The sequence below is a fragment of the Pelophylax lessonae genome, assembly GCF_965119305.1.
Source record: "Pelophylax lessonae genome assembly, chromosome: 8".
Lineage (NCBI taxonomy): Eukaryota > Metazoa > Chordata > Amphibia > Anura > Ranidae > Pelophylax > Pelophylax lessonae.
Window position 1 is genome coordinate 151,512,321 of NC_138775.1, and position 72,089 is coordinate 151,584,409.

The 72,089-nt window shown below is 43.9% G+C and overlaps 1 protein-coding gene across 8 annotated transcripts; it reads left to right on the forward strand.

Annotated features, from left to right (window-relative positions):
• The first annotated feature begins 20,745 nt into the window (after positions 1-20,745).
• GLRX2 (glutaredoxin 2) lies at positions 20,746-55,160 on the forward strand. 8 transcript variants are annotated; one of them, XM_082266661.1, is made up of 6 exons: positions 20,746-20,881; positions 21,087-21,190; positions 40,516-40,590; positions 46,077-46,140; positions 46,243-46,419; positions 55,034-55,160. In XM_082266661.1, exons 2-6 carry the CDS (start codon positions 21,153-21,155, stop codon positions 55,154-55,156), a joined length of 477 nt encoding a protein of 158 aa, XP_082122787.1. In that variant the 5' UTR covers positions 20,746-20,881; positions 21,087-21,152; the 3' UTR covers positions 55,157-55,160. The 8 variants fall into 8 exon arrangements, with proteins under 8 accessions (XP_082122787.1, XP_082122791.1, XP_082122793.1 ...); XM_082266665.1 differs by having other exon boundaries at positions 40,540-40,590; XM_082266664.1 differs by having other exon boundaries at positions 20,759-20,881; positions 21,126-21,190.
• The last annotated feature ends 16,929 nt before the right edge of the window (positions 55,161-72,089 follow it).

The following is a 72,089-nucleotide window of genomic DNA, read 5'->3' on the forward strand; positions in this document are numbered from 1 at the left end:
CAGGCTGGTCCAAGACAGATGGCTGGAAGGAGCAGGCTGGTCCAAGACAGATGGCTGGAAGGAGCAGGCTGGTCCAAGATGGATAGTCTAGCAAAATTTACCTATTTAAAACCAGGAGGAACAAAACCTTAAATGAGCATATAGCACTTGACCTAATGATAAAAAAAAACACAAAACAAGGTACTTACTGTAATATGTAGCTGTGGGATTTGCAGACTGGTAGCCCTTTGCTCAGGGCAGTAACTTGGTGGTCCAAGACGGATGGCTGGAAGGAGCAGGCTGGTCCAAGACAGATGGCTGGAAGGAGCAGGCTGGTCAAAGACAGATGGCTGGAAGGAGCAGGCTTGTCCAAGATGGATAGTCTAGCAAATTTTACCTATATAAAACCAGGAGGAACAAAACCTTAAATGAGCATATAGCACCTGACCTAATGATAAAAAAAAAACTCCACAAAACAAGGTACTTACTTTAATATGTAGCTGTGGGATTTGCAGGCAGGTAGCCCTTTGCTCAGGGCAGTAACTTGGTGGTCCAAGACGGATGGCTGGAAGGAGCAGGCTGGTCCAAGACGGCTAGTCTAGCAAAATCTACCTATATAAAACCAGGAGGAACAAAACCTTAAAGCGGTTGTATCCTCCTAAACAAAAAAAAAAAAAACCTTGCAGGAGAAAGCCCCAATGAGCAAGTATGCATCGCATACTAGCTCATTATGCGATGAGGGAGCTGTCATGTTCCCTCGGCATCTCTTCCGGGTTTGGCGGCTCCGACACTGTGAGTGGCCAAAGCTGCAATGACGTCACCCCCAGACATGTGCGCGGAAGTTCTTTCCAGCAAGAAGCCGGCAAAGAGTCCACCGGACCCTCAGGACCTTCTGGTGTCAGCGGCTGCATGCAGGGCGCATATCCCCTAAACCGTGCAGGTTTAGGAGATATTCATTTTACCTACAGGTAAGCCTTATCATAGGCTTACCTGTAGGTAAAACTTTATTGGCGGAGTATACTACCGCTTTAAATGAGCATATAGCACCTGACCTATTTGATTTATAGGACCAAAAAAGCACATACAAGTTTTTTTTTTTTAACGGTGCACAAATGCAAAGTGAGAGTCTATATTATAACAGGCAAAACTGCGATCCTAAAGTAAGTATTATTTAAACGTGTAGGTAACAGAGAGAGTGGTAGTACTTACTTTAGGATTGAAGTTTTGCCTCCCTTCTATATATGAGTCTGAATCTGAGTTTGCATTTTTGTCTGTGGCTGCCTCCTGTGCACCATGAAAAAAACTTTTATGTGCCTGCGTTGGTCCTAAAAATCTAATTGTTGTCTTGGATTAGTCAGCAATTGAAAAGATATCTGTAACACCTGACCTATCTCTTCTAATAATTGCTGACTAAAAAAATCAGCACTGCACTGTCTGTCTCAGACTCCGAGTCTGAGTGACTGACTGGGTGACTCTCCAGGACTGGTGACTACTAGACTGGTGGTGGTGATGAGGAAGGTATTTACGATTAGGTAGCTGACTTTTAATAACTCTGTGCTGGCCCTCTGGCCTGGGACTGGGTAATCCAGGCTCAGGCTGGGTTAAAAAAAGTGACTGTTCATTCACCATACCGGGGGGGGCAGTCTGGCTAAGACTACAGTAACTCTGTGCTGGCCCTGGCTGGCCTGGGTAACCCAGGCTGGATTTAATAAAGTGACTGTTGTTCACCAATCACCACACCACAACGGGGGCCCTCTCTGGCTAAGGCTACAGGCTAGCCTAGTAGTAGTAGTAACTCTGTGCTGGCCCTGGGCCCCTGGCCTGGGTAACCCAGGCTTGCCTGGGTTAAAAAAAGTGACTGAACCTCACCACACCGGGCCGGCCGGGGCTGCGGGGGGCCCTCTCTGGCAGGCAGGCTACAGGCTAGGCTAAAAACTCTGTGCTGGGACTCAGCCCTGGCCTGGGTAACCAAATTGTGACACTGACTGAGACTGACTGTGTGTGTTACTGTGGCAGTCTCTCTCTCTCTCTCTTGCGCTGACACATTCTTGACTGGTCTGGAGTCCTGGCTTCTTATCACCTTGATGAAATTCAATGATGGCCTCCAGGTCCTCAGTCCCCTACCCGCCCGACTCGAGCCTCCTCCAGCCCAGCGTCTCCACTCCTCGCGACCGGCGCGTCCGTCCGTCCTTCCTTCCAGCACCAGGCCGCTCGGCTCCTGGCTATTTTATAGGCTGGGGGGCGGTGTGGCAGCACTGGCGGGAAACTTAAGGGCTGGGACGCAGGTATGATTTGCTGTCCGAGTAGTGTGGCGGCACTGGCGGGAAAATTTGTGGCGGGCGCAGTGGGATTGACCGCGAGAAAGACTGTTTGACAGACTCGGAGGCGCACCGCGCATGCGCAGTTCTATTCGTGCCGCTGCAGCCATTTTTTTACTGCCACTTTTCTCCTGCTACAGGCATTTAGGGGCAGGAGAAAAGTGACCTGTTTTTACGGGCGGTTGGCAACACTGATTGATACCACTGAATGGCCCCCATGCTCGCCTGACCTAAATCCAATAGAACTCCACTAGGACAGTGTTCCCCAACCCCCGGGCCGCAGACCGGTACCGGTCCATGGATCAAACGGTACCGACCTGCCCAAAGAACATTACATTATTTCCATTTTAGAAAAAACATTTTTTTTTTCAGAAAAGGGTGGACCCGGGGCTCAGAGCAGTGCATATTCGCTATTGTCACATGGATCTTCCTCCTGGCCAATCAGGAAGCGGGTCCGAGACGCGTTTCCTGATTGGCCAAAAGGCGAACCCATGCCATTGGCCAAGGAGGAGGAGCCGCCGCTGCAAATCAGGTAAGTGCACTGGTCACTGTGCATTAATTGGGGGCATGCTGTGGCACTCTGCATTGATTGGGGGCTTGCTGTGGTCACTGTGCATTGATTGGGGGCATGCTGTGGCACTCTGCATTGATTGGGGGCATGCTGTGGTCACTGTGCATTGATTGGGGGCATACTGTGGTCACTGTGCATTGATTGGGGGCAAGCTGTGGTCACTGTGCATTGATTGGGGGCACGCTGTGGTCACTGTGCATTGATTGGGGGCAAGCTGTGGTCACTGTGCATTGATTGGGGGCATTCTGTGGTCACTGTGCATTGATTGGGGCAAGCTGTGGTCACTGCGCATTGATTGGGGGCACGCTGTGGTCACTGTGCATTGATTGGGGGCACGCTGTGGTCACTGTGCATTGATTGGGGGCATTCTGTGGTCACTGTGCATTGATTGGGGCACGCTGTGGTCACTGTGCATTGATTGGGGGCACGCTGTGGTCACTGTGCATTGATTGGGGGCACGCTGTGGTCACTGTGCATTGATTGGGGGCACGCTGTGGTCACTGTGCATTGATTGGGGGCATGCTGTGGTCACTGTGCATTGATGGGGGCACGCTGTGGTCACTGTGCATTGATTGGGGGCACGCTGTGGTCACTGTGCATTGATTGGGGGCATGCTGTGGTCACTGTGCATTGATGGGGGCACGCTGTGGCACTCTGCATTGATTGGGGGCAAGCTGTGGTCACTGTGCATTGATTGGGGGCACGCTGTGGTCACTGTACATTGATTGGGGGCAAGCTGTGGTCACTGTGCATTGATTGGGGGCATTCTGTGGTCACTGTGCATTGATTGGGGCAAGCTGTGGTCACTGTGCATTGATTGGGGGCACGCTGTGGTCACTGTGCATTGATTGGGGGCACGCTGTGGTCACTGTGCATTGATTGGGGGCAAGCTGTGGTCACTGTGCATTGATTGGGGCAAGCTGTGGTCACTGTGCATTGATTGGGGGCACGCTGTGGTCACTGTGCATTGATTGGGGCACGCTGTGGTCACTGTGCATTGATTGGGGGCACGCTGTGGTCACTGTGCATTGATTGGGGGCATGCTGTGGTCACTGTGCATTGATGGGGGCAAGCTGTGGTCACTGTGCATTGATTGGGGGCAAGCTGGACACTCTGCATTGACTACCCCCCCCCCCCCCCCCAGCGGGCCACGGAAAAATTATCAGACGTTGACCGGTCCGCGGCGATAAAAAGGTTGGGGAGCACTGCTCTAGGACATTGTTTCGGTCCATCCGACGCCGCCAGGTTGCACCGCAGTCTGTTCAGGAGCTCAGTGATGCCCTGGTCCAGATCAGAGAGGAAATACCCCAAGACACAACCTGTCATCTCATTAGGGGCATGCCCCAACGTTGTCAGGCATACATACAAGCACGTGGGGGCAATACAAACTACCACTTAGAGTTGCTGCAATTAGATTTCAGTAAAATGGACTAGCCCGCTGCATCATTTTTTCACTTTGATTTTCGTAGGTTGATAATTTTCTTTGTCAAATTGGTTTTATTGAGATATAACATTTTATAAAAGGAGGTTCAGATGCAACAATAAGAAAGTAACATCATAACGTACTGGTATAAAGATAGTTACAGATACAAAGTAATATACAGTAATGAATATCATGTAGTTCAAAAATAGGTATAGCAAATAAGAAAATTTCATCCTAGAAAAAAAAATCAAGAAAGGATCCAAATCTAGTATATCATAACCAACTAAGATGTGGAGCTTATTAACTCCTTTACGACCGCCCTCCGCAGATGTTCTGCGGCAGGCAGCTGCTCCTGGGCGAATCGCGTACATGTACTGACACCCGCGATCATTCCCCGCTGAGAGAGAAGGACGGTCGGCTGTTGTAAACACAGCCGACCGTCCTTCACCCTGGGATGATCACAGAGCCCATGTGATCCTTCTATATAGGATCATATGTCTCTTTGGTTAGAAGCCACACCCCCCCACAGTTAGAATCACTCTCCTAGGGTCACATTTAACCCCTTGATCACCTATACTGTTAACCCTTTCCCTGCCAGTGTCATTATTTCAGTAACAGTGCATATTTTTAGCACTGATTACTGTAGTAATGTCACTGGTAGACCCAAAAGTGTCAAAAACGTCAGTCAGGGATCCAATCTGTCTGCCGCAATGTCGCAGTCCCGCAAAAAAAAAAAAAAAAAAAAATTGTGATTTTTTTTTTTACCAAAAATATGTAGTAGAAAACAAATTGGCCTAAAATGTTAAAAAATTTTGATTTTTACATTTTTTTTGGGAATGTCATATAGCAGAATGTGAAAAATAGTTTTTTTTTTTTTTTAAATTATCGCTCTTTTTTTGTTTATAGTGCAAAAAATAAAAATCGCACAGGTGATCAAATACCACCAAAAGAAAGCTCTATTTGTGGGAAAAAAGGACATAAATTTTGTTTGGGTACAGCATTGCACGACCACGCAATTGTCCATTAAAGGGTACGGGCTAGGAGTGTATCAGGTTTATTAGCTTTAAGATAGAATGTTTGCCTAGATTTACTTAAGATTTTAACAGCAGAATCAGATAGTAATAGATCAAGGTCATTGTGTGCTTTATTGAGTTGTAATCTAGTTGCAGGGGTAGGGTTTGATTGGAAAAAGCGCATGAGAAGAATTTAATTTACCCTCCATTTTTTGTTCTAACTGACATCTATCTTTTTTAGGATAAGAGGCTTGACAGATACAAGCTCCTTAAAGGACCGTTTTGTGAGCCTCCCAAAGTGTCAATGGGGAAACATCCGTGGCTGAATTATTAGTTAAGTAGTCTTTCAGAGTTATTTCTAAATCACCTAAGCGAGTTGGATGGGATAAAATAGTATCGTTAATACACCATGTATGATCATGAGCTTTAGGGATCAGGGATGTTAGCGTAGTGCATAAAGCACTATGATCAGTCAATGTAAATGGAATGATCGATGAAGAAATAAGTTCAGGAGTCATGCCTACTGGGATTAATATATGATCAATTCAGGAAAAAGATTTAGGAGGATGAGAGTAAAAGGTGTATTGGTGTTTCGTGGAGTTTGTCTCTCGCCAAAAATCTATCAAGGAGAATTGCTGGAGTAGTTGTTGAAATGAACGTCTCCCAGGACTAGAGGCAATGGGGGTGGGGGATTTATCCAAGCTTTGAATCTCCACATATTAAAAGGGTGTCTAATTTATGAGCTTCAATCACTTGAAATAGATGTGTAAGAAAAGAGGACGGAGTTTTGTTTGGGGCATAGTAAGAAACAACTTGAATTGGAGAGTTAAGTAAATATCCTGTGAGTATGAGATACCACCCTTCAGGGTCTTTGATCTCTTCTAACAATCTGCTGAAATGGCGTGCTGGGTGCATGATGATCACAAGCCCAGAGGCCAAATGACGATCTGAGGAGGCCCTCTGGATAACAAAAAAAGAAGGGATATCCCAGGATAGAAAAAAAAAAGGGGGGTAGCAGTAACAGGTTCTCCAAGCATCAAACAGCCATTAGTTATATACATAAAGAGGATAATTAACACCCGAGAATGGGTGGTAACTTGTGTCTAATAAGCACCATAAAGAGGATAATGGGGTGGAGGGAGGGGAAGGGAGAAGGGAAATGGAATAAGGTTGAGGGGAAAAAGGAAGGTGGGATCAAGAAAAATGTAAATTAGGACTCATGTTCCATAGTCATAAGCCAAACTAGCGATTTCAGTATTTAATGTGTAAAATACAAGTAGAATGGAGGTCAATAATTGACTCAGAAATTCCACGACTGCGGAGATTAGAGAGGCGTGCTTCTGTTTTCAAAGTCCTCCAGACGATTTTGTAAAATAATATTTTCTTCTTTGAGGTTCTCTAATTCAGTAGCACAAGACTGTGTGTTTATTTCTAAGTTATCCATTTTGTTTTCCAAGTCAGTAGTGCGCTGGCCCAGCTCACGAATCTCCCTGGTCAGGCTTTACATTATATGATCAGATGTCTGTTTTAAAACTTTTTGCAGCATTTTCTCGAATTGCTTAATGACATTAGGATGTAAAGAGTCTGCCTGTAAAATTATTTTTTTTTTTTTTTTTTTTTCCTTTTTTTTTTTTCCAATAAAAAGCTTTATTGCAAGAAAATCAAATACAAACAAAAGCTTTAACAACAATAGTACCTTTTGAAATATATTGACACAATAGAGTACCAGTATAAAATACAAGGTAGGAATCAGGCCAAAAAAATGTTACAAATCAAAGTATAGAATATACTAACTGCTGTGGTCTGATCCCTGAAAGCAATAAACTTAAGCAATTAAACGCTGAGGGCAGAGCCCACAGCAACGGCTAAGCCGTATAATAGAAAAAACAAAAAAGAAAAAAGAAAGAAAAAGAAGAAAGGAGAGAAAAAGGTGTGAGAAGGGGGAAAGAGAGAGGGAACAGAGAAGGGTAGGTGGGATGGGGACATGGTAATGAGTGGGAGAGTTACAATTGAGCAAATTGACTACAAAGCAAGCTTAGTATACATATCGTCCAAATCTGTGTGATTCGGATTGCTGAGGACAGACAAGCACTAATACCACTTGAATCTAATGGTCAAAGAAACTATTGAAAATGTCAGAAAGTATAAATTCACACCAGGGTCGCCAAGTTCTGTGAAAAGTTGAATCATTTTCCTTCTTAATCGCGAGAATCTCCTCCATCTCATAGAAAGTTTTAACTTTTTCGATCCATTCCTTTGTAGTAGGTCTGGATTGAGCATTCCAGTGTAGAGGGATGACTGCCTTTGCAGCATTGAGTAAGTGCCTAGCCAGAGATTGCTTATACTTCTTATAAGTTAAATTATGCAAGTGTAAAAGACAGCAAGCAGCATCTAAGGATAGCTTGGTGTTGGTGATATATTTTATGAGATGTATGATCTCACTCCAGAATGATTGGATAGCAGGACATGACCACCATAAGTGCAAGAATGTTCCTCTACCTCTCAGGCATCTCCAGCATCTATCTGAGATCTGCGTAGACCAACTTCTGAGTTGTACTGGGGTAATATACCATTGTGTCAGGATTTTAAAAGAAGTTTCTTGAACTCTCGTGCTTAAGGAGCATTTATGAGTAAAAACGCACGCCTTTTCCCACTGTTTTTCAGTAAAGGTGCGATTTAAATCTTTTTCCCACACTAGTTTGTATTTGTCAGGCAGAGCCCCAGTAGGCTGGGACAGCCACTGATAGGCCTGTGAAGTAGTTTTAGTGCAAGGAAGTTGTCTAAGGCAAGTCTCTTCAAGAGCTGTTAGGGGAGTGCCCAAATGCAGTTTGGATTTCGAATTTCGAAAAAAATTATGAAGTTGCAGATAATTCCAAAAGGAAAGACAAAATCCCTTAGGCTGCAAATTATTAAATTCGTCAAGAGATAGTAACCTGGAGCCATTCACACAATCTTTAACTCGTAACTGTGCTTGGGGGTGCGCCCTGTCTCCACTGATAGACCTGAAATCCAAACCAGGAGTGAAATCGGGGTTGTTTGAAATGGGAGTCATTATCCCAAATTTGGTTATTAAATGATTTTTAGATGCAACCCGGTTGATGATGTCTAAAGTGGTGGATATCAATGGATGCTGCCTGATTTCCAATGGGTAGTTCAGTGGATTCGTCCAGAGTAAATTATGTGCAGGGAAGCTAGAGCAATCTCTTTCCAGGGTTACCCAGTCCTTCTGTAACAAGTGACAATGCCAATCTACCACTCTTGTAATGTGAGAGGCCTGGTGGTACTTGGAAAAATTTGGTAGGCCAATACCCCCGTGGGGTTTAGATCGTTGTAAAATCTGGAGTTTGATTCTCGGTCTTTTCAATGCCCATAAAAATTGTCTCTGAATAGTGTTCAATTTACAGAAAAAGCTACTCGGAATTTTGACCGGTAGAGCGTGAAAGAGATAAAGTAGGCGGGGAAGAACTACCATCTTCAAGATAGCCGCTCTCCCAAACCAAGAAAAATTCTTGGTATTCCAACTCTTGAGGTCCTTGCCTATGTTTGCTAATAACGGGGTAAAGTTAGCCTCAAAGATCATGTCAGTCCTGGGAGTTAATTGGATTCCCAGGTATTTTAAGGATTTAGACACCCATTTGTAAGGACAATTGGCACGAGTAAGTGACCTAATATTTTCTGGGAGTGAAACGTCCAATGCCTCTGACTTCGAATGATTTACCTTAAAATTTGAAAGGAATCTAAATTTTTGGAATTGAAGGTTTAGATTAGGAATAGAGATGTGGGGCTGAGTGATGTAGAACAAGAGGTCATCGGCATAAGCCGAGACCTTAAATTCCCTGTCCCCGACCCGGAATCCGTGGATCGCCGAGTCTGCGTTGATGTGTCTAATCAGCGGCTCCAAGGCTAGGATAAACAAGATTGGGGACAGAGGGCATCCCTGTCTCGTCCCATTTTTTAAATGCAAGGGCGTAGAGAAAACATTATTAACTTTAACTTTTGCAGTTGGGTTCATGTAGAGTGAACCGATCCATCCCATCATGTTGACCCCCAGACCAAGGTGTCGACAGGTGGCGAGGAGATAATCCCACGCCACTCTGTCGAAAGCCTTCTCAGCGTCGGTAGATAACAGCAAACCTTGTAATTGATCAGTCTTTGCAGCATGGAGTAAGTTTAGGGATTTGATAATGTTGTCCCGTGCTTCTCTCCCAGGCATAAAGCCTACCTGTTCTGGACCTATAATATTATGTAAAAGGGGCCTAAGTCTGTTTGCAAGAATTTTAGCCAGAAGCTTGACATCTAAGTTAAGTAGCGAAATCGGCCTATAGCTAGCACAAAGGGTCGGATCCTTATCCTTTTTTGGAATAACCGTTATGTGGGCGGTCAGAAATTCGGGTGAAGGATGTGTCTGTTTGGAAAGATCATTCAGGGCCGAAGTCAGGGGTCCTACCAGTAATGGGTACATTAACCTATAGTATTGCGATGTCAGACCATCGGGTCCAGGACTCTTGCCACATTTCAAAGAGTGGATCGCTTGTTGAACTTCCTCCGTTGAAATGTCTTTCTCTAGTTGGGCAGTGTCTGATTGTGAGAGGTATGGAAGTCCACTATCTTTAATATATTGGGAAATTAGTTGTCCTCTGGGACCTGAAAGGTTAGCTGGGCGAGATTGTTGGGGCAGATTATATAAACTTTCATAATATGAGCGGAATGATTCTGCAATAAATCTGGGGTCATGAATCTTGTTATTTTGCTTGTTTCTCATAAATGGGATATGTGTTGCCGTCTGCAGGTCTTTAAGAGCCCTTGCAAGAAATTTGCTGCTCTTATCACCGTGTTCGTAGTATATTGCTTTGTTGAAGTAAATTGACCTTTTAGTTTTATTATTTAATATGTCTCTCAGTTTCTTTCTAGTGTCAGTCAATTCTTCTAGGATGGAACTAGCTGCAGAAATCTTGTGTTTTGCCTCCAGATTAGCAATTTTGGAGACCAAATCGTCCAGCATCCTCTCCTTCTCTTTTTTTTTCCTCGCGCCAAATTTTAAAAATTCCCCTCTGATGACGCTTTTGTGCGCTTCCCAGATTGTCAAATGTGACATCTCGGGTGAGGAGTTTTCTCTAAAATAGTTAGAAATGGATCCCTCAATTTCTTTTTTAATTTCTGGATCGAGAAGAAGTGAAGGATTCAGTCTCCAATTAAAGTCAGGCTTATATTTTGTGTCAAAGTTAAGAGTGATAGAGATGGGTGCATGATCTGACAAGACTATGTGACCTATTCTCGCCTCCACTAAGTCAGGTAAATCCCTCTGCGAGATCAGAATAATGTCTATTCTAGCATATTTATTATGTGGGGCAGAGTAGTGGGTGTAGTCCCTATCCGATGGGTGTAATGCACGCCAAGAGTCAACCAAACTCAAGGATCTCAACAGTTCCTTGATTTTCCTGAGTTTTCCGTATGCAATGCTGGTTTTGCCCGAGGAAGTATCCCTCAAAGGTTCCAAGGGTACATTAAAGTCTCCTCCGAGGATGATACAACCCGACGCAAAGCTTTTAAGTTCATTAATCATTTTTGCACAAAAGGTAACTTGGGCCCTATTAGGGAAGTAAACGTTTGCCAACGTCAGGGGTCGTCCATTCATGGAACCCGCCAGGAAGATAAATCTCCCCTCTGGGTCCGCCAAAGCCTTATCAACGATAAATGAAGAGTGTTTGCTGAGCAGGATGGCCACTCCTTTGGTTTTCGCCAACGGGTTGGAGGCCGAATAGATTTTAGTAAAATGTCTGTCTGTGAATTTGGGGATGTGATCCGCTTTGAAGTGTGTCTCTTGAATGAATGCGATATGAGCTTTGCTTTTTCTTAATTCACCCAATAGTTTCCGTCTCTTCTCCGGGATGTTGAGACCATTAGCGTTGAAGGAAACAATTAGGGGCTTTTTGCCAAGGTGAGCAAAAGCCATCTTGCAATTATACAGTAGTTGGGGGTGGTGTGGGAATTTGGAAGGGGGAAGAAAGATGAAAAAGGTAAAGAAATGAAAAAGAGAAAACAAAAGACAAAATATGACCAGTCGACTAGAGAGGTACCTCTGTCAACCAAAAATTAGGCTACACGGCTGAGTTATTAGTGGCACTAGAAAAGTAACACGTGGCCACAACCAATGTTCCCTCTAATTTTTTACTGTGCTGAGCAAATAAAAAAATTTCTGAGCGCAAACCTTTAGACTGAGCAATGGGGGGGGGGGGGGGGGGGGGCGACGTCAATGCAGAGTGACCAGCGTGCCCCCAATCAATTGCAGAGTGCCACAGCAATGCCCCCAATCAATTGCAGAGTGCCACAGCAATGCCCCCAAAAAATTGCAGAGTGCCTACAGCAATGCCCCCAATAAATTTCAGAATGCACAGCAATGCCCCCAATAAATTGTGAGTGCCCACAGCAATGCCCCCAATAAATTGCAGAGTGCACAGCATTGCCCCCAATAAATTGCAGAGTGCACAGAAATGCCCCCAATAAATTGCAGAGTGCACAGCATTGCCCCCAATAAATGGCAGAGTGCCACAGCAATGCCCCCAATAAATTGCAGAGTGCACAGCATTGCCCCCAATAAATTGCAGAGTGCACAGCATTGCCCCCAATAAATTGCAGAGTGCACAGCATTGCCCCCAATAAACTGCAGAGTGCACAGCATTGCCCCCAATAAACTGCAGAGTGCCACAGCATTGCCCCCAATAAATTGCAGAGTGCCACAGCATTGCCCCCAATAAACTGCAGAGTGCACAGCATTGCCCCCAATAAACTGCAGAGTGCACAGCATTGCCCCCAATAAATTGCAGAGTGCACAGCATTGCCCCCAATAAATTGCAGAGTGCACAGCATTGCCCCCAATAAATTGCAACCTGCATGGAGTGAATTGATATCCCTGGGTACGATCATGGCAGCGATCCTCCGCTCTCCCCAGCACTTCCAGCGATGCCTCCTGGCTGAGTGGATCTTCTGGTGTTTGACCACCATCCGTAAGTGACTTGGCCCCCGCGAGACCCCCCCCGTGCACTTACCTTAAGGACGGTCACGGACCCGCTCACTTCAGTCCCCGGCTTCCCGCGTCTCCGTGCTCAAGTCCCGGCGCCTCCTCCTCGGCCAATGGCATGAAGTTGGCCTTTCGGCCAATCAGGAAGCAGGAGGACCCGCTCCCTGATTGGCCAGGAGGAGGATCCATGTGACAATAGCGAATTTTCATTCGCTATTGTCATACAATGGGCGTGCTCTCAGGGAGCACGCTCTGCTCCCCGGCCACCTCGTCTGCGCTGTTTAACTAGGTGCGCGGTCTACATAGCTGCTTGCGCGGGACCATAAATTTCACTGCGCGTCCGCGCATGCGCGCACTTTAGGGGGAACATTGGCCACAACCCAACAGTATATGTGCCTAGTGGGTGCGTTGGAAGGAACGCAACGCAGCGGCGGGTATCTAAAGTTCCTGTGAATCAAGGTAACACCCCGACCCACAAGAAGCGGCATGTGTGATAAAAAAAAGAATATGAAAAAACATATAACAGTTCTACAACTCTCAAATATGCTAAGTAACAGGCAGGATTTAAAATCAACCTTGCAAACCATGGTATGTTTAGTCTGAAAATGAGATGACGATGTCCAGAAGGTGTCAAAAAGGTGAATAATGTCTGCTACCCAAGGGGGGTACCCCAGGCAACGGTAAAATCGATTTAGATTTCAGGTATAGCATTTATGACTTCAAAGCCAAAAAAAAAAAAAAAAAAAAAAAAAAAAAAAAAAAAAAAAAAAACCTTTCTCCTGGGCACTCTCACTACCCTGCAATGTCTTGAGACAACATGTCTGTGTGTGTGCTCTTAGACCATATTGTCACAATACCTTAGCGTATCAATCGAAGTAACTCTTTCTTTGAATGTCTGGGTCCAGTTCCGTAGATAAAGGCTTACAGGAGCAACTTTCTGGTATTGCAGGGTAAGAATAAGCGAGTTAAGCGATATCTAAAAGTAAAACATAATCAGTGAAACACAAACAATATATTGAATCAGCTTGACTGATGAGGTTAAGCGCCCATAAAGACAGTTCCTGAATAAGTACTCCAGCATAGCTTCTTTGCTTAATCCTAGCAAGCTAGAAGAGACCAACATCTGGAGTGTCAAACTATCTTCTTGAACAAAGGGGACCTCTAGTGGCGAAAAAAAGTCAATGCCACAGAGAGCGTGTCAGCTTCGTGAAGCTAAAAAAAAAAAAAAAAAAAAAAAAAAAAAAAAAAAAAAAAAAAAAAAATTGTAAAGCTAGAAGGCTGACACAACAGTTCTTATAACTTTTCATCTCAGGAGCTTAGACTCAAACAATGGAAACTGTGATGTCGGTATGGGGCTATCCTCAGAAACAACAACTGCCAAAGTCATCCAAAGGCAAATGCTGAGAAGTAATTTACCAACATAAGGGTTAGAAAAAAAAGGAAACAAAAGTAGAATACCAAACTAAAGGCGCAAGCCTAATAGTGAAGTGAGATCCAGGACAAAGAGGCCTTATGCGCTATTTCGGATCTCTCAACCTCGGTGTTTTCGGTGGTGAAGCAAAGGGCAGCTGCTGATTTTTAAACTTCGTCTTGTTGCCCCCTTTGGGGTGAGGAGATTTGTGGGCAGACGTTGAGGGCGAGCTCTCATATGCGTGATGGTTAACAGGGGAAGAGGGCAACAGAAACTCTGCGTACCATTCTGGTAAGCTGATTTGCTCTAGGTGAAGATTTGTACAAAAGGAGGGTAAATCGTCCGGAGTCCGCAAGAGGTAATTTTTCCCTCTGAATGTAGCTTGTAGTGCGAACGGGTATTTCCACTTATAAGGAATATTCCTTTCCTTTAGAGCTTCTAAAAGGGGTCTCACCGCTCTCCTGTTTTTTAAGGTAATTGGCGACAAGTCCTGAAAAAGTAAAATGGGGACCTCGTTAAAAAGGATCTGATCATTCTGCCTTGATTTGGCTAGAATCTCCTCCTTAAGCGTGTGACTGGTGAGGCAGCAAATAACATCCCTCGGGGGCATAGAATCAGGAGCCTTTTGCCTAAGTGCCCTATGTGCTCTGTCCATTTCTATGGGTGATTCAGCAGGCCTCTCCAAGAGGTTATTAAATATGGATGTAAGTGCTGATCTGATGTCCCCTCCTTCCACAGTCTCAGGCAGACCGCGGACCCTGATGTTATTTCTTCTGCCACGATTATCTAGATCCTCAAGATGACGATTCATAGATATTAGATGTCCAGCATGAGTACAGGTCACCTCTTCAAGTCTTTTGATCGCTTTATCTCTGCATCTACCAGCTTTTTCCACCCCCGCCATCTGATCTGTCAGCCTCACAACATCTGCCTTTAGATCAGTAATGGCAGCTCCAAGAGAGCCTTTAATGTCAGCTGCAATGGCCATCATGTCATTTAGTGTCAGTTGCCTGTCTCTAGGGGAAGCAACACTTACATTATCCTCGGATGCGGCTATAGATTCATTGTCAATCTCTTCTTCATCCTCCGAGGACTGTCTCCGCGCCATTTTGTGCCCAGTAGTGTGCCTCCTGGAGAGCGCCGCCTGGGCCTTGAATATATCGGCTATGATTTTGCCTTGGGTAGCCTTGATGGACTTCACAGGTTTGGCCGGAGGGTTCGCCTTACCGATCCTGCCCATAATGTAGGTGAAATCAGCTTGTCTGCCGTTGTAGAACGAGTGCAATGCCGCTTCGGGTCCGGAGCTCAGGGATCAAGCAGCCATCCGCGCTGCGTGCCAAGCCACGCCCGTAAAATTAAGTAGCACTGAAATCCGATTCAGAATCACCGCAGTCTAACTGTGGTGGGTGTGTCTGCTTGGCAGCGGGAGACACGCCTGAGGGAGAAGATGGAGGCTGCGCCACCTTGGAAACTGCCCTAACAAGAATATCCTTTCCTATTTTTGGTCTTGTCCACGGGTGGGCCCTGCCGTATACCATGTCGGTCTCCAGAAAGGAAGGACGGGCATTGCTTTTTAAGGTAATTCGGGAGCCGTCCGTGTGTATTATCTGGCCGTGTTACCTCAAGAGCCGCGGAGCTTCAGTGAGACATGTCTGTCTCCGCCGGCCTCGCGTATGCGCCCCCAGGTTCATAATTTTCATTTCCATCAAACGATGTGGCATCCTTTCGTTCCTAACACAATACCCAGTCCATAACAGTATAGATATCCAGCATGATATTTTTCCACATTGAGATCTTTTGTGTTTTCAAAGTGCTCCTTTAATTTTTTGAGCAGTGTATATCCTATGGTTTGTAGGCTCTAGTCAATACCTGTCACACAGACTAAATATGCTTTTTTTTTTTTTTTTCACCAAAGAAGTGTAGCAGAATACATTTCGGTCTAAACCTAAAAAGAAATGGGGCATGGATCCTTTACATGGGCCAGTGGCGCATCAATAGGTAAGACAGGTTTACGCTGGTTGTTACTGTAATAACTAATGTTATGTTGGAAAGGTATTTCACGTTCTGTGTAAATGTATTAAACTTGGTGCTAAAATATAACCATTTATACCTTAGGCTCAGGTGGATGACAGAGTATTGCATCATACCGAAAGTCATGCACTTTATTGCCATCCCCTTACAACCATTATAACAATAATGCACGTTTGAGCTCCTTTCGCTCTTTCCATAAGGTCTTTCAGTACAGGACAGTCTACAACCATGTTATCATGTTGCCTTTCCAGACATGCTTACTCTGTATTCCACACCCTGCTTGATAAGCACCACATAAGGAAATAACCTCATTTGTAGCATATGGCAGAAAATAAGAATAAGGGAGCCATGGCAAAAGCTCAAGCTCGTGGAAGCTTTTGCAGGGCCTTACGTGACACTCCACCTCAGTGCTGTGGCAGCCCTAACATTAGAGATAGACGGAACTAAAACAAAAAAAATGTTGTGCACTCGCTAGTCAAATAAAAAAAAAAAATAAAGTTATATAATTAATTTCTGTGGAACCCCTATTGTTCTGCGGCGATCTACGAGTCAGTGGCATGCAGCTGAAAGGTAGATTGCATCCCCTCTGTCCACACAATCAGAGATAGGCCGGGAAACGGCTGTGCTACTAATAGCTGTGGCGCGCTGTTCTCTGCCGGCCACTCCTGTTCATCCCAGGCGCTTGTTAGTGACATCATCTAGGATGGACAGGTTAACAATAGGGAAGGAAGGGCCAGTGGGTAACAGAGCAACACTAGAGGACTGATGATTGCCGTCTCTACATAAGAAGGAAGATGGTACAGCAGTGTGCCCAGCTGTGTCCCCCACAATGTGCCCTGCAGTCTGTCCCATATAATGTGCCCTGCAGTCTGTCCCTTATAGTGCACTAAGCTATGTGACCCACAATGTATGTGCCCTACAGTCTGTCCCATGTAATGTGCCCAGCTGTGTGCCCCACAATTTGCCCTGCTTCCTGCTCTTGTAATATGCCCTGCTCTCATGTAGTATACCCTCCCCCCTCCTTGTACTGTGCCCTCCTGACCCCCTGTGCAAGTTTTTCTATTAAATAGCTAAAGTAGAATTGTTGTTATATCAACAGCTCACTGTTCATACCAATGTCCTGTGAGCTGTAGTTCTGAACATTTCAGGGGTTCCCCGAGATCTCAAACTTTTTGGCAATGGTTCCTGCAAGGTAAAAAGTTTGAAAATCCCTGCTCTAGATTGTGAAGATCTAGACAAGGTTGTGAAGATCCTTCCTATTCCACTCCACTTGCTCACTTCTAGAGTGATTCAGTACCCTTCTGAATAGAGCCTTCCCTTCTGTGCAAGGCCTTCTTCTGTCCTTTCTTTACATCTGTCACTGTAGAGCTTTGTCATCACTCTGAAATAAAAAAAAAACCTTGAAACCCTTATTGCTAGTATAACAAGCAGAATTCCATGTTCCCTACTCTACCAACTTACAAAATGCACACCAAACTTGGGAGCCAGGGTCTTAAATAGGCTCTGCCTGATCCAAAATGGCTGCTAGATTCACATGTAGCAGCTGCATTTAATACGGTAGCTTCTCCAGTGACCCAGGAAATCATAGAGGAACCCTGTTCCACTTGACTTCCTCTCCAAAGCCAGTGCCGTTGTGGAAGAACACAACGTGCAATGGAGGAAGTAGGCTGCACCTGCCTACATGCAGACAGGCTGCTTTTTTCATGCAGAATCCCATGACACTGTAGGCAGCGCAGTGTGCTTGTCAGGGACACAGTCGTACTGGCATTTCTGCCAGTACTAGTCATGGAAGCTCCTGGCTCAATCGACACAGCCCTCTGCTGGCCCTTCAGGGAAATGGCCGTAGGAGAAATGGCAACATTGCCAGTAATAGCAATGGTCGTTCCTGCCTCAATTGACACTGCCCTCTGCTGGCCTATAAAAGGTGGCCATAGGAGCAGACTCATTGCTGGATTATCTCTCAGCTTCCTGTGCTTCCTGTTTGGACTTCATGTTGTGACCCGGCTTGTTTCTGAACCATCTGATCTCCTCCTGGTGTTTGACCCTCGGCTTGCCTCTCGGACTTTGCTCTTGCTACTACCTGCCTGTTTTCCCAGTGTAAGGCCCCCGGCTTGCCTAAGGACTCTGCTTCTGCCTGCTCACCTGTGTATGACCCCGGCTCGTCCCTGTTCTGCTACTTACCTTGCTCTTGGACCGATCACCGGTGTTTGACCCTCGGCCTGGCTTTTACTGCTCCTCTAGTTGCCTGCCTTACCCAGAGTTCCTGAAATCACCTGGTGCTCACCACAGGCGACCTGTGCTACTTGGGATGCTTCACCTCCTGTACCACTTCCAGGGGTGACTCGCACTGAGCTGCAAGGGAAGCCCTCTCTGCACTTTGGCCTCCATCCAGACCGTGACAGTGCTGCTGTATAGCATCATGAATGAAGTGTACATTTTATACACTTCAAATAAAGTTTGTACAAAACAAAAAAGATAGCTAAGTGATTGCGCACCTCACTACCCCCTACAGCAGCCAGGAACAGACAGCTGCTGGAATAGTAAAGCACTCCAGCAGCTGTGCATTCCAGTGTGAATACAGCCGTATGCTATGTTCATACTAATCAAAATATACCGCTTGTACCTAGTAAGGCACACAGGTAGAGGTGCCAATCCTTGATAACAGAATAGGAATGCTCATACTAGTTCAAATGGTAAAATGCAGTGTTTTACCCATGTGTACAGCTGTCACCATGAGCTCCACCAGGGAGCTGTGTGATGCATGTTTTAGCGTTATCTCACTGCACGGCTTACTTTTCTACTTCACTCTTTCTACTGCAGACATGCTGCATTTTTTTTCTGCACATCTCGCCAGTTGGGTTGCCAGCTCATCCCTTTAAACCAGGACACACATTAAAGTGGAGTTCCACCCTAATTTTATACTTACCTCCATCTTCTCGCTCCGGGTCACCTGAAAAACAAATGGCTAATCGCATTTTTTTTTTACTTACCTCGTAGCGAAGAAAATATACTTACCTTACTTCCTCCTTCCTCGGCCGCGGCCCGTCGTCACTTCCTGGCTCTGCAATGATTCCTGGGAGCTGGACGTCATAGCTCCCAGGAATCATTGCGCCTGCACCGGCCCCGACGTCAGTTCCGGGGCGCGCGCGTCATCCCCTTCTAAACAACTTCTGGGCAAGCCCAGAAGCTGTGGAGGGATGACGCGCGCGCCCGAAAGTGACGGCGGGGCCGGCGCAGGGCATCGTGGGACCGAAGAAGGCGGAAGAGGACGCCGAAGAGGATCACGCTGGCTTCAAGCTGCCCACATCTGAGATGGCAGCGCTGGACAAGACTTTTTCAAGGTAAGTATTTGTCCTGACAGGTAAGTGCAACCCGGGACAGATCAGAGGCTAGCCATTGTGGAATGCACTAGCCCTGACTGTCCCGGGGGTATTTTTTAAAAAAAAAATCAATTCCAGGGTGGAACTCCGCTTTAACCACTTCTGGACTGGAAGGATTTGTCCCCCTTAATGACCAGGCCATTTTTTTGCGATTTGGCACTGCGTTACTTTATCTGACAAATGCACGATCGTGCAACACTGTACCCAAATAAAATTGACGTGCTTTTTTTCCCCCACAAACAGGGCTTTCTTTTGGTGGAATTTGATCACCTCTGCGGTTTTATGATCATGCGCTATAAACCAAAAAGGAGCGACAATTTTGAAAAAAAAAAAAAAAGCAGTATTTTTCACTTTCTGCTATATAACATTCCCAAAAAAAAAAAATGGTAAAAATCAAACTTTTTCATCATTTTTGGCCAATTTGTGTTCTGCTACATATTTTTGGTAAAGAAAATCCCAATAAGTGTATTTTGATTGGTTTGCGTAAAAGTTATCGCGTCTACAAACTAGGGGAAAGATTTATGTCATTTTTATTTATTTATGTTTACTATAAATGGCGGCGATCTGCGATTTTTAGCGGGACTGCGACGTTGCGTTAGACAGATCGGACCCCTGACATTTGTGACACTTTTGGGGGGACCAGTGACATTACTACAGTAATCAGTGCTAAAAATATGCACTGTTACTGTACTAATGTTACTGGCAGGGAAGGGGTTAACCCAGGGGCGATCAAAGGGTTAAGTGTGAGCCTAGGGGTTGTTTTCTAACTTTGGGGGGGGATGGGCTTGTGAAATCAACACAGAGACCTGTGTTTTTAAATAGGAGGAACACAGGAGCTCTGTATTGATTCCTGAGAGAACAGTCTGCTGTGTTTACAACAGCAGACCGCTGCTCTCTATTTACAGGGAGTGATCGCGGGATTCCCAGCAGCAACCGCAGCCACCGGCCCCGTGGATCGGCTTCCTGGCTGGCGAGTGCAGGCACGTGTGTGCCCCCATGATTGCTTCCGCGAACTGCCGTACAGGTATGGCGATTTGCGAGAACCTGCCGCCGTATATATATAGGCGGTGGCTGGACGGCAAGTGGTTAAGGTGGTAATTACACTCACTTGGAGCCTTATGTGCATTGTATTAGCCTCAGAACCTGCGTAATAAATATGTGTCGTCAATTAAAGGGGTGAGGTGGCAACCCTACACGCCAGCATTGTGGTGTGAACGGGGCACATAGAAGACAATGTTCTACTATAATCTATGCATTTTTTCATGAGTTTTTATGCACGTATGTTGTGAATAAAGCCTTACAGCACACGATAAACACGCCACACGCGGTGTTAATACAAGGATATGCCCGATTAACACAATATGGAACCTTTATAGTTTATAAAATTGTATAAAACTATATCAAATTTGGAGTGCCATGAAATAAAGCACTTCAGCTGCTTTTATCAAACAAATTACATTGTGCTTCATGGTGGAAGCTGCATGTCTACACTCGAATTTCCCAGCCACAGACTGCAGCTATTGCCATCAGCGTAGACTGAAAAGCCCTCCCCCCTTATTTCACATGCATGCCTGGCTACAACATTCTGAAGGATCATGGGAAATGTAGTCTCATACAACAGGAAGCAAGTCAGCGCAGCTGACAATCATGTGGTCAGAGGGGAGAGAAAAAAAAATCCTTTTCTAAAGGACAAAGTCTTTCCTGGAGCATGTCTCTGCTGTCTGTCGGACATACAAGGTATAGTGCAGACTTTGGAGGGTGAATTAGGTCAGAGACACACTGTCTGTGGATTTACATAAGTATTCTCTATTGTATAATTGAAAGTACAGTTGTCCTTTAAGAAAGATGACAGCTTCCTGTAAGCAAGATGAGAATACGTTTCTGCAATAGGACAATATGTTTATGTAATCATGTCATTTTTATTGCATCTTATTTTTTTTAGACTGCGTGCCTTTTATTGTCACTCATTGTGTCATCACAGGAACAGCTGATTATTGGATTGCATGAGATGCGGATTCTGCCAGCTCTGTACAGTAATCTCTTCAGGTGAGTACACTGCAAAGAAAGAGCCCTACTACTGCTTGACAAAGAAAGTGCCCTACTACTGCTTGACAAAGAAAGTGCCCTACTACTGCTTGACAAAGAAAGTGCCCTACTACTGCTTGACAAAGTAAGTGCCCTACTACTGCTTGACAAAGTAAGTGCCCTACTACTGCTTGACAAAGAAAGAGCCCTACTACTGCTTGACAAAGAAAGAGCCCTACTACTGCTTGACAAAGAAAAGTACACTACTACTGCTTGACAAAGGAAAGTGCCCTACTACTGCTTGACAAAGGAAAGTGCCCTACTACTGCTTGACAAAGGAAAGTGCCCTACTACTGCTTGACAAAGGAAAGTGCCCTACTACTGCTTGACAAAGAAAATTGCCCTACTACTGCTTGACAAAGGAAAGTGCCCTACTATTGCTTGACAAAGGAAAGTGCCCTACTACTGCTTGACAAAGGAAAGTGCCCTACTACTGCTTGACTAAAGAAAGAGCCCTACTGCTGCTTGACAAAGGAAAGAGCCCTGCTACTGCTTGAAAAAGAAAAGTGCCCTACTACTGCTTGACAAAGAAAAGTGCCCTACTACTGCTTGACAAAGAAAAGTGCCCTACTACTGCTTGACAAAGGAAAGAGCCCTACTACTGCTTGACAAAGGAAAGAGCCCTACTACTGCTTGACAAAGGAAAGTGCCCTACTACTGCTTGACAAAGGAAAGTGCCCTACTACTGCTTGACAAAGGAAAGTGCCCTACTACTGCTTGACAAAGGAAAGTGCCCTACTACTGCTTGACAAAGGAAAGTGCCCTACTACTGCTTGACAAAGAAAAGTGCCCTACTACTGCTTGACAAAGAAAAGTGCCCTACTACTGCTTGACAAAGGAAAGTGCCCTACTACTGCTTGACAAAGAAAAGTGCCCTACTACTGCTTGAAAAAGGAAAGTGCCCTACTACTGCTTGACAAAGGAAAGTGCCCTACTACTGCTTGACTAAAGAAAGAGCCCTACTACTGCTTGACAAAGGAAAGAGCCCTACTACTGCTTGACAAAGAAAGAGCCCTACTACTGCTTGACAAAAAAAGTGCCCTACTACTGCTTGACAAAGTAAGTGCCCTACTACTGCTTGACAAAAAAGTGCCCTACTACTGCTTGACAAAGAAAGTGCCCTACTACTGCTTGACAAAGAAAGAGCCCTACTACTGCTTGACCAAAAAAGTGCCCTACTACTGCTTGACAAAGTAAGTGCCCTACTACTGCTTGACAAAGGAAAGTGCCCTACTACTGCTTGACAAAGGAAAGTGCCCTACTACTGCTTGACAAAGGAAAGTGCCTTACTACTGCTTGACAAAGGAAAGTGCCCTACTACTGCTTGACAAAGTAAGTGCCCTACTACTGCTTGACAAAGTAAGTGCCCTACTACTGCTTGACAAAGAAAGTGCCCTACTACTGCTTGACAAAGGAAAGTGCCCTACTACTGCTTGACAAAGTAAGAGCCCTACTACTGCTTGACAAAGGAAAGTGCCCTACTACTGCTTGACAAAGGAAAGTGCCCTACTACTGCTTGACAAAGGAAAGTGCCCTACTACTGCTTGACAAAGGAAAGTGCCCTACTACTGCTTGACAAAGAAAAGTGCCCTACTACTGCTTGACAAAGGAAAGTGCCCTACTACTGCTTGACAAAGAAAAGTGCCCTACTACTGCTTGACAAAGGAAAGTGCCCTACTACTGCTTGACAAAGGAAAGTGCCCTACTACTGCTTGACAAAGGAAAGTGCCCTACTACTGCTTGACTAAAGAAAGAGCCCTACTACTGCTTGACAAAGGAAAGTGCCCTACTACTGCTTGACAAAGAAAGTGCCCTACTACTGCTTGTCAAAGAAAGAGTCCTACTACTGCTTGACAAAGAAAGTGCCCTACTACTGCTTGACAAAGGACCGTACAGGTAAGTTGTAACTTTATCAATCCCAGGAGAGGTTAGACATCCAGGAGAGTGTACATTCTAAAGATATGGAAGGGTGGTTTGACTGGTGAATCCATATAATAATTGCATGATTTTATATACATAGTATGCTCTGGAATAGGTGCATCTCAGCATTTTTGCTCCCTGTACCCCCCTATGGGTCCTAAAATCTCTCTTTTTTATTTTAAAGATTTGATAACGGCACCGCACCCCATATCGGTTAGCTTTTGTGGTCTATACTAATGTATTATACATCATTTTGTAGTCCCGGTTCACACTTGTGCGATGCGGGAAGGCTGCAAATTCACTGCCATATGCGATACGCAGGGGGTGTCAATTAAATGTTAACGACACCCCCAGTTTGATCGCATAGCGCAGCGCAGTTCGCACAGGATCGGATCGCACAAGTGTGAACCACTGTGCGATCCGATCCTGATGCGGCTGGAAAAAAGGGTCCTGTGCGTCTTTTGTGCGGGTGCAGTGCGAATTTTAGCCATACAAAGTGTATGGCTGAATTTGCATCCGCACATCCGATCGCATGTAATGAAGGAGCAGTGCGCTCCGAATTACATGCGATCGCCGCACTCACAATAGTGTGAACCGGCCCTAGGGGACAAATAAGTTTTGAATTTCGTAGCAGATTTAGAAACTTTATATTTTCCATCACTTCTTCAGAACAAAATGGTGACAATTTTGAAAAAAAAAAATGCATTTTTTATAATTTTTTTTTTCAACACATTTACATTTTATATTTTATTTTTGCATTCCGAGATATTTAACCCACAATTTTAATGGAGTCTTTTAATGGAATAGTGCAATTTTAATTTAACGTAAAGCATTGGCATGGTAATGCTCAAAGTGAGATTTTTTATTCAAAGTTTAAATTTAGGACAGTTGTTTTTTTTCTCCCTTTCCATGCTACATACACCTAAAAAAATTTGGTTTGTTTGCAAAACATTATGTTAGGATGAAGTCAGGATTGCGTTTATAGATGACACTTTTACAAAGTTGCATTTGCTTACATGAGCATTTGACACTTGTACAGTAAAATACAAATTTAATCTGGAATATCCAACGTAATTATTTAAGGGCATTATTGTGTAGATCAGGAGTTCCCAAACTGTGGGTCGGGACCCACTGGTGGGTCGCGAGCTGCGTTTGAGTGGGTCGCGCTGAGCAGGAAATCACTGAGAGCGGGCCCGCTTAAATTGTGCTGTGTGAGCCCCTGCAAATTACAGAGAGCCAGAGCAGTCAAATTGCAATGGATTCAGGACCCTGCCCGCACAGTTTACAGATTCTGATCTGTATTTCCAGCGAGGAGGATAATTGCATCAGTGAGTAGGTATGTGGGCTGTTATGTAGGATATGTTCATGGGGTGCAGAGCCAGCTCCACGGTCCTGCTCGCGGCAGCGGTGATGGCTAGACTTTTTTCTTTTAGCTATAGTGGGCAGAGATGGCATCCTCAGTGTCATAGGAGGACCAGGTGGCCTGGCGGTGTCAGGAGTGCATGGCAGCTTCTGTGACCACAGTAGAGGATCCGAAGAAGAGCCAGGACACAAAGACCAGCATAGAGCTCCTCATCATGGAGACTCTGGGTGAGGTGTGCTGGGCCCTGGAGAGGGCAAACAGGGGCTTCACCTTCACTGTGGATCGCGGGGAGAGGAAGGAGGATGAGTGCCATATAGCCTGCTGATCACTGTCCTGGGGTGGTTGATTTCTGTTCTCTGCCTGCCTTATACTGTCTATGAGGGTGCTGATTACTTACAACTCCACTTATATGCCACAGGTTTCTGACCCCTCACTTAGAACATCTGGCAAGTGTATTCAATAATTGAAAAGTAGTAAATTTATATTTTTAATTTAACATCCCCCTCCCTTTAACCACTTGCGGACCGCCGCAAGTACATATACTACGGCGGTCAGCCCCTCACAGGCAAAGTGATGTACCGGTACGTCACTAGCCTGTGAGGCTCTGGAGGCGCGCTCCCGCGCGGTCACAGACCCCCCCCCCCCCGCGCGTGTGAGCGGCGGACCTGATGTCCGCTGCTCACTCACGATCACCAGTGACAGCGGGAGAAAGGCAGGCGGCTAGTGTACACAAGCCGCCTGTCATTCTCCCCTGTGTAGAAACAATGATCAACGGTTCCTACACTTCAGGCCACAGCCAATAACAGTAAGAATCACGCCCCTAGGGACATGCACAGCCCCTCTCTCTCAAATAAAGTTAAACACTTCACTACCAGTGTATTTTTACAGTAACAGTGCATATGTATAGCACTGATTACTGCAGTAATGTCACTGGTAACCCCAAAAATGTCAGTCAAGGGTCCGATCTGTCCGCCCCAATGTTGCAGTACCGCAAAAAAAAAAAAAAAAGAAAGATGCAGATCGCTGCCATTACACGTTAAAAAAAAAAAACAACAAAAATGACGAAAGCTTTTCCTTTGTTAGTAAACGCGATAACTTTTGCGCAAACCAATCAAAATACGCTTTTTGCGATTTTTTTTTTTTTTTTTTTTTTTTACCAAACATATGTAGTATAAAACAAATTGGCCGAAAATGTTAAAAAATTTTGATTTTTAAATTTTTTTTGGGAATTTCATATAAAAAAATGTGAAAAATATTGTTATTTTTGCAAAATTGATGCTCTTTTTTTGTTTATAGCGCGTGATCAAAAAATCGCACAGGTGATCAAATACCACCAAAAGAAAGCTCTGTTTGTGGGAAAAAAAGGACGTCAAATTAGTTTAGGTACAGCGTCGCACGCGCGCAATTGTCCGTTAAAGTCACGCAGTGCCGAATAGCAAAATACCCCCTGGTCAGGAAGGGGGGTAAAATCTTCCGGGGCTTAAGTGGTTAAAATGTGCATTATTATTATTTGCATTTATATAGCGCCAACAAATTCTGTAGCGCTTTACAATAATATTTAATTACAAGCAAGTGGGTCCCGAAAAATGACTATATTCAGAAGTGGGTCTCGGCCCAAAAAAGTTTGGGAAGCCCTGATAATAATATTCCCAAAGAGAAATTCAGATACAGATTCAGATTCAACAAAGACAACACAAAATTCAAAATAAACAGAAACAAGACACAACAAAATTACTAAGGCTGCATTCACATGTCAGCTTATAATCGCGGGCAGAACCACCGCGGTTCCGCCCGCGATTCGGAGATTTATTGCAAATCGCGGGACGCCTAGCGTTGCCCGTTGATTTGCAATAGCCCCCCAAACGCCGAGCGATGTTGCCGCGATTTACGCCCGCCGAATCGCGGCAACATCGCGCAAACAAAATCGCGGGACGCAATACGCTCCAAAGAAGCTCTTGTACTTTTTTGGAGCGTATTGCGTCCCGCGATTTTGTTTGCGTGATGTTGCCGCAAATCGGCGGGCGTAAATCGCGGCAACATCGCTCGGCGTTTGGGGGGCTATTGCAAATCAACGGGCAACGCTAGGCGTCCCGCGATTTGCAATAAATCTCCGAATCGCGGGCGGAACCGCGGCGGTTCTGCCCGCGATTATAAGCTGACATGTGAATGCAGCCTAACAACAGCAAATTAAAATACAAAATAATAACACAGACTGAAAAATAACAGAAACTCAGCCTAGGTTCACACTGGTGCGGGGTTTGCAGCGATTCCTTTGCATTTCCCGCACCGCATCACTCCGTTCATGCAAACTGCTGTGGGTGTCAATATTAACGACACCCCAAAAACAGTTTGCAAGATGCCGTGCGATTGGTTTCCCATGCGATCCGATTTCAGTGTGGTGCAGCGCAGATTTTGTGTGGGCCCACTGCGATTTGAGCCATACAAAATGAATAGTCTGAAATCGCACTGCAAAGAATTGTATGTGATTTGGACAGAAATGCGGAGCGATTCCAGTCCGAATCACATGCGTTTCCCCGCGCTGCACCAGTGTGAACCTAGGCTCAAACTACAAAAAGCAGATATTGCACCACTTTCTCTAAACCTTACCCTAAAAATGATTACACATTATTAACCAGTGCTAACATAATCTAATCTGGATCATAAACTAGATTAAAACACCATGACATTCTGAGTGCTACACTGTACTATGCTATACCACACTGCATCATTCTGCATGCCGCACTGTACGATCTCTATTCCTCACCGCATCGTTTTACATGCTACACTGTACATTCAATATTTTACAACATGTCATTCTGCATGCCGCACTGTACGATCTCTATTCCTCAATGCATCATTTTACATGCCACACTGTACATTCCATATTTTACAACATGTCATTCTGATTGCCGCTCTGTTCGATCTCTATTCCTCACCGCATCGTTTTACATGCTACACTGTACATTAAATATTTTACAACATGTCATTCTGCATGCCGCACTGTTCGATCTCTATTCCTCACCGCATCGTTTTACATGCCACACTGTACATTCAATATTTTACAACATGTCATTCTGCATGCCGCACTGTACGATCTCTATTCCTCAATGCATCTTTTTACATGCCACACTGTACATTCAATATTTTACAACATGTCATTCTGCATGCCGCACTGTATGATCTCTATTCCTCAATGCATCATTTTACATGCCACACTGTACATTCAATATTTTACAACATGTCATTCTGCATGCTGCACTGTTCGATCTCTATTCCTCACCGCATCGTTTTACATGCCACACTGTACATTCCATATTTTACAACATGTCATTCTGCATGCTGCACTGTTCGATCTCTATTCCTCACCGCATCGTTTTACATGCCACACTGTACATTCAATATTTTACAACATGTCATTCTGCATGCCGCACTGTGCAATCTCTATTCCTCACCGAATCATTTTACATGCCACACTGTACATTCAATATTTTACAACATGTCATTCTGCATGCCGCACTGTGCAATCTCTAGTCCTCACTGCATCGTTTTACATGCCATACTGTACATTCAATATTTTACAACATGTCATTCTGTAGGTCACCCTGTACGTTTCCTAATCCTCATGTCATTCTGCGTGCTGGGAACATACAGCTTAGTATGCCGAATGAAGGGGTGTGGACTAGGAAAGGTATAGTCACCAGGTCATTTTATTAGAATTTATTCATTTCATAACTACTGCTAAGAATAAGTTGACAGACAAAGGAGGGTGGAGGGTTGTCCAATAATCTGCCACAGGTGTCAACTACACTAGGTACACCTCTGGGCACAGGGGCTCTGTATGCACTATTGTTGACTAGTCCTTTGCCGTCCTCTTCTTTTAAGTGATTGAATAAGAACTGTCTGTGTTGCTCATAATGAAAAGTCACATTCCAACTGTTTGTATGTCATAGTAGCAGTGGGTAATCCTTCCTTTTTCTCCTTCACAGTTTTCGGCAAAATGTTTTTCGTGAAGACACGAGTATAGGGTTGTAAAACTTATTTAAAAAAAAAAAATAAACGTATCCTACTTACCTGCTCTGTGCATTGGTTTTGCACAGAGCAGCCCTAATCCTCCTCTTCTTCTGGGGTCTAAGGCAGGCGCTCCTGGCTCCACCTCTTTGGAGCAAGGCCCAGTAGAAACCCGCTTCCTATGGGCTCAATCCCATGCTGTGCTGCCTGCTTCTATAGACACGACCAGCGTGGCTCAGTCCCACTCCCCCCCCCTCCTCGCAACGTCTTTGCAGGAGCCAATGGCACCCACTTCTATCAATCTGCCCTGTTAGGAGGGTGAGAGCCGAGAGGCAATGCTCTTGTGTACAGTGGTGGATCGAGATTGGACTCAGGTAAGTATAATGGGGGGCTGGAGAGCATCCTTTCACACAAAAGGTGTTTTTTTTATTTTATCTTAAAGCAGAGCTCCAGTCTGGAAAAAAAAACAATTAAAAGTCAGCAGCTGCAAATCCTGTACCTGCTGACTTTTAATATGAGGACACTTACCTGCGCAGGGATCCCGCAATGTCGGCACTCCAAGCTAATTCGTCAATCGACTTTGCATGCAGGCATTGTAAATACGGGAAACTGTCAGTGAAGCCTTCAGGCTTCACAGCCAGTTTCCTACTGCGCATGCGCGAGTTGCGCTGTGCTTTCTGAATGGTCCTGTCTTTTTCTAGGACACACACAGGGCTGGAGGAGGAAGGGCCGGACATGCCTTACCTGGAAGTGGAGCGGGAATCTGTCAAATCCATGTACCCCCCCCCCCAAAAAAAAAAAAAAGTGCCAAATGTGGCAGTGTAGGGTGCAAACAAGCGAATCTTCCCTTTTTAGGTGGAGCTCCACTTTACTGCAGAGAATGCATTAAAGTGAAAATTCTTAGGCCTTTACAACCACTTTAAGTCCAAACAAAAAGTTGAAGTACACCATGCAAGGTTCTCAGGTAAATTTGAGTTAGCAATTCGATGTGGATTCATTCTGAGTAGTAGGAATACTGGTTCAGCCTGTTTCTGTCATTATTTAAACCTAATTAGTGGTGTCGAAATATTTTATTAAACCATAACAAAACAGGTTACATTACTAGGGTGCAGTTTACGAATTTATTGTAGGGTTTAAAATTCTTCACATTTCTTTAGATATAAGAACAGTTCAAATAGCTTCCGATTGCAGATTTTTTAAGCATATACAGTACAGTCTTTCCATATCTCCAGAAAAAATAAAGTATTGTTATATCTTTATAATGAGCCTCTATACAATGGGTGTCCAACTTTTTGGCTTCTCTGGGGCCACATTGAGTGTAGAGAAATTCTCGGGCCGCATATAAAATACAGTGCCTTGCGAAAGTATTCGGCCCCCTTGAATTTTGCGACCTTTTGCCACATTTCAGGCTTCAAACATAAAGATATAAAGCTGTAATTTTTTGTGAAGAATCAACAACAAGTGTGACACAATCATGAAGTGGAAAGAAATTTATTGGATATTTCAAACTTTTTTAACAAATAAAAAACGGAAAAATTGGGCGTGCAAAATTATCCAGCCCCCTTAAGTTAATACTTTGTAGCGCCACCTTTTGCTGCGATTACAGATGTAAGTCGCTTGGGGTATGTCTCTATCAGTTTTGCACATCGAGAGACTGAAATTTTTGCCCATTCCTCCTTGCAAAACAGCTCGAGCTCAGTGAGGTTGGATGGAGAGCGTTTGTGAACAGCAGTTTTCAGTTCTTTCCACAGATTCTCGATTGGATTCAGATCTGGACTTGGCCATTTTAACACCTGGATATGTTTATTTGTGAACCCTTCGATTGTAGATTTTGCTTTATGTTTTGGATCATTGTCTTGTTGGAAGACAAATCTCTGTCCCAGTCTCAGGTCTTTTGCAGATTCCATCAGGTTTTCTTCCAGAATGGTCCTGTATTTGGCTCCATCCATCTTCCCATCAATTTTAACCATCTTCCCTGTCCCTGCTGAAGAAAAGGAGGCCCAAACCATGATGCTGCCACCACCATGTTTGACAGTGGGGATGGTGTGTTCAGGGTGATGAGCTGTGTTGCTTTTGCGCCAAACATAGCGTTTTGCATTCTTGCCAAAAAGTTTGCTTTTGGTTTCATCTGACCAGAGCACCTTCTTCCACATGTTTGGTGTGTCTCCCAGGTGGCTTGTGGCAAACTTTAAACGACACTTTTTATGGATATCTTTAAGAAATGGCTTTTTTCTTGCCACTCTTCCATAAAGGCCAGATTTGTGCAGTATACGACTGATTGTTGTCCTATGGACAGAGTCTCCCACCTCAGCTGTAGATCTCTGCAGTTCATCCAGAGTGATCATGGGCCTCTTGGCTGCATCTCTGATCAGTCTTCTCCTTGTATGAGCTGAAAGTTTAGAGGGACGGCCAGGTCTTCGTAGATTTGCAGTGGTCTGATACTCCTTCCATTTCAATATTATCGCTTGCACAGTGCTCCTTGGGATGTTTAAAGCTTGGGAAATCTTTTTGTATCCAAATCCGGCTGTAAACTTCTCCACAACAGTATCTCGGACCTGCCTGGTGTGTTCCTTGTTCTTCATGATGCTCTCTGCGCTTTAAACGGACCTCTGAGACTATCACAGTGCAGGTGCATTTATATGGAGACTTGATCACACACAGGTGGATTCTATTTATCATCATTAGTCATTTAGGTCAACATTGGATCATTCAGAGATCCTCACTGATCTTCTGGAGAGAGTTTGCTGCACTGAAAGTAAAGGGGCTGAATAATTTTGCACGCCCAATTTTTCAGTTTTTTATTTGTTAACAAGGTTTGAAATATCCAATAAATTTCGTTCCACTTCATGATTGTGTCCCACTTGTTGATTCTTCACAAAAAAATTACAGTTTTATATCTTTATGTTTGAAGCCTGAAATGTGGCAAAAGGTCGCAAAGTTCAAGGGGGCCGAATACTTTTGCAAGGCACTGTATATACTATAGTTAAGGTAGATAAGCAATAAAACGCCACCGTGCCCTTCCCGCGCCACCGCGCCCTCTCCCCCCCCCAGCACTAATTTAACACAACTAGAGGACGATCAAATGAAATGAAATGGAATCAGTATACAGAGGTTTACGTCTTCTGGGAGATATTAAAGGAACACTCTAACCACCATGATCACTTCAGTGATTTGAAGTGGTGATGGTGGGAAGAGTCAGAAGCATTGCACATGCTGGGATATTTATAGTTATGTGCTGGGGGATATTTTCCCCCCTAGCACATATGACCTAGCCAGAAAATGTAATGTCCTTATTTATACATGTATGAACAAGGACATGACATATTATGACAAAACACAACTAGTTATTAAAAACATATTGCAACAATTTACACACGCTAATGCACATACTTTTTCTACTTATTTTGTAGACTGCTGGCGGGTACTGCTGGTGGGTACTGCTGGCGGCTAATGCTGGTCATGCGGCGGGTACTCCTGAAGGAAGCAGTGGCTGAAGTAGAGAGCAGAGCCGCTGCTTCCTGTATCGCTCCTGTGACCGGCGGAGCGCATTTCATATCACTCCGCCTGTGACAGTGTTGGAACTATACAGGAAGCAGTGGCTCTGTCACTGACTGCAGACATCCTAAGTCTTCCGCAGCAGCCAGGAGATCGCACGGCACTTGCAGCCCAGTGCGTGCCCATCCAATGCAGCCTAAACAGTGCTCATCCAATACAGCTTCACCAGTGCGTGCCCATCCAATGCAGCCTAAACAGTGCTCATCCAATGCAGCTTCACCAGTGCGTGCCCATCCAATGCAACCTGATCAGTGCCCATCCAATGCAGCTTCACCAGTGCGTGCCCATCCAGTGCAGCCTCACCAGTGCATGCCCATCTAATGCAGCCTGATCAGTGCCCATCCAATGTAGCCTCAACAGTGCATGCCCATCTAATGCAGCCTGATCAGTGCCCATCCAATGCAGCCTCACCAGTGCATGCCCATCTAATGCAGCCTGATCAGTGCCCATCCAATGTAGCCTCAACAGTGCATGCCAATCTAATGCAGCCTGATCAGTGCCCATCCAATGTAACCTCACCAGTGCATGCCCATCCAATGCAGTCTGCAATGAAGATAGAGGATAGCCGCTGGATTACACATAGCAGGGAACTCCCGCTTACCCGGCCACCGCTGTCATACAAAGTCCTGCCTCCTGGACCGTCACCAATGTGCTGTCTATCACAGGAGCCAGTCAAGGAGGCGGGGCTTCGTATGACAGCGGCTGCCGGGTAAGCAGGAGATCCCCCCTCTGTTTGCAATCCTGCGGCACTCGCCCCCCCCCTCCTCCCCTCCAAGGTGGCCTCTGTCTACAGTTAGTTGGAAACCGCTGTGGCCGTGCGCCGACTCGACTTCCTTCCTCCCCAGCAAAAAAAAAAAACAAAATTGTCAGAGGCAGTGGGCCGTATTGCCTGCGGTTCTGGGCCGCAGGTTGGACATGCCTGCTCTATACCAAGGACCGCCACTCTTTTGTTACAGTGTTCCCAGAGCACTCAGAGATGGTCTTTTCTAGCAGTGGTAAACTTGGCAGACTAAAAGTAGAAAAGCCCTGACTTTTTTGTGATATTACAAATATGGTTTGGGGATTATCTGTATTACCACTTGCTGAAAGCCAAACTGTAAATGTACGTCAGGTTTTTGACGTAAATACGAAAGTTATGGTACCAGTTAGCTGCCATAACCCCCGGTATTTTTTATTTTTTTTGTTAGGCGGACAGCTTTCAGATAAAAGTGATCCTGGCAACGGATTCATCATGGGATCACTTTTATAGGTGGTGGGAGCCATCCAGCCTGGCAGATAACTGGGCAGGAAGTCAAGTGAGGGCAACATGGCCCTCACTTACTATGCCGCTGGAGGACCAGATTAACCTCCAACGTCACTTCTAGTTCTCGGACATCCACTTTTTTTTTTTCTTAACCGCTTGCCGATTGCCCGCCGCAGATATACTGCAGCAGGTTGGCTTGGCTGCGCAAACCGCCATAGCTGTACGGCGGTTCGCAGGAGCGCTCCTGGGGGCTTGCGCCTGCCCCCATTAGGAAGTGGGGAAGCTGATCCACAGGACCGGAGGCAGCGATTGCTCCCCGCTGAGAGAGCACAACAGTCTGCTGTTGTAAACACAGCTGACTGTTGTTCTCTCTGGAATAAGCACAGAGAGCCTGTGATCCTCCTATTTAGGATCACAGGTCTCTGTGTTGATTTCACTAGTCCCTCCCCCCCACAGTTAGAAAACACTCCCCTAGGCTCACACTTAACCCTTTGATCACCCCTAGTGTTATTAGTACAGTAACAGTGCATATAGCACTGATTACTCTAGTAATGTCACTGGTCCCCCCAAAAATGTCAAATGTCACTTAGGGGTCCAATCTGTCTGCCGCGGTGTCCCAGTCCCCCTAAAAATCGCAGATCTCCGCCATTACTAGTAAAATAGAAAATTGAAAAAAAAAAACAAAGAGGACATAAATCGTTCCCCTAGTTTGTTGACGCAATAACTTTTGCACAAACCAATAAAAATACGCCTATTGGGATTTTTTTTTATCAGAAATATGTAGCAGAATTTAAATTGTCTTGAAAGGATTAAAAAATTGTATTTTTATTTTTTTTTGGGGAATGTTCTATAGCAGAATGTGAAAAATATTGTTTTTTTTTTTCAGAATTGCCACTCTTTTTTTGTTTATACCGCAAAAAAAAAAAAAAAAAAAAAAAAAAAAAACACAGGTGATCAAATACCACCAAAAGAAAGCTCTATTTGTGGGAAAAAAAGAACATCATCATTTTTATTAGGGTACAGCATCGCACGACTGCGGAATTGTCAGTTAAAGTTATGTAGTACCATCGGTAATATAAAAACCAATAAATTCATTGCAAAAATATATGAATTTAAAATTGCAATTAATTTATTGGTTTTTATATTGTTGTTGATTGCTATTAACACCATTGGTAAGATCGTTGGTATCACATATATGTTGTTTAGATCCACATTTGTTTAGCGCACCAGACCACTTTTATTTCAACACATTTTTTCCAAATCAGGTATTTGGATCTTTGGTAGCAGCTTCACGTTTATTTATTTATCAGCGCACCCATTTCACTTTTCAAAGTTACGCAGTGCCGAATCCCCTGGTCAAAGGGGCAAAATCTTCCAGTCCAGAAGTGGTTGAAGTAAAAATTATTATTATTATTATCTTTTATTTTTGCTTTTAAAAAGGTAAATGAGAGATCTTGGGTCTTTTTGACCCTGGATCTCTCTATAAAGGAGGACCTGTCATGCTTATTTCTATTACAAGGGATGTTTACATTCCTTGTAATAGGATAAAAAAGTGATAAAAAATAAATAAAAAAGGGACAGAGTAAAAATAAAAAAACAAAATAAAAAAAACGAAAGCACCCCATCTCTCTGTGCTCGCGCAGAGAAGCAAACGCATAAGTCGCACTCGCATATGTAAACAGTGTTTGCACCACACGTGAGGTATCACCTCAATCGTTCGAGCAAGAGCAATAATTCTAGCACTAGACCTCCTTGTACCTCCAAACAGGTAACCTGTACAAAAATTTTAAAGCGTTGCCGATTAAGATTTTTTAAGTACCGCTGTTTTTCACCATTCCACGAGTGTGCACAGTTGGAAAAGCAGACATGTATCTATTTACTTGGCTTAACATTATCTTTCACACTATACAAAAAATTTGGGCTAGCTTTACCGTTTTTTTTAAATTAAAATATATTTTTTCCAAAACAAATTGCATTTGAAAGATCGTTGCGCAAATACAGTGTGACATAAAATATTGCAACGACTGCCATTTTATTCTTTAGGGTCTCTGCTAAAAAAAAAAAAAAAAAAAATATATGTTTGGGGGTTCTTTGGGGGTTTTCTAGCAAAAAATACAGATTTTTACTTGTAAAAACAACAAATGTCAGAAAAAGGTTAACTGTTAACTGTTCAGTCGACGATTTACGTCGGAAGTCAGCCCCTCACAGGCAAAGTGACGTAGGACTACGTCGCTAGCCTGTGAGGCTCTAGGGAGCGAATGCACGCCGCCGGAGGCACGCTCCCACTCGCTCACAGACCCCCCCCCCCCCCCGCGCGTGTGAGCGGCGGACCCGATGTCCGCCGGTCACTCGCGATCGTCGGTTACACCGGGAGAAAGGCAGGCGGCTAATGTAAACAAAGCCGCCTGTCATTCTCCCCTGTGTAACAGCACAGATCATAGGGTCCTGCTATGTAGGACCGTAGATCTCTGCTGTTACATCACAAGCCACATCCAATCACAGTTAGAAGCATGCCCCTAGGGACACACTTAACCCCTCCTTCTCCAATAAAGTTAACCCCTTCCCTGCCAGTGTCATTTTTACATTTTAGCTCCTGGGGGCTTGCGCCTTCCCCCATTAGGAAGTGGGGAAGCCGATCCACACGACCGGAGGCAGCGATTGCTGCCGGGCACTCGCGATTGCTTACCGCTGAGAGAGAACAACGGTCTGCTGTTGTAAGCACAGCTGACTGTTGTTCTCTCTGGAATGAGCACAGAGAGCCTGTGATCCTTCTATTTAGAGTGTTTTCCAGTTAGAAAACACTCCCCTAGGCTCACACTTAACCCTTTGATCACCCCTAGGTTAAACCCTTCCCTGCCAGTGTCATTAGTACAGTAACAGTGCATATTTTTAGCACTGATTGCTGTAGTAATGTCACTGGTACCCCCAAAAGTGTCAAAAATGTCAGTCAAGGGTCCGATCTGTCAGCCGCAATGTCGCAGTCCCGCAAAAAAAAAAAAAAAAATGCAGATCGCCGCCATTACTCGTTAAAAAAAAACAATAAAAATGACAAAAATCTTTCCCCTAGTTAGTAAACGCAATAACTTTTGCGCAAACCAATCAAAATACGCTTTTTGCGATTTTTTTTTTTTTTTTTTTTACCAAACATATGTAGCAGAAAACAAATTGGCCTAAAATGTTAAAAAATTAGATTTTTATTTTTTTTTGGGGGGAATTTCATATTAAAAATGTGAAAAATATTGTTATTTTTGCAAAATTGTCGCTCTTTTTTTGTTTATAGCGCATGATCAAAAATTTGTACAGGTGATCAAATACCACCAAAAGAAAGCTCTGTTTGTGGGAAAAAAAATGACGTAAATTTCATTTGGGTACAGTATCGCACGACCGCGCAATTGTCCGTTAAAGTCACGCAGTGCCGAATCGCAAAATAGGCCCTGGTCAGGAAGGGGGTAAAATCTTCCGGGGCTTAAGTGGTTACAGGAAACTAGTCTGCGTGTTTAGTGAACAAAGGGTGTTTTTTTGTTAATCTGTCGGTGTGTGAGGGAGTAAAGCTAAGTCAAGTCATAGATGATACAATTTAATTTCCTTCCACCACAGGAGAAAGGAAAGAAAATTGCTTGATTTCCCCATCAACAAAGTCAGTGTTAATGGGGGAATCCCGCTCATGGAACTATTGCGTTCTGCCGGCAGAGAGACTTCCCAGCTGTCAGAACACATGGATCTGTGCTGGCAGCTATAGCCGCTGGCCGGGATTGCATGCAAATAATCCGCCAAACTGACTATACTAAAGTTAATGGATTGACTTCAGTGCAACCAGCCTGCCCATACATGGATTGAATCTCAGCTGGTCCCTGCTGAACCAACGGAGATTCGAACCATCTATGGCCGGCTTAAAGTAGAACTATAGGCAAATTTTTTTTTTTCCATTTTGGATAGAGTAAGGGAGGGTTACAACCCCCTTTTTTTTTTTTTTTTTATTACCATCTGTCCCAATGCAGATATTTCCCTTCACTTTCTGTCCCATAGCCAAACAGGAAGTGAAATCCCTGCATATTAAGGGAATTCCTTAAGAACCCCCAGGTCACCAGAACTAGTGTCCCCAATGGAAGATTTCCCCTCGCTTACTTTTCTGGGGACAGCCCAAAATTTGCGATTTTTTTTTTTTTTTTTTTTTTTTTTACTTTCACTTTCAATGATAATTGGAAAATAGGACAAAATAGAGAGAGTGAATCTCTCTGAAGACAGCAATAAAAACTGGCAAGCTTTCTAATCCCTCTCCACTCTATCCAAAACTAAAAAATGCCCTTTAGTTACACTTTAAGGCAGGAGATACACAATTCATTTTTTTTCTTAACCAGCAGGTTGAAGAAAAAAAAAAAAAAGAGAAAAATGGAGCCGATTCCCGAATCCAGTGGGGACCCTTACCTCTTCCCCCATCAGCAGAATATACAATGATCTGTGTTGCTGGCCAGCGGGGAAAGCCCAACAGTTTGGTTGTGCACAAGTCGATTGATAGGTTGACTTGCGTACAACTGCTAGCCCATACACGGATTGAAATCTGGCCGATCAATGTATGGCTGACTTAAGGGATAGGAGAAAATAAACCTGTTCACTTCTAACCTCTTTATGACTATAGGTAGTTGACACTGAGATGCCAATACCAAATATAGGAGGACTGGTATGCTTCAGGTTAACTGGCCTACCTAAGAAAATTTTACATTATTTTGTAAGGACAAATAAAGCAAGGTCCATAAGGACATGGATGAGTGAGTTTGGGGTAGAGGAACTTGAATGGCCTGCACAGAGTCCTGACCTTAACCCGACAGAACACCTTTGGGATGAATTAGAGCAGAGACTGTGAGCCAGGCCTTCTTGTCCACATCAGTGCCTGACCTCACAAATGCGCTTCGGGAAGAATGATCAAACATTCCCAAAGACACAATCCTAAACCTTGTGGACAGCCTCCCCAGAAGAGTTGAAGCTGTTATAGCTTTAAAGGGTGGGTCAAATCAATATTGAACCCTACGAACTAAGACTGGGATGCCATTAAATTTTATATGCATGGAAAGGCAGGCGTCCCAATATTTTTGGTTATATAGTGTATGATATGCTGCAAAAGCCTATTAGACTGAAGTAGATGGTCAGGCATGCTGCAGGAGATGGTCAGAGAGTGTGGACAGTGGAAGTTTTACAGGAGATCATAAAAAGGTGTGAACATACCACAGGAGATGCTCAGAGAGTGTGGATGTGTTACAGGAGATGGTCAGCGAGGCTAGACATGTTACAGGAGATGGTCAGAGAGGGTAGACATGCTACAGGAGATGGTCAGAGAGTGCGGATGTGTTAAAGGAGATGGTCAGAGAGTGTGGATATGTTACAGGAGATGGTCAGAGCGTTTAGACATGCCACAGGAGATTCTCAGAGAGTGTGGATGTGTTACAGGAGATGGTCAGAGAGGGTAGACATGCTACAGGAGATGGTCAGAGAGTGCGGATGTGTTACAGGAGATGGTCAGAGAGTGTGGATGTGTTACAGGAGATGGTCAGAGAGGTTAGACATGCTACAGGAGATTCTCAGAGAGTGTGGATGTGTTACAGGAGATGGTCAGAGAGGGTAGACATGCTACAGGAGATGCTCAGAGAGTGTGGATGTGTTACAGGATATGGTCAGAGAGGGTAGACATGCTACATGAGATGCTCAGAGAGTGCGGATGTGTTACAGGATATGGTGAGAGAGTGCGGATGTGTCACAGGATATGGTCAGAGAGTGCGGATGTGTTACAGGATATGGTCAGAGAGTGTGGATGTGTTACAGGAGATGGTCAGAGAGTGTGGATGTGTTACAGGAGATGGTCAGCGAGGTTAGACATGTTACAGGAGATGGTCAGAGAGGGTAGACATGCTACAGGAGATGATCAGAGAGTGCAGATGTGTTACAGGAGATGGTCAGAGTGTGGATATGTTACAGGAGATGGTCAGAGAGGTTAGACATGCCACAGGAGATTCTCAGAGAGTGTGGATGTGTTACAGGAGATGGTCAGAGAGGGTAGACATGCTACAGGAGATGGTCAGAGAGTGTGGATGTGTTACAGGAGATGGTCAGAGAGTGTGGATGTGTTACAGGAGATGGTCAGAGAGGTTAGACATGGTACAGGAGATTCTCAGAGAGTGTGGATGTGTTACAGGAGATGGTCAGAGAGGGTAGACATGCTACAGGAGATGCTCAGAGAGTGTGGATGTGTTACAGGATATGGTCAGAGAGGGTAGACATGCTACAGGAGATGGTCAGAGAGTGTGGATGTGTTACAGGATATGGTGAGAGAGTGTGGATGGGTTACAGGAGATGGTCAGAGAGGGTAGACATGCTACAGGAGATGGTCAGAGAGTGCGGATGTGTTACAGGATATGGTCAGAGAGTGTGGATGTGTTACAGGAGATGGTCAGAGAGTGAGGATGTGTTACAGGAGATGGTCAGAGAGTGTGGATGTGTTACAGGAGATGGTCAGAGAGTGCAGATGTGTTACAGGAGATGGTCAGAGAGTGCAGATGTGTTACAGGAGATAGTCAGAGAGTATGGATGTGTTACAGGACATGGTCAGAGAGTGCGGATGTGTTACAGGAGATGGTCAGAGAGTGCGGATGTGTTACAGGAGATGGTCAGAGTGTGCGGATGTGTTACAGGAGATGGTCAGAGAGTATGGATGTGTTACAGGAGATGGTCAGAGAGTATGGATGTGTTACAGGAGATAGTCAGAGAGGGTCGACATGCTACAGAAGATGGTCAGGTGTGGTTGGAAGCTGGGAACACACTGCAAGAGAAAACTGAAGATATGTTACACGAGACTGCTAGAAATCACTGTCTTTACAGTCTCTCACTACTGACTGTTTTAGTTCTTAGAGCTACAAGGCAAGTACCAAAGGGCCATATGGAACGCTGGGGCCACATAATGGGTTTTATGGAGTTAGAATATAATTTACAAACTGTGCTGTCTTATTCAGCTGGTTTGAGAGCAATGTGTACAATTATATTTCCAATCTCATTTGTTTTGGGCTACTTGATAGTACATACAGTATCAGCATTGCTGTTTATAAAGCTTCATGTCCATAACAATTTAATTTTAATAGAAATAACTCTGTATTTATTCCTAACACATTCACACATTTTCTAGTATCTAACTCAATCTTTATTGGTTTTCAGGAAAATCTGCTTGCTGAAATCAAGGGAGATCTCGTTTCATTATCAGCAAAAGAGATCAACAGCTTTTTTAACAAGGTGATGTAAACATTGCCCTTATGGACAGCTTACGTCTATGTACTGTATATTATGTACAGTATGTGTATCCTAAATTAAAGTGGTATTAATCAAAAATTTTATATTTTGCAGTTTACCAGTTCTTAGATGTTGTGGCTACATTCGTTTTTTTCTGTTTTGGGCTCCCCCCCCCCCTTTATTTTCAGCTCCCCCCCCCCCCCTTTATTTTCAGCTTCTGGCCTGGCTGGTAACACTTTCTGTCTAAGGTTGTCTGCACTCTGAATGGAGGAGCAACAGAGACATCTTTGGACAGCAGCATTGTCATCCTGGGGAGAGGTTGTTAGACACACTAGCAGATTTAGATTTACTTTTATAAGAGAAAGCTGAACTCCAAGAAATTGTAACTACAAAATGCTTCCAGCAGTTTCTGATATGCATAATACAAGTCAGTGGAATGAAATTATTAACATAGACTAGACAAAGAGCAAAAGAATGCTTACAGCCAATATTGTTTCCATAACATGAAAGGAAAAGGGGATCATAAATAGTCAAACAGTAAGTCGATGGGCTATAAAAGCACCCCATCTAGCAGTCCTAACATAGGGCTGTTGTGGGGAGAACACACCTGGTGTAAATCTACTGCGCATAGGACTGCCAAAGTTTTTATGTTTGCAAGGAGAGGAGAAAAGGCTAAAAAAGGAAGGGGAGCAAGATTTAAAAAAAAGGGGGGAAACAATTGTTGGCGTGTCTCAAGGGGTGGGTAAAATGAGCTCCATCAACCAGAAGAACCCACATTGAAGAGAGCCCTACCTTCCTCAGGGTAGACAAACATAGTCCATGAAGTCCAAGTTTTCAAGTACACCTCTCGTTTATGCTGCACAGTCAATACCAGATCTTCCATCAGGTTCAATTTCTTCTTGAGCCATAGCCCTATGGACGGTGCCTGCACCTTTTTCCAGGTATTAGGAATGCATGATTTAGCAGCGTTGAGTATATGGCGGAGTACAGATACCTTATATTGAACACATGTTAAAAGGAAGAAGGCCAGATCTTCAGGAACATCATAATCAGTACATTTTGGGGTAATCCTTTAAACCCTTTTCCAGAAATCAGTGAGCTTGGGACAAGACCAAAAGATATGCAACAATGTTCGACGTCCCTCCTGGCATCTCCAGCATTAATCAGTGGTATTCGTAAAGTACTGATGTAAAATAGATGGGGTATGGTACCTCTGGGCGAGGATGTTGAAATGTGGCTCTTGCATGTTCGTGCAAAACCGAGGACTTTAGGACAAACTGTGCGATGTTAGTCCACTGATCTGCAGTATTTTTTATTCTTTTTTAACCAAACATATGTCACTCTCTAACCCAGTGGTTCTTAACCTTGTTGGAGGTACTGAACCCCACCAGTTTCATATGCGCATTCACCGAACCCTTCTTAATTGGAAAAATAAAATATGATTTTTTTCAAATTCAAAACATAGGTATATATTTATACATAGGTACACAAAATGAACAAAACCATTAAAGAACAAAACCATTAAGAACATAGAACAAAACCATTAAAACATGATTTTCACACAAAAACATAATAAAGAATATTTACTGCAAATCAGTGTGACTTCTGCTGTTGTCTTTCAGAGACCAGTTCAGAAGTGACTTCCGCCGAACCTGCGAGACTGACTCACCGAACCCCTGGGGTTCGATCGAACTCAGGTTAAGAACCACTGCTCTAACCTTTAAAAGCAATTCTAATTGCCAGGAGAGAATTGTGACTGAATCACTTGAAATGAAGGAGAAGCTTACATGCCATTAAGCCCAAAATGGTTATCCTGTGGATTATCCATTACACGGTCAGACCCATTTTTCTGCAGACTGGCATTCTACATGTGGAAATAAAAAAGAACTGTATCTGAGCACCACAAAGTCAAAATGCTGTTATAGTGTCGGGTCACATTTATGCAATGCGGGAAGGCTGCGAATTCGCACCCTTGGCAGTTCACACTGGGGGTGTCAATGAAATGTTAACGACACCCCCAGTTTGATCGCATATCGCAGTGTGATCTTTACAGTTCGCACAGGATCGGATCGCACAAGTGTGAACCACTGTGCGATCCGATCCTGATGCGGCTGAAAAAAAGGGTCCTGTGCGTCTTTGGTGCGGATACAGTGCGAATTCAGCCATACAAAGTGTATGGCTGAATTCGCACCGCACAGCCGATCGCATGTAATGAAGGAGCAGTGCGCTCCGATATTACATGCGATCGCCGCAGCCGCAAGAGTGTGAACCGGCACTAATTCATTTTTAATATTCAAAACAAACAAATCCACCCAACCATCTCTCCATGCTTTATTTTGTTGAAAAAACATCCCCTTAGCATTTCTACCCACGACCATCTTGAGTAAGGGCAGATGATTTATGTAGATTTTACTTCCTGTAATTCATCTGGCCTTAGCTCAGGTATGAGGGTGTGCTTAGCCGCAAAAGCCCCTACTCCAGATGAAAGGAAAAAAAAAAAAAATTAATATGAAGACAGTTCTCATTCTTAGAGGCTGCGAGGGACAGATGCAGCATTAGACCAATGCAAGTATGATTGCTTGCTTCTCTTTTAAATGTATCTGTGTCTATGGGAATGTTTGACCATTCTTCCAGAAGTGATTTATTTTATTTTTCAGGTCAGGCACTGATGTTGGAGAGAAGCCCTGGCTCGCAGTCTGCACTCTGATTCGTCCCAAAGGTTTTCGATCGGGTTGAGGTCAGGACTCTGTGCAGGCCAGTCAAATTCCTCCAACCCAAACTCGCTCATCCATGTCTTTATTGACCTTGCTTTGTGCACTGGTACACAGTCATGGAAAAGGAAGGGGCCATCCCATAACTGTTCCTACAAAGTTGGGAGCATGACATTTTCCAAAATGTCTTGGTATGCTCACTCCCTAAAGGAGTTGTAAAGTCAGAAGGTTTTTTATGCATTAAGGTAAAAAGCCTTCTGTGCATAGCAGCTCCCCTCGGCCCCCCCTAACACTTAGCTGAGGTCCCCCTCTGTCCAGCAATGTCAACGAGTGTCTCAGTCGTCCAAGATTCTCCCTTCTGATTGGTAACCAGTGGCGCCACTGCTGTCAAAGTCAGCTAGCCAATCAGGAGAGAGAGGGGGTGGGGCCTGGTCGGGGTCTGTCTGAATGGACACAGGGAGCTGTGACTCGGTTCGGGTGCCCCCATAGCAAGCTGCCTGCTGTGGGGGTACTCAACAGGAGGGAGGGGCCAGGATCACAGAAGAGGAGGATCTGGGCCGCTCTGTGCAAATTCAATGCAACAGAGCAGGTAAGTATAACATGTTTGTTATTTTTATAGGAAAAAAAAACGAGAGCCTTTACAATCGCTTTAAGAGTTCCCTTCACTGGAACTAAGGGGCCTAGCCCAATCCCTGAAAAACAACCCCACACCACAATCCCCCCTCCACCAAATTAATTGGGACCAATGTACAAAGCAAGGTCCATAAAGACATTGATGAGCAAGTTTGGGGTGGAGGAACCTAACTGGCCTTCACAGAGTCCTAACCTCAACCAGACAGAATACCTTTGGGATGAATTGGAGCACAGACTGCGAACCAGACCTTCTTGTTCACATCAGTGCCTGACCTCACAAATACGCTTCTGGAAGAATGGTCAGACATTCCTATAGACACACTCCTAAACCTCATGGACAGCCTTCCCAGAAGAATTGAAGCTGTTATAGCTGCAAAGGGTGAGCCAACCTAATATTGAATCTTACGGACTAAGACTGGGATGCCATTAACGTTAATGTGTGTGTAAAGGCAGGCGCCCCAATACTTTTGGTAATATATTGAGTGTTTATTGGTGGGAGAAGAAAGCAAAGTGCAATTACTACGTTATTTTGCTTGACACGATAGTATTTACTCCACGCTGCATTTGCATTTTACGTTCCAATTTTAAAATGCTTGTGGTGTCTCGCACAGGTCATGCGACTGGGTATTTATTCCTGCATTTTCTCCATGGACTGCAATAAATGGGACTTCACTTGCTTCAGAGTCCTGAAGCTGGTGACACACCGGGCTTTAGAGAAAACAAATGCATTTACTCAACCATTTGGCCCTAGTAAGGCCATACCACTGCTAAATGGGCTTCTAATTGTTGACTTGCATCAACCACAGAGGTACCATCTTCCCTTTGGTAGTTGTAAAACTGTCATGAAAACATGAAAACCACCACAGAATTGATTTAAATAGTAGCCAGCATAGTAAATAGTAAAATGACCTGCACAAGGTTTTAAAAGTTAGTAAATTAGGGTTCTTGCTCTGCTCCCCTTTATATTTCTACAATGTTGAACATATTTCACTTTGTGAATTTAGGTATACTGTTAAAAGAAATGACAGGGCATAGAGTGAAAATAAAAAGAAACGGAACAGAAAAGAGATTTTACACATACTGAGGTTTTCCTGCACTCCAACTAAAGATTTTTTGAGATGTTCTTAGGACTTTTGGGTGGGACGTTAGTCTGAAAAAGAAGGCGTAATAACAGTTTAGAGCAGGGGTCTCCAAACTTTTCAAACAAAGGGCCAATTTACTATCCTTCAGACTTTACGGGGTCCATGTTGTGGTCATGAGGGTGGAAAAATCGGGCCCAGCATCAGTGAAAATAAACATGGCCATGGTTTGTAATCAGTGGGAGGAATAGTGGCCCATTATTGGTATTAGTGGGAGTAAAGGTACCCCATCATTGGTGTCAGTAGAGGATATAGTACCCCATTGTTTTGTTTCAGTTGGAGGAATATTGCCTGGTATCATTGGCAAGAATAGTGCTCCAAGGGCCGGATAAAGGCTAGCAAAGGGCCACAACAGGCCCTCGGGCCGCAGTTTGGAGACCCCTGGTTTAGAGGAAAGAGCTATACACCTGTATCATACCAATAGAAAATATTCAGCCCCTTCATGTTTTATTAGTATACAACTTTGAGTGGATTTACTAAAGGCAAATAGGCTGTACACTTTGCAAGTGCAGTTGCACTAATTTTTCCCCAGACTTTAGGAAATGTGGTAAAACTCAGCTGGTTTCCATCATCCAATCATGTGCAGAGAAACATTTTTTTTTTTCCTTTCACCTGATTTGGTATTCTGTTCAAAGTCAAGCGTTACCACGTATTTACTAAGGAAAATGAGTGCAACTGCACTTGCAAAGTGCAAGGTCTATTTGCATTTAGTAAATCAACCCCCATTGAATCACAATGGATTTCATTTTTTAGCAAGTGATCTATGGTAAAGAGACCAGTGAATGCATTCTGCAAATGTTTTTTTTCAAATCCTGGTGAAAATACAGTTCTTTCCTTAAACTTGTCCAGTCACTTTACAATACTAAACTTCTTGAACTGAGTAGCAGGGGAAAGAAAAAAAAATACAGTTCAAATAATGAATTCAAAAATTGAAAAGTGGCAAATATGTACCAAAAATATTTAATTTTCAAACTAAAGTTAACAATGGTAAACAATTCTTTTCCAGAATGGGAAACTATCTCTCAAATTCCACAAATCTGCAAAATGGCGATGCTGTGAAGGTAATCGAGGTAAGGATTGTAGAGATCACACACACGAAGGCAGCCTAGTTCTATTCATCAGCCTGCTTAGTAACAGAATGATATGAAAAGACTGTTCTTTTTTCATTTCAGGAGACCATCTCCAATAACTGCGTCGTCATTTTCTCTAAGACTTACTGTCCATATTGCACAATGGCAAAAGAGGCATTTAATGATATAAATGTTAATTATAAGGCAATTGAATTAGATGAAATAGAGAATGGAAGCCATCTACAATCAGCACTTCATGAGATGACTGGAGCTAGAACAGTAAGTACTGCATTCACACCAACTTCTCAGGATTTGAAACTGTAGGCTACAAAACAGGGTTGTGTTTTATAAAGTGAAAACATAAAGGTTGCCGCAAAGTAATTATTCCTGCATAAAGAGATCATAAGACTACAGGATTAGTAAAGCAAAATCAATGCATCTACGCATTTGATTAAGCGAGGAAGAAACAAGTTCAGACGATTGGCCCAATTTGGACCTTTTCACTTAGGGGTGTACTCACTTTTGTTGCCAGCGGTTTAGACATTAATGGCTGTGTGTTGAGTTATTTTGAGGGGACAGCAAATTTACACTGTTATACAAGCTGTACACTCACTACTTTACATTGTAGCAAAGTGTCATTTCTTCAGTGTTGTCACATGAAAAGATATAATAAAATATTTACAAAAATGTGAGGGGTGTACATCATTAAATCTGAAGTTCAGCATTTTTTTGTGTTACAGCGCAAAACATAACTACCTGCAGGCGGCTGCTTTTTAAAAAAAAAATCATCCCAGCAGTGTCTCCTTCACAGTTTCCAGATATTGCCCTGAGTGGCTGGCTTCTGGCTCTTTGAAGATTGTTAGCAGCAGCTGCTACTGAGAAAGGTCACACCACTCACCTGCCTCCTTTTGCCTTCTTCACCATTTATTGCCCTCTTCTATTGTTTTCCCACAGTGCATCACGTCCTTTAAATAAAGGAGGAGCAGTTGAATGACAGTATCTCCTCTGCCCATTCACAGAATACAGTGCAATGTGGGAGTGTAATAAGAATGGCAGAAAGGGGCAGAAGCAGACGGATGAGCTTTGCAACTATTCTCTGTAGCAGCAGCTGCTGTTACCCTTCGCAGTGCCAGAAGACACAGGGCAGTATCCTGCGACTGTAAAGGAGACATTGCAGGAATGATTTTTTAGCAGAAGTCAGCATTATTTTTAGGTTTTTAACAGAGGCGTAACTAGAACCTTCAGGGCCCCGGTGCAAGAAACCATGAAGGGCCCCCCCCCCCCGGACCCCTGGCCGGGGCCCTTCCCTTCAAGCCTGGGGGGAGCACAGTGGGGGGGGGGGCAGCACAGTGGGGGGGGGGGACCAGGGGAGCACACAGGGGCCCAGAGACAGCAGAACACAAGTGAACTGGATAGGAGGAGTGGCAGGGGCAGCATACAGAGGAACCAATATCCTCCATTTTCTCCTGCAGCTACAGGAGGAAAAAGGAGGACAGTGAATACTCTACATGCTGCCCCCGCCGCCCCTTCTATCCAGGTGTGCAGGGGAGCCACACAGGCCCCCTTGACCATGGGGCCCGGTAGCAATCGCAACCCCTGTAGTTACGCCCCTGGTTTTTAAACTTCAGCCAGTACTATACAAGTACATGAAACTGACTTGCTATCAGTCCCTTGTAATCTCTTTGTGAGAGTGAGGGCAAGTAGCCGCATTTGGAGCCAACCAGGTGTGCTACATGCAAATGTTTTGAAAAGAAACAGGCTGGGGAGCAGAGATGACCTAATCATTCTGCCGCTGATGCTATTTCACTGTCCAGTCGGCATGGTGGAGAAGTGACGCCACTGGTTGATGGAATACATATGATACAGTACCAGTCAGAGTCAAACACAATGATTTTACCTCTAGTATATCAAATGGGAACTTTTTTTCAAAGTTCTTAGCTCTTTCAGAGGCTGGTTGGTTCATAAATTAGGAACATTATTGCCTTGTTTTGCTTATGTACAGATAAATAAATAAAAATACTCATTGATGTTTTTTACAAAAGAATTTTATTGCAAACAAAAACATTTGATAAATTAATTGAACAATGAGATGGTCACATCAAATATGGCATAAGGAAGGGCTCCCAACAGAGGGACACAAAAAGAATGTTACATAATTGACTAATGCAGTATGTCATACTGATTAAAGTCCAGAGTCCTTGATGGAGAAAGCTCGATATTCCAGACTGTGATGGATAATAAATTATAACCTAAGGACCAAAACGTATTAATAGAGGACACAAGGCAGTGTAACTAGCTGAAAGTGGATATTTATGTAAAGAAGTATATGATATACTAATGAAAAGATGGTCTCTTGGTCTAACTGTCTTCCCAAATCTTTCTCCCATTGTAAATGATAGGGCCACACCAGGGGTGTTCTAAAGGATATAATTGATAAGGAAAAGTAATGATGTTAATTAATCCCGGGGAATGGGGTCGGGCTCTGCAAAGGCTTTCGAAAGGAGTTAAACATGTATGGTGTGGGTCGAGAGTCGTAGGTTTGTTCTCGCAAAGGAATATCATGGGAAGATCGAAGGGCTTCAAAGGTTATTTTCGTGAGGGTGAACAAGGAGTGAAGATCAACAAATCCATTATCAGTCCACCAGGAGAACTGCTTAGGATTTTCACAACTGGGGGAAATAATGGGCAATGGGTAAGGTGAAGTAATGGCTAATGGGGGGAAATCAGGCCTGGCGAAAATTTGATAGAACCCCACAAGCGAAGAGTGGATTAAACATGGTCCTAGTTTGGTCAGACAATGTATAAGGGGGAGCCAGGGCAGGGAGGAAATAGGGATAGGATGAGAATCTGCCAGGTCAATAGTAGCCCATAATGGCAGTTGGTAGGTTTCATGAAGGTGAGACAATGGGGCAATATTTGCCGCCGTATAATAGGCTTGTAAGTTAGGGACCGAAAAGTCGCCATTAATCCTACAAGCATAAAAGACCTTCTTATTAATTAGAGGGCGTGTGGAACCCCAAATGCATTTCAAAGGTTTGCACTGATGAATAAGGATGTGCGAGGGGATCGGGACTGGCAATACTCAAAAGAAATATAGTAATTTCGGGAGATAAGACATACAAACTGCCGCGATCCTGCCAAACCATGATAACGGAAAATGAGACCAAGGGGAGAGCATGTCAGTCAATTTTCTAAAAAGGAGGTGGAAAGTTGGTCTGATGTAATCCTTGATACTAAAAGGGGCAAGGAAGAAAGCCATTGAAATGGAAAGGCTGTTTTCAAAGAATCCAGTTCAGAAGATGAGAGGTTAATGGACATTGCTTTAGACTTGGTAGGGTTAACGTGCAAGCCTGCAAAGGGACGCCAAGGTGTCTAAAAGAAACTCTAGGTGATGTCAGGGTCATCAAAATATCATTGGCAATAAAGGAAATCTTATGGGCTGAACCTGCAACTTCAATGCCTCTCATATCAGGATGAGAGCGGACCACCTCTGCCAAGGGTTCCAAGGCTAGAATTAATAGGAGCGGTGAGAGTGGACAGCCCTGATGAGTACCTCTCCTAATGAGGAAGAGCCTGGGGGGAAATTGTACAACACCGCCAGCAAAGTTAAAAAGGAAGTGCCAAAGCAATAATGGTGGAGCACAGATATAAGATAAGGCTGTCCCTATCTTATACAGAGTGTCAAATGCCTTGTTCACATCCAGTGATAAAAGCAAAGTTTCCAGAGAGTGGTGGTGGGCAAGGTGTTGTAACTGTATAATTCGTCTGATAGCGTCTCCTGCCTGTCGCTGTGGTACAAATCCGACTTGGTCTTTTTTGATTAAGCGAGGAAGAAACTAGTCCAGACGATTGGCAAGGATCTTGGTGAGAATTTTCATGTCAATATTGATAAGAGAAATGGGCCTAAAATTGGCCCAGGAAGAGTGATCCCGGTCCGGTTTTGGTAACATACTGTACAGTATCTCACAAAAGTGAGTACACCCCTCACATTTTTGTAAATATTTTATTATATCTTTTCATGTGACAACACTGAAGAAATTACACTTTGCTACAATGTAGAGTAGTGAGTGTACAGCTTGTAAAACAGTGTAAATTTGCTGTCCACTCAAAATAAGTCAACACACAGCCATAAATGTCTAAACCGCTGGCAACAAAATTGAGTACACCCCTAAGTGAAAATGTCCAAATTGGGCCAAAAGTGTCAATATTTTGTGTAGCCACCATTATTTTCCAGCACCGCTTTAACCCTCTTGGGTATGGAGTTCACCAGAGCTTCACAGGTTGTCACTGGAGTCCTCTTCCACTCCTCCATGACGATATCAGCTGGTGAAGCTGGTGAATGTTACAGACCTTGCGCTCCTCCACCTTCTGTTTGAGGATGCCCAGCACAGATGCTTAATAGGGTTTAGGTCTGGAGACATGCTTGGTCAGTCCTTCAAACTTTACCCTCAGCTTCTTTAGCAAGGCAGTGGTCATCTTGGAGGTGTGTTTGGGGTCGTTATGTTGGAATACTGCCCTGCGGCCCAGTCTCTGAAGGGAAGGTATCATGCTCTGCTTCAGTATGTCACAGTACATTGGCATTCATGGTTCTCTAAAGGAACTGTAGCTCCCCAGTGCTGGCAGCACTCATGCAGCCCCAGACCATGACACTCCCACTACCATGCTTGACTGTAGTCAAGACACACTTGTCTTTGTACTCCTCACCTGGTTGCCGCCACACATGCTTGACACCATCTGAACCAAATAAGCTTATCTTGGTCTCATTAGACCACAGGACATGGTTGCAGTAATCCATTTCCTTAGTCTGAAAGTCTTCAGCAAACAGTTTGTGGGCTCTTTTGTGCATCATCTTTAGAAGTGGCTTCCTTCGGGGAAAATAGCCATGCAGACCAATTTGATGCAGTGTGCGGCTTATGATCTGAGCACTGACAGGCTGACACCCCACCCCTTCAACCTCTGCAGCAATGGTGGCAGCACTCATACCTCTATTTCCCAAAGACAACCTGTGGATATGATGCAGAGCATGTGCACTCAACTTCATTGGTCGACCATGGCGAGGCCTGTTCTGTTAAACCGCTTTATGGTCTTGGCCACCGTGCTGCAGCTCAGTTTCAAGGTCTTGGCTATCTTCTTATAGCCTAGACCATCTTTATGTAGAGCAACAATTCTTTTTTCAGATCCTCAGAGAGTTCTTTGCCATGAGGTGCCATGTTGAACTTCCAGTGACCAATATGAGAGAGTGAGAGTGATAACACCAAATTTAACACACCTGCTCCCCATTCAAACCTGAGACCTTGTAACACTAACAAGTCACATGACACTGGGGAGGGATAATGGCTAATTGGGCCCAATTTATACATTTTTACTTAGGGGTGTACTCCCTTTGTTGCCAGAAGTTTAGACATTAATGGCTGTGTGTTGAGTTATTTTAAGGGGACAGCAAATGTACAATGTTATACAAGCTGTACACTCTCACTACTTTACATTGTAGCAAAGTGTAATTTCTTCATTGTTGTCACAAAATATTTACAAAAATGTGAGGTACTGTAACTAGGTTAGCAGTCAGAAGATCGGGCGAGAGATTCTGACTATTTTTAACTGAATTGTACATAGCTGTCAGGAAGGGGGAGGGGGGGGGTGGCGAATACGTCCACCAGCATTCTATAAAAAAGCTCCATGAAACTGTCCAGACCCAGCCTTTTGCCAACTTTTAGTGCCTTGATACATTGCAGGACCTCAGATTCCTGAATATCACTATCCATAAGAGCTGTATGCACTGTGGATAACATGGGTAATGAAGAACTTTGTAGGAAGCTATCTATGTCCTGACTGTTTGCAAGATTGTGGGCCTAGTATAAAGTGGTGAGTCTTTGATGAAATTCATCCAATAGAATTGTTGGTAAGATCATTGTGGCGGGTACGTAAAGTGATGGGAGCAGCTTTGTGTAACGCTCCTTGCGTTTCTTATAAGGTGTGGATTTTCAGCTGCAGAAGTAGTTCCACGTCAGTAGTCATGTAGGAGATATGCTGAGATACCAATCCCAACCTCAATGACTCATCATGTATGGAAGGTCTTATTTCAGCAAGTAAATACACACAGTAATTAAGCTGGTTCCTAGTGTGACTTTATATACATGTGGTAAGACAATGATAAAGGTCTTAGGGATAGGTTTGAGTGGAAGTGGTAGGTGACAGACACTTGAGGTGAGACAGTGCAGATGGATGCAGGAAGGGTTAGCGATCATGTATGATAACAGATGACAGAGTAGCAGGTGCATACAGGAGAGATCAACCCAGTGCAGGAAATAGTAGCAGTAGCCTCAAGAGCTAGCAATCTAGTTATGCAGATGTAAAAGACAGTCCTTGCTATGCAGAGCTAAATAGTGTAAGCCTAGTACAAGTCTATAGAGATTTCCCCTGTGGGGTACTTAGCACTAATAGCGATAGCCGAAGGATCGCTCAGGAGATGCGGATGATCCAGTAGCAGGATGCAGGGATCAGCGCAGCGAGGTTCGTCAGCGAGGAGAGCTTGCAAGCATGGAAGCTTCAAGCAAGATTAGTATCCAGGTACTGGTGTTTGAACGAACACATGTGAGTGAGAACCGACGCCCTAAATAGCCATCTAGTCCGGCGCTGGGTGATGACAGCTTCAGCCTTAAAGGGAAACACACCTATATGTGTTTCTTCTGTCTAGGTAGATGGAAATCACCCGGAATAAATGTGATAGGAGGCACTGAGAGTGCCAGAACCTTACATTTTGGGAGTAAAAGTACGTAACCTATTGGCCAGTATCGCATTTGGTTTGTTTGCTTTGGCGTACCAATTCTGGCGGGACAAACGCAAAGCCCGTTCCGCTTTATTAGTAAGGCATAGGTCTAGTTCTGTACGAGACTGGTCCAAGAGTTTACGGTTAGCGGGAGTAGGAGATTGTTTAAATGTGGTAGAGAGGGATTCTAATTTCTTTTGTAACTGTTAGCGTTCTCTTTTGCGTTTTGTGGCCAGTTGGATGATGTGTTCCCTAAGTACTGCTTTATATGCCTTCCAGAGAGTCACAGGAGAGGAAACCGAGGCAGAGTTAAGGCTTTTAAAAGGTCCGTCTGAATTTCTTTAAGGGATAAAAGCGAGTCATTCATGACCCAGGAGGAGTATTGGGGCTTACACAGTACAGACCAGAATAGGGTCATGGTCTCACCATGTAGCAGCAAAAATGGATGCCGAGCATACTAAGAGAAGATGTTTTCGTAACAAACACATGGTCAATTCTAGAATGAGAGTAATGGGGGTGAGAATAATATGTATAATCCTTGGCCCGCTGGGTGTAACTCCCTCCAGAGGCTTACCAGATCATGAGAATGCAGGGAGTAGGAAAATTTCTTTGCATCGGGCAATGTGGCAACACATCCCGGGAGGTATTTGTCTAGGACAGGGTTCAATGCCACATTTGAGTCTCCCACCATAAGCAGGGTGCCCTTTTGGTGAGATGCCAATAAGGAGCAAGCATGGGTCAGGAAAGGTCCTGGATTGGAATTAGGGGCATAATAGGTCATTATAGTGACCTCAATATCCTAAATAACGCCTTGGAGCAGAAGAGATCTACCCTTTGGATCTGCTATTTGCTTATTGCAACTAAAAGGGATTGATTTGTGAAAGGCTATGAGTACTCCTCTCGGTTTAGTCGGGCTGTTAGCTAAGAACATTTGAGGGTACTGGGCATCAAAGTATCTAGGACAAGAGGAAGAAGAAATATGAGTTTCCTGCAGTAATGCTATATCTGCTGTTTTTTAAGATATTTGAAAACCTTCACTCTTTTGGAGTGAATTCATACCTTGGACATTCAGAGACAACCAGTTAAGCGACATAGTGGGAAAGAAGATGAAAGTGTAATAGTGCCTCCAGATGCATACCCCGTGGACTATTTGACTGAAACAAAATTGTGTAGCAACACTGAGTTCAAGTACCTTTTTTTTTTTTTTTTTTTTTTGAGGACAAGTTTTCAGCTACAGGACTTAAAAGTTATTTGATTAAGATATAGTAGGGCTCTGTAATTGCTGATGTGTCTAGATAGACATGATTAAAGTGGAGTTCCACAAAAAGGGGAAGTTCCGCTTCAAAGCCTTCCTCCCCCCCTCTTCATCACAAAATGGTACTTTTTTTGGAGGGGGGGGAGGAGCATAGGCAATCATATTGGAAGTTCTCTTCTCTTCCTCCTCTCAGACTTTTGGGACATGTCACAGGTCCCAGAAGACTGAAAGACCATGCACAATGCGCAGCTCGCATCGCGCATGTGCAGTGGGCACCAGGCTGTGAAGCCAGCTGTCACAGCCAGGTGCCCACAGTTGAGATGCCGGCACAAGGGATAGAAGACTGAGGAAAGGAATGGCTCAGTTGAGGACATCACTGGATCCCATGACAGGGGAATGTTTGTTTATTAAAAGTCAGCAGCTACAGTTTTTGTGGCTGCTGACTTTTAATAAACACAAAAATGACCGGAGCTCTTCTTTAATTCTCCAAAGCACTACTTATACTTACCTCCTCTCTGCAGTGGGTTTTGCACAGAGCAGCCCAGATCCTCCTCTTCTCAGGTCCCTCGTTGCTGATCCTGACCCCTCCCTCCTGTAGAGTGCCCCTACAGCAAGCAGCTTGCTATGGGGGCACCTGCTGCCACTGCTCAATCTCCTTCAGTTGTTGATCCAGTTCTGTCAAGCTTATTTTTTCCATTTGCTCCAGATTTTATAATGCTTTTTAAAAAGGTTAGCCTCTCTCCGTTCTATGTTTTTCATCCTTATAGAAGCATTTTGCTTTATTTTAATGCAATATTAGATCCAAAACATGCTTAGCCTTGCTCTAAGTTGTTAAGACATACTTAAATTACAAGCTCTCTTTCTGTCTGCAGGTACCAAGGGTTTTTGTCAATGGAACCTGTATAGGAGGTGGGACTGAAACCAGGAAACTAAATCAAGAGGGAAAACTACTTCAACTTGTCCAACAATGTAACCTCACAGCTACACAGAGTTGACCATGTTGTTCATGATGTACATCATTGTTTGTATACTAGTATGCATTGTTATTGACTGAATTGTTTTTGCTTTAAATGGTTTTGCCAGGGTTTGTTTACAGCCTAAGTACTAGGTTGATTTTTAGTCACTCAAGTGTTATTAAAATGCTTTCCTAAAATTAGTTTAGACCTTGTTTGTTATGGTATGGTACAATGAGAACTCTAAAGTGAAAGCTACATGATACGTATAGCTGTGATTAATTGTACTGTTGAGCAGCACTGCATTTGTGCATGACTGGAGAATACATACTACCCTTTTTCCCTGCACTCTAGAGATCCCATTTTTTCCATGCCCTCGCGATCATTCATGGGTAATTTTTGGTATGTAACTGAGTGAGTAAAAATGTCCTTTTAGCTTTGGCCAGAACCTTTAAAATGGTATAAAAAAAAGTTAACTTTTCTATAAATCTAATGTCCAAATATATGTTATTATGATGGCCCTCAGTATGCAAATTTTTTGAGGATCTGTAACTAAAATGTTTAGCATTGGCCTGTTGATATATAGCATGCTGCAGGGCCAGATACGATTGTGCACGGTTTTCCAGATATTAGGGTCCTCCTTTGCCAGTTGGAAACCCATCCTGTTTTTATACAAAGGTGAAACACGAATACTACTAATTTCCTTAATGTTGTGTAGCCACTATTTCTAATTGTTAATGCCACCTTACTGACTCGATTGGTGCCAACTAATTGGCATAGAGCAAATGTGGTACCAAATTACAAAAAAGTATGCCAGGTCAGCCTAACATCAACAGTATGTAAGGTATTTGAGGGAATGGTAAGAGACTCTATACAGAAATCTGTCTGCAATAAAGGCATCATTAGTAACAATCAGCATGGATTTATGAAAGTCTGTTCTTGTCAAAACAATCTGTTATATTTCTATGTTGAAGTAAGTGAGAAAGCAAACGATGGATGTCCAGTGGGGGTAGTTTACCTAGATTTTGCTAACACATTTATTCCTGTACCTCATAAACGAGCTATAAAATAGGGTCGGTTGGAGTTTATGAAATTGTATCTATATGAAGAGAAAACTTGGTTACAAGAATGGGTCCAGAGTGTAGTGATAAGTGACCCATTCTCTTAATGATCTAAAGTTTTAAGTGGTGTGTTCCAGGGTTCTGCATTGGGGCAAATGCTATTCACTGTGTTTATGAAGAATAGAGAATTTGGAATTTAAAGCTTAAATTAGAACTATAGCCAATTTTTTTTTTTTTTTTCATTTTGGATAGAGCAAAGGAGGGTTGTAACCCCTGTCAGATTTATTTTCGGCATCTGTGTCCCATTGCAGAGATTTCCCTTTCACTTCCTGTCTCATAACCAAACAGGGAGTGAGAGGAAATCCCTGCAAATTAAAAATAAACCCCTTGGGGATCCCCAGTTCACCAGAACTAGTGCCCCCATTTGAACATTTTCCCTCTAGTATTTTTCTGGAGACAGCCCAAAAATCTTGTGATTTTCTCATTTTCAATGATAAATGATAATGGTAAACAGGACAAATAGAGAGGGCACATCTCCTTAACAGGGGCACAGACAGCAATAAAAACTGACAGGTGTTCTAATCTATCTCAAATCCAAAACTAAAAAAAAAAAAAAAAAAGTTTTGCCCTTAGTTATACTTTGAGTTCAGTGTTTGTTGATGATGTAGGGAAATAACGTTGGCACAGGATGTAGCATCATTACAGTGTCCTTGACAAAATAGGGGTTTGGCAGCTACATGGCAGATTAGGTTCAATATTGAGAAATTTAAAGTTATGCACAAAAATACACATACAAAATACACATTAGGAGGAGTCCCATGGAAGAATCCATGATGGAAAAGGATCACAATAACATGTAATGTCAAGCCACAGTTAACAAAGCTAGCAAAATACGGTCATGCATTAAAAAAGGGCAAACATACCAGAGATAAATCAATAATTCTATCCCTTTATAAAACACTGGTTAAGCCTCATCGAATAAATAACTAGTGCAGGGCTCAGAACATGGAAACCTCTTTCGAACCACTAAGGGCCCTTTAACACGGGCTTTCTGATCAGGTCCACCTGCCAGTTTTTCAGGCGGACCTGATCAGATGCTCCATGCACCCCTATGGAACAGCGGATGTCAGCGCTGACATGTTAGCTGACACCCGCTGCTATTCGATCCTGTCCGTGAAATCCAGACGGATGGAAACCCTATTTTCCATCTGTCTGGAGGATCGATTTGGATGAAAACAGACAGGCGGTCCGTTTTAATCTGATCTCCCATAGAGGAGAGCGGGGATCTGACATGTCTGTCTCTGCACAGTGAGCTGAGACAGACCTGTCATCTGCCTGCTCAGCGGGGATCGTCGGATCGATCCCCTGCTGAGCAAAACTGAGTCCACCGGGCAAAAAGCCCCTGTGAAAGGACCCTTAAAAGGACCAGGCCTATTTCTAACACTTGTTGTTTACAAGTTAAAATCAGTATTTTTTGCTAGAAAATTGTTTAGAACCCCCAAACATTATAGAAAATGTAGATCGTTGCAATACTTTGTCACACCGTATTTGCGCAGCGGTCTTACAAACACAAAATTGTTTGGGAAAAAATACACTTTTTTGAATAAAAAAAAAAAAAAATCAGTCAATTTAGCCCAATTTTTTCAAATAATGTGAAAGATAATGTTACGCCGAGTAAATAGATACCCAACATGTCATGCTTCAAAATTGCACATGCTCGTGGAATGGCGACAAACATTGGTACTTAAAAATCTCTATAGGTGTCGTTTTATACATTTCTACAAGTTACCAGTTTAGAGTTACAGAGGAGGTCTAGGGCTAGAATTATTCCTCTTGCTCTAAAGATTGAGGCGATACCTCACATGTGTGGTTGCAATGCCACTAACGCCATAGAAACAGCCGCCGGGTTACGTCACTGTCCTTGCTCCTCCCCTACGCGTATAGACACAGTCATGTGTCTTCATCAGAGGGGATGTGCTTTTAAGGATATAAGTACTGTTGAACTCTTTCTTCATATGTGGCATTGCAACGGTGCTTTGGAGAAGTGGAGTGAGGAGACAAGCAGTACGTATTGGGGCTAACTGGATGCTCATTCCCAGGACGGGGAGAAGCAAAAAGGCGTTATTAGACTGAGCTTAGGTGCGAGGTCACATTATTTGAGGTAAGAACCCAACTAGAAGGGGGGAGCACTCATCGTGGTGGCACATGGATGTGTTCATTTAACTGCACGAAAGGAGAAGGAAGAGTGAGCACCCTATACAACACGGCTGTCGGTGGCATAAAGGATTGTCACAATATATTTACATAAAACTTGCATAGTTGTGGACTTTATGTTTTTAAAGAAGCATCTCATTATATCACAAGTATTATTAATTCATGTTATCTATAGTATAACACACTTTTTACTACTGAGGTTTTAGCAGTTGTTATTATTCATTCATTTTTGATTGATTTATATATTATTTAGCGCTGCACTAAGTTTTGTTAGATTAGGATACACTAACATATTTAAGCGCCAAACTCCAGCTCACACTGCAGTTACACCAACAATTGTTTTTCTTTTGGAATAAAGGTTTTTATATGAATAAATAAAAGCTGATAACTGTAAGCACCCGTGTCAGTAATAAATAGTTTTTCTCTGTCGCTCATTGACAGACGTAGTCCTCCTTGATTAATATCAACTCGGGTTATACTGCCCTCTACAGGAGTAGGACTAGACAGGAAAGAAAACGTTCTGGCCACACCTTAGGGGAAGTCCCAGAGGGTATATCCTCTCTCTCTCTGCTACAGCAAATCAGTTTTTTTCTGTCTAGTTAGGAGTAAGGACCTAAGTTCCTTGCTGGGATCTTTGGTCCTGGCAAGATTTTTTTTAGAAATACTTTTTTAGGCAGCTTTTCTTCTCCAGTGTTCCTGTGAGATCTTCAAGCAAGTACGCTGAAACTGGGCGACGGGCTGGATGTTGAGATCCAGTGGTCACCCCAGTTCAGCCTACGAGCGCGTGCAGGCCATAGCTCCGCGCTGTGTCGGCCGCGACATAGTCCCATTGGACGGGGACTGACCCTGCGAGTTAAACGTCTCGCCTGGACGCCAATGACCAGTTGCAAACTGAGTCACGGTGTCCGTATTGGTCGACAGCCCCCCCACCCCGGTGGAGAGGGGTTCTGTCAGGAGTTGGCGCCCGCCTGGTTCCGGTATGGTGAGTAGAATGTTCCCCCTCTCCCCCTGTCGGGTTTGTTGGTGGACGCGGGCCCCTCTCTGGGATGGTCGGACACTCAGTTTCTGGGTCCCCCCTCTATCCTATAACAGGTCACAGATCCCCCAATTTGAGTGTGATTTTGTGAATAAGAAACCAGGAGGCTTGTTTTGGGAGCTGACTATCTAAAGTCACTATATGACTGTAAGGGTGACTGAAGTCAGTGGCAGACTACTAAAAGGCATTACTATTGAGGTATAGAGGTATCCTTCCTGTCATAGTGTGTATACAGGCCGAGGGCCTGTCAGGGACGGGGGTCAAGAAAGCGACCCCCGCCTACCCCTATTTCATCTGATACTTCAGAGTCAGATTCTGAGATGGTCATTGTAGCTGCAGGTCCCTCTGCAGGAGCTGTTGTCTCAGGTAATGCTCCCTCAGATAGTGAGGAGGACGGTTCTACCTCCGCCATAGCACAAGAAGAAGCATTGGTGGACGCACTAGTTGTGTCTGTCCGGGAAACCTTGAGACTTGAGGTTACACCGGCAGAGGTAACCGAGATGGAAATTCCCTTTGGTACTAGTAAACCTACCAAGACGGCAAAGGTTTTTCCCTTACCCAAATGTTTTGATAATAAAATTAAAGAGGAATGGGATCATCCGAAACGAATCCTTACTATTTCCAAATGCATTGCTAGATGCTATCCGTTTGAGGAATCCCTCATTAAAAAATGGACGGTACCACCAGTGGTGGATCCACCGATTTCAAGACTAAATAAAGCCACTGTTATCCCGTTGGAGGACGCTCCGTCCTTTAAGGATCCGGTGGATCGAAAAGTGGAAGCGGAATCCCGCACTGTTTTTTCCCTGATAGGGTCAACCTTTAGACCAGTGGTTGCCATTGGTTTAGTTTCACAAACATTGACAGAATGGGCAAAATTGTTGCGCCATGACTTAAAGGGGAGAAGTATTCCCCAGGCAGCGTCTGATTTGATGGAGCAAATTATACAGGGATTACAGTTCGTCTGTGACGCAGCCCTGGATGCCACTCCCTTGTTAGCGCATGCATCGATGTCAGCAGTAGTCCTCAGACGTGTGCTCTGGTTAAAGTGTTGGTCGGCGGATCAAGGTTCCAAGAAAGCTTTGGCTAATCTCCCTTTTCAGGGGGATCGCCTATTTGGGGCCACCCTAGATGAGATCATAAAGGATGTCACTGGGGGCAAGAGCACTTTTTTGCCACAGACTGCTAAAGCTAAAGGACCTCGTAACAGGCGAGGACCTTTCTTTTCCGCTCATAAGAGGTTTGTTCGCTCCGCTGGGGCGAGCGTGAAGGGCAAAGCCCCTTCAGGAGGTTTCAAAAGGCGATGGTCTGGGAAAACAAAAGGCCGACTCAGCCAAACCTGAAGATAAGGCTAATACAGCCTGAAGGTGCGCCCCCACCCAGCTCAGGGGTGGGGGGACGTCTTCACCGGTGTTCAGATCAAGGGCTTTCCTGAATCCCGGACTAAGGGGTTCAGTAGATCATATGATCAGAATACAAGTTAGAGTGTCGATCACTTCTACCGGTGCGATTCTTCCCTTCCAACATTCATATGCTACAGGGAGCGGTAGTTCCCGTTCCTTGAGCAGAACGTTTTCTTTACCTTTTCCAAAGATCATTCCCAGTTCCCTCCAGGAATCGGATCCGGTTGAGCGAGCGGACCAAGGAGTCTCTGGTCCGGTGACTTCAGTCTCTAATGCTCAGCCAGGAGAAGTCATCACTTCCGATAGGAATTTAGTTTCTGATAAATGTGTGGGAACTGAGAGCGATCAGACTTTGTCTGATTGCCTGGACCAAGCAGCTCTAGGGCAGCCTGGTTCGGATCCAGTCAGACAATGTCATGGTGATGACTTAGGTCGATCACCAAGGATTTCACCACCTGTGTCTTCAGTAGGGCATCCCGCAGGTGGATCTGTTGGCATTTCGGCTCAACAGGAAGGCGCGGAGGTTGGTAACTCGCGCCCGCGATCCGCTAGCGGACGCAGCAGACGCGCTGAACGTCCCGTAGGGGCAGTATCAGCTACTATATGTCTTCCCCCCTCTCAAGTTACTGCTGAGATTTCTCCGCAGGATAGAGGTGGAGGGAACTCCAGTTATCCTGGAAATTCCGGGCTGGCCTCGTCAAGCCGGGTACGCCGACCTGGGCAGGCTAGTCGCAGACGCTCCTTGGAGACTTCTTCTCAGGGAGGATCTGCGGTCTCAAGGACCGATCTTCCATCGTGCTTTACAGTCGCTGGTTTTAACGGCCTGGTCATTGAGACCCAGGTACTGAAGGACAGGGGATTGTCAGCTTCAGTTATTCCTACTCTAATTAAAGCAAGGAAAGCGACTTCTAGCAAAGTCTATTATCGCACATGGAAGACTTATATTGCGTGGTGTGAATCTTTGGGATTTCCCCCACGTACCTATTTGGTGACCCGAATTTTGGCTTTTCTGCAAAAGGGGGTTGAGCAGAAACTATCCTTGAGCACCATCAAGGGTCAGGTTTCAGCGTTAGCAATCTTCTTTAAGAAGCCTATGGCTACTCATTCCTTGGTGCGGAATTTCATCCAGGGGTTGGCTCCGCCAGTGCGCGCGCCCTTACCGCCCTGGGATCTTAATTTGGTTTTGTCGGTTCTGCAGAAACCTCCATTTGAAAATATCAGGGAGATTCCCTTGCTTACATTATCCCAGAAGGTGGCCTTCTTGGTGGCCATTACTTCTGCACGCAGGGTGTCAGAACTGGCTGCATTATCATGCCATTCCCCATATCTAGTGGTTCATAGGGATAAGGTAGTTCTTCATCCGAAGCCATCCTTTCTTCCTAAGGTGGTTTCAGACTTTCATCTGAATGAAGATATTGTGCTACCTTCCTTGTGTCCTAAGCCCAATCATCCTCGGGAATGTGCGTTGCATTCCTTGGATGTAGTTCGGGCAATCAGGGTATACCTGAAGACTACGGAATCGTTCCGTAAAACGGATTCACTTTTTGTGATCACAGATGGCCCCAGAAAGGGGTTGCCTGCATCTGCCGCGACTATCTCCAAATGGATTAGACAGACGGTGGTACAGGCTTATTCTATTAAGGGTCGGAATCCTCCGTTCCCTGTTAAGGCGCACTCCACTCGAGCGCTCAGTACTTCCTGGGCCTACCGCCATCAGGCGTCAGTGGTCCAGGTGTGCAAGGCGGCTACCTGGTCGTCGGTTCATACCTTTACAAAATTTTATAAAGTTGATGTGCTGGCATCAGCGGATGCCTCATTTGGCCGCAAGGTTTTGCAGGCCGCAATTTGAGGAGACCGGTGGTCTACCTCGAGGGTTTTTTTCCGTTGGATTTTCAGTTGAGTCTCATCCTTTGATTGATGAGCCTTTAAAACTTCTAGTTGGCACCGGTTGGGCCTTCTAGATTAGATTTTGATTTCCATTATCCCACCCCTCATTTGTGGCACTGCTTTGGGACGTCCCGAGTTGATATTAATCAAGGAGGACTACGTCTGTTAATGAGCGACAGAGAAAAATGGATTTTTGTAAGATCTTACCGTAAAATCCTTTTCTCTTAACCACTTAAGCCCCAGCCCTATTTTGGACACTTTTTGTTTACAAGTTTAAATCAGTATTTTTTCCTAGAAAACTACTTAGAACCCCCAAACATTATATATATTTTTTTAGCAAAGACTCTGGAGAATAAAATGTCGGTCATTGTAATATTTTTTATCACGCGGTATTTGCGCAGCGGTCTTTAAAGCGCCATTTTTTTGGAAAATTTTTGAAAAATCACATTTCACTAATTTAAAAAAATACTAAACAGTAAAGTTAGCCCATTTTTTTTGTATATTGTGAAAGAACATGTCACGCCGAGTAAATAGATACCCAACATGTTACGGTTTAAAATTGCGCCCCCCCGTGGGATCGCGACAAACTACGGTCAAAAGAGATCTCAATCTGCGACGCTTTAAATTTATTTAACGGTTACCAGTTTTGAGTTAGAGTGTAGCTCTTTTTTTTAAATTATTGCTCACGCTCTGGCGATCGCGGCGATACCTCACATGTGTGGTTTGAACAGCGATTTCATTTGCGGCTCGACTTCCGTATACGTTTTTTTTTGTGCGCGAGCTAACGGTGACGGGGGCGGCTAAATTTTTTTTTTTTTTTTTCCCATTTATTTTATTTATTTTTTTTAACTTTATTAAAGTTTAAAAAAAAAAAAAAAATCTGATCACTTTTATTGCTGTCACAAGCAATGTAAACATCCCTTGTGACACCAATATGTAGTGACAGGTACACTTTATGGAGGGATCGAGGGTCTAAAAGACCCTAGACCCCTCCACTACACTTCCCTGTATGCAAAACGCCGAAAACGGCATTTTTGCATACAGCCGTTTTTCAAATTTGCCGCCTTTTGCAGCACAGTAACCCGGAAGTGACGTCATGGACGCCGCCTCCGGGTTACGTCATCGGAGACCCGATCGATGCCGTTTCCGGCATTCATCGGGACTCCATCCAGCCGGCGGACGTGCCGGCTGGGTGCTCGGGGCTCCCGGTGGAACGGGAGCCCCGGGCAAAGCTACGGAAGGCGGCGGGAGGGGGGGGACGTCCCCTCCCGCCCCCCCGGGTACCGATCGAGCGGCTCCCGAGCCGCATCGGTCGGTACCGACGGAAAGCCAACCGTCGGCTCTAAACCACGGTACCGGGATGGTGCCTCTAGCTAGAGGCATCATCCCGGTACACTACCGCAAAGTTTACCGACGTAGACCTACGTTAGTATGCGGTAAGTGGTTAAGCTCATTGACAGACGTAGTACCCGCCCCTCTGTTTTCTGAGTTAGGTTGGGTTAAATTCTCTAAACACTGCTTTGTGACATAACTGATTTGTTGTAGCAGAGAGAGAGAGGATATACCCTCTGGGACTGCCCCTAAGGTGTGGCCAGAACGTTTTCTTTCCTGTCTAGTCCTACTCCTGTAGAGGGCAGTATAACCCGAGTTGATATTAATCAAGGAGGACTACGTCTGTCAATGAGCTTAAGAGAAAAGGATTTTACGGTAAGATCTTACAAAAATCCATTTGTCCCATCCCTCTAACTAATAACATTTGCAGGAGAGCTTGCAAACAAACCTACTGGTTGGATCACAAGGTGAAAAAAAAAGGCTAAAAAAAGAAAAAGAATGCAGCTATCACATCTAAGATTTGGTAAGCTGCAATATAAGGTTTTCTTTTGGGTTTAATACCATTTTATTAGTGGATATGATCACATTGTACAAGGTGACTCTAGTAACTGTGATAAACTGTTTACTCAAAGGTCACTGAAGAGTACATGCAGCCCTTATTTGAAGTTAGAAGAAAGGAGGTTTAACCTTAGATTGCTGAAAGGGTTCTTCACTGTTAGAGCAGTGAAAATGTGAATGTCTCTCCCTGAGGAAATGGTATTAGCTTGAAAAAAACTCTTACATGTCTTCCTCGGGAAGCAGAATATACAGGACTATGGAAATGGTTGCATGCTAAAAATCCCACACACACACACACACACACACACACACACACACACTAATAGGTTGAACTGGATGGACCGGTGTCTTTTTCGACCTTATAAACTATATAATGTCTAATTATTAATATACATTTGTTGTTTTGACTAACACAGCCAGCGTATGCTACTTACGAATTAGCCCCGGTTCACACTTGTGCGAGTGCCGGGTTCGCATGTAATGTCGGAGCGCACTGCTCCTTCATTACATGCGATCGGCTGTGCGGTGCAAGTTTAGCCATACACTTTGTATGGCTAAATTCGCACCGCAGCCGCAGCAAACACGCACAGGGACCCTTTTTGGAAGCCGCATCAGGATCGGATCGCACAGCGGTTCACACTTGTGTGATCCGATCCTTCCCACACTCGCACAAGTGTGAACCGGGGCTTACAGGGACTTTTAATAAATATTGTTCACAGAACATTACGAAAATATGTAGATGAGTTATTTTGGTTTTATTTATACTAAGCTATACATTCACTGTTTAGTTTTTTTGTTTTTTTTCCCCCACCCAAGATGACTTAAAGTGACCCTAAAACAGCTAAAAAACAGAAAGAAGACATTTAGAAGTGTCTTAAAAAGCATGATGACCTACCTTGTGATCGATTATGCAAATCTCAGCCACCAACCATAGTTAAATGCTTGAACAATTTTCCTTCTGCCTCTCCTTATTGGCTCATAACAAAGATTCACAGCCTCGGTTGCCTTGATGTGGGATTTCAGCAGCTGCTGCTGGTCTAGCTGACCAAGTCAACACCTTAAAGTGTTACTAAACCCAGATCCTGCATTCCCTATATATGGTCTCCCACAGTACACAGAACATGGAAATACAATTATTTTAGTAAATATAAACTGCTAAATACCTTTTCTCATTAGTTGTATATAAAAATTAGAGCAATCTTGTGACTTGTAACAGTGAGTAATATATAAAGATACTGGGTTCTCACATTTATAGGTAAAGTTGATCCAGGGGATGTCTGATTGCCTCTTGGGGGATCAGGAAGGATTTTTTTCCCCCTGCTGTAGCAAATTGGATCATGCTTTGCTGGGGTTTTTCGCCTTCCTCTGGATCATCTGTGGGTATAGGTTTATATGGTTGTGTTTTTTTTTGTTGAGCTAGATGGACTTGTGTCTTTTTTCAACCTGACTAACTGTGTAATTACAGTGCCTTGCGAAAGTATTCGGCCCCCTTGAACTTTGCGACCTTTTGCCACATTTCAGGCTTCAGAGCTAAAGATATAATACTGTAATTTTTTGTGAAGAATCAACAACAAGTGGGACACAATCATGAAGTGGAACGAAATTTATTGGATATTTCAAACTTTGTTAACAAATAAAAAACTGAAAAATTGGACGTGCAAAATTATTCAGTTCCTTTACTTTGAGTGCAGCAAACTCTCTCCAGAAAGTTCAGTGAGGATCTTTGAATGATCCAATGTTGACCTAAATGACTAATGATGATAAATAGAATCCACCTGTGTGTAATCAAGTCTCCGTATAAATGTACCTGCACTGTGATAGTCTCAAAGGTCTGTTTAAAGTGCAGAGAGCATCAGAAAGAACAAGGAACACACCAGGCAGGTCCGAGATACTGTTGTGGAGAAGTTTAAAGCCGGATTTGGATACAAAAAGATTTCCCAAGCTTTAAACATTCCAAGGAGTACTGTGCAAGCGATAATATTGAAATGGAAGGAGTATCAGACCACTGCAAATCTACGAAGACCTGGCCGTCCCTCTAAACTTTCAGCTCATACAAGGAGAAGACTGATCAGAGAGGCAGCCAAGAGGCCCATGATCACTCTGGATGAACTGCAGAGATCTACAGCTGAGGTGGGAGACTCTGTCCATAGGACAACAAACAGTTGTATACTGCACAAATCTGGCCTTTATGGAAGAGTGGCAAGAAGAAAGCCATTTCTTAAAGAAATCCATAAAAAGTGTTGTTTAAAGTTTGCCACAAGCCACCTGGGAGACACAATAAACATGTGGAAGAAGGTGCTCTGGTCAGATGAAACCAAAATCGAACTTTTTGGCAACAATGCAAAACGTTATGTTTGGCGTAAAAGCAACACAGCTCATCACCCTGAACACACCATCCCCACTGTCAAACATGGTGGTGGCAGCATCATGGTTTGTGCCTGCTTTTCTTCAGCAGGGACAGGGAAAATGGTTAAAATTGATGGGAAGGTGGATGGAGCCAAATACAGGACCATTCTGGAAGAAAACCTGATGGAGTCTGCAAAAGACCTGAGACTGGGACAGAGATTTGTCTTCCAACAAGACAATGATCCAAAACTTAAAGCAAAATCTACAATGGAATGGTTCACAAATAAACATATCCAGGTGTTAGAATGGCCAAGTCAAAGTCCAGACCTGAATCCAATCGAGAATCCGTGGAAAGAACTGAAAACTGCTTTTCACAAACGCTCTCCATCCAACCTCAGTGAGCTCGAGCTGTTTTGCAAAGAGGAATGGGCAAAAATTTCAGTCTCTCGATGTGCAAAATTGATAGAGACATACCCCAAGCGACTTACAGCTGTAATCGCAGCAAAAGGTGGCGCTACAAAAGATTAACTTAACCACTTAAGCCCCGGAAGATTTTACCCCCATTCCGACCAGGGGGTATTTTGCGATTCGGCACTGCGTGACTTTAACGGACAATTGCGCGGTCGTGCGATGCTGTACCTAAACAAATTTGGCGTCCTTTTTTTCCCACAAACAGAGCTTTCTTTTGGTGGTATTTGATCACCTGTGCGATTTTTTGATCACGCGCTATAAACAAAAAAAGAGCGTCAATTTTGCAAAAATAGCAATATTTTTCACATTTTTTTATATGAAATTCCCCCCCAAAAAAATGTAAAAATCAAAATTTTTTAACATTTTCGGCCAATTTGTTTTATGCTACCTATGTTTGGTAAAAAAAATTGCGAAAAGCGTATTTTGATTGGTTTGCGCAAAAGTTATCGCGTTTACTAACAAAGGGAAAGATTTTTGTCATTTTTGTTGTTTTTTTTTTTAACGCGTAATGGCGGTGATCTGCGATTTTTTTGCGGTACTGCGACATTGGGGCGGACAGATCGGACCTTTGACTGACATTTTTGACACTTTTGGGGTTACCAGTGACATTTCTACAGTAATCAGTGCTATACATATGCACTGTTACTGTAAAAATAAACTGGTAGTGAAGGGGTTAACTTTATTTGGGAGGGAGGGGCTGTGTGTGTCCCTAGGGGCGTGCTTTCTACTGTGATTGGCTGTGGCTTGAGCTGTAAGGACACTGATCAACGGATCTACATAGTAGATCCGTGTGATCAGTGTTTTTACACCGAGGAGAATGACAGGTGGCTTGTTTACACAAGCCGCCTGACTTTCTCCCTCTCCCCCGCCGATCGCCGAGTGACCGGCGGACATCGGGTCCGCCGGTCACACGCGTGGGGGGGTCCGTGACCACGCGGGAGCGGGAGCGCGCCTCCGGGGGCGCGCGCTCGCTCCCTAGACCCTCACAAGCTAGTGACGTAGCCCTACGTCACTTTGCCTGTGAGGGGCTGACTGCCTACGTAGATCGGCGTTAGGCAGTCGGCAAGTGGTTAAGGGGGCTGAATAATTTTGCACGCCCAATTTTTCAGTTTTTTATTTGTTAAAAAAGTTTGAAATATCCAATAAATTTCGTTCCACTTCATGATTGTGTCCCACTTGTTGATTCTTCACAAAATATTACAGTTTTATATCTTTATGTTTGAAGCCTGAAATGTGGCAAAAGGTCGCAAAGTTCAAGGGGGCCGAATACTTTTGCAAAGCACTGTATGTAAATATGAAAAGTTAGGCTTTAATAAAATTTAAGGTGGTGAGGGTTGTCCAACGCAGCACACCAAAAGCCCTGCCCGGTCCCAATTGCAGATGAAGACTTCCAGTCTGTCCCCATGCCAAATCTAGCACACTGAAACAAAAATGGCAACTGTACCCTTTAGGGAGGAATAGGCTACCCCCAGGCATATCCACCCTTAATTTATTAAATTTTTCTTTTTGTTTAGTATACTCTGGTAATCTCCTGTATTCCATGGGACAGGCTCTTTCCCTGTGGATACTTACCCCTGTTCATGACTGTTTTCTTAAATCATGAACTTATCTGATGTACTCTAGCCATCTACTCATTAGAGCTTCTTGTTTGAAGGTTCAACACCTAGGAAGCTGATCTAATCCAGGTGATTTTACAATTCTACACCCTCTCAACCTGCTTGGATCAAGTATATGCCTCTCCCACTCCAGCTATCAAACCTTCAACCCTATCATGGGTTTCTCCAGTGATGTTGTTGGGTCTTGCCTGTGACCTCCATGCTTCACATGCTGCCTCTTCCAAGTGCCTCTGGAGAGCCCAAGAGCTGACGTGGGTTTGTAAACAGGTGTACGTTCACTTAAAGTCACAAAAATCTAAAAAAGCAATTTTTTTAGGGAGTACAAATATACTGATCATGGTGCCCTAACCATAATGTCTTGGTGGGTGTACCCACAAAAATCAGCAGTACTATATAAACAAAAAGAACTGTGGAAAATGACACCAACTTTGGGCTACCAAATCATTTATTTTAAAAAAATAAAAAAAATTGGATAAAGATTTATTTTACCGAAAATATTTAAAAATAGAATTAAACACTAAATCCCCATCATCCTCCTATCACCCCCTCCTAGCTATCCCCAAATTTCCTCCAGCAAACAGCCTTAGCCAAAAAAGACCACCATGTGACAACAGCCATGCAGACCAATTTGATGCAGTGTGCGGCGTATGATCATGAGCACTGACAGGCTGACCCCCCATCCCTTCAACCTCTGCAGCAAGGCTGGCAGCACTCATATGTCTATTTCCCAAAGACGACCTCTGGATATGACACTGTTTTCTGAGTGAAACCTGTCCTGTGAAACCACTGTATGGTCTTGGCCACCGTGCTGCAGCTCAGTTTCAGGGTCTTGGCATACTTATTATAGTCTAGGCCATCTTTATGTAGAGCAACAATTTTTTTTTTTTAGATCCTCAGAGAGCTCTTTGCCATCAGGTGCCATGTTGAACTTTCAGTGACCAGTATGAGAGAGTGAGAGCGATAACACCAAATTTAACACACCTGCTCCCCGTTCATACCTGAGAATACTAACAAGTCACATGACACCGAGGAGGGAAAATGGCTAACTGGGCCCAATTTGGACATTTTCACTTAGGGGTGTACTCACTTTTGTTGCCAGCCTTTTAGACATAATGGCTGTGTGTTGAGTTATTTTGAGGAGATAGCAAATTTACATTGCTATACAAGCTGTACACTCACTACTTTACATTGTAGCAAAGTGTCATTTCTTCAGTGTTGTCACATGAAAAGATATAATAAAATATTTACAAAAATGTAAGGGGTGTACTCACTTTTGTGAGATACTGTAAAGCGGTTCTAAATCCAAAATAAAAAATGTAATATTTTTAAGCTTAGCAATCAGATGTGGTGGCTGCATTAGATTTCCCTCTGCTTTCATATGTTTACTGGCCAGTAACACACCTCTTGTATTAGAGTGCCTACACATTAGGGACAGCAGCATTGTCAGTCTGGGGGAGTGGAGCATTCGATGTATTAACAGATTTAGATACACAAATTGAATCCAAACTCCAGCTAATACTTTATAAGTAGGTATAGAACTTTTTTCCCCTTTTGGGATCAAGATTTTACATTTATAAATAGATTCATAAGCACCCCTGATGAGTGGTAAATGGTTTGTCTCATTCCTGTAACTAATACCTCTCCAAGAGAGCTTGTTCTTTTCAGATTTGCTAGCCAGATAACAAGGTGAAAACAAAAGAAAGATAGCCTAAAAAAGAAAACAAATGAGGCCAGCTTATCTAAGAATTGGTGAGCTGCAATATAATAATTATTTGCTTTTGGGTTTAATACAACTTAAGATGATTTTCATGACCACAAAATCCCCACTACTCTTTATAATCTGGTTACCCTGGCCATACACATAGAAATTCACTTTAAAGAATGCTCCCAAGAAAGGTCTCACCTGCAGAAGGCTTTTTTTTCTCTTTGGCACCAACTTTCCAGCACCAACTTGAACCGCCCACACCTTCTATCAAAAAGTTCACATGCTGCTCCAAGCGAGATCAGGCTCCACACTCCATAATCGCATCTCAGGTGCTGGCTTGGCTCCTCTCCACCAAATCAATCACTTGTATCAGCAACAGGAACGACGCACACCAAGATGCAGAATGTCTTCTGTTCTTAAAATAGCCAGCAAGAACAAATTGTTTTCTGACATGTTTTGCACTAGGCACAAAGCTTTCTTAAAGAATGACAAAGTCACTACCCATAAGCCATTATGTAGAATAATTAATTAATCCCACATGATCATTAACACCTGCATTATTTATACCCATTCAATTCAATTAGGCAATACAAACATTCTTTAAAAAAACTTTATTACAGCATACAGTAAATAATTATCACGGCATTTAAAATGGAATGCATATTTTACTACATCACAAACAAAAATCAAATAAATGCAGAAAAAAAAGTAGCAATAAAAGAAAGGCAACACACGAAACCAATGCAATTTGCTCAGTTTCACAGCACGCCATCTAATGGCAGAACTGCTAAAATATAGCCTGCTACAATATTAAACAAAAGTCATCGCTTCTCGGCCTTTTGGCTAAGATCAAGTGTAGTATCTGTTCTTATCAGTGTTGGAATGGAACCTGAAGGTTAGTATCGGTGGTGGCCGAAGTATACCGGGGCGCTCTGGGCGTAACTGGAGGACCGGAGTAGGCCAAACCAGAGAAAGCCGGAGGGTTCCAATGCCTTCCTGATTTGAATGGGTCCGCCCCTACCAGTTTGAAGGGAGCGAGAAAACTGGATCTGCGGCCAGTTAGTACTGCTTCTGGATGTGATTGGTAAGGAACGGCGGTGGCGGTGGGGGAGCCTTTCCTCCTGGGTTGAATCTGGCCTTGCAAAAGGCTTGTCCCCAGTTGAAGGCAGGTTCTCCCTAAGCTGTCCAAAGTTCTGATGCCTCCTGGTAGGATAGGGCTACACTTGGTCTGGCCTTTGGGCCGGGGTAGAAAAAGCCCGTAGTGTATGTGCCCCTGGGGTGGCAGCCCAGGGGTGCCTTAATTCTCACTGGTGAGGGGCAGCTCGCCTTGAGTTTTTCGGCACCAT

What these genes read in the sequence shown, in the direction of transcription:
- GLRX2 (XM_082266661.1), top strand. Translation starts at nt 21,153, where the DNA reads ATGCGGATTCTGCCAGCTCTGTACAGTAATCTCTTCAG. An exon ending in CTGTACAGTAATCTCTTCAG is followed by an intron (nt 21,191 to 40,515) that starts GTGAGTACACTG and finishes ATTGGTTTTCAG; the next exon opens with GAAAATCTGCTTGCTGAAAT. An exon ending in AGATGACTGGAGCTAGAACA is followed by an intron (nt 46,420 to 55,033) that starts GTAAGTACTGCA and finishes TTCTGTCTGCAG; the next exon opens with GTACCAAGGGTTTTTGTCAA.